This window comes from Crinia signifera, chromosome 1 (genome assembly GCF_055691185.1).
Source record: "Crinia signifera chromosome 1, ASM5569118v1, whole genome shotgun sequence".
NCBI lineage: Eukaryota > Metazoa > Chordata > Amphibia > Anura > Myobatrachidae > Crinia > Crinia signifera.
In genome coordinates this window covers 164660767-164732855 of record NC_139217.1, presented here as the reverse complement: position 1 = coordinate 164732855, position 72089 = coordinate 164660767, and the positions used below count along the sequence as shown (strand labels likewise).

General features: G+C 44.0%; 1 protein-coding gene across 4 annotated transcripts; it reads left to right on the top strand.

Annotated features, from left to right (window-relative positions):
• The first annotated feature begins 11892 nt into the window (after nucleotides 1-11892).
• Nucleotides 11893-71866, top strand: METTL18 (methyltransferase 18, RPL3 N3(tau)-histidine). 4 transcript variants are annotated; one of them, XR_014471632.1, is made up of 7 exons: nucleotides 69950-70074; nucleotides 70157-70295; nucleotides 70378-70516; nucleotides 70599-70737; nucleotides 70820-70995; nucleotides 71082-71204; nucleotides 71773-71860. XR_014471632.1 is itself a non-coding variant. In XM_083176213.1 (2 exons), the coding sequence occupies exon 2, from the start codon at nucleotides 13776-13778 to the stop codon at nucleotides 14886-14888; it is 1113 nt and encodes a 370-aa protein (XP_083032339.1). In that variant the 5' UTR covers nucleotides 11893-12115; nucleotides 13728-13775; the 3' UTR covers nucleotides 14889-15304. The 4 variants fall into 4 exon arrangements, 2 of the variants coding, with proteins under 2 accessions (XP_083032339.1, XP_083032331.1); XR_014471629.1 differs by lacking the exons at nucleotides 69950-70074; nucleotides 70157-70295; nucleotides 70378-70516; ... (1 more) ...; nucleotides 70820-70995; nucleotides 71082-71204 and adding exons at nucleotides 11893-12115; nucleotides 13723-15276 and having other exon boundaries at nucleotides 71773-71866; XM_083176213.1 differs by lacking the exons at nucleotides 69950-70074; nucleotides 70157-70295; nucleotides 70378-70516; ... (2 more) ...; nucleotides 71082-71204; nucleotides 71773-71860 and adding exons at nucleotides 11893-12115; nucleotides 13728-15304.
• The last annotated feature ends 223 nt before the right edge of the window (nucleotides 71867-72089 follow it).

Genomic DNA, 72089 nt, shown 5'->3' with positions numbered 1-72089 from the left:
AATTGCCAATGCTGTGGGGCCCTAGCGAATGGATTCAAATTAAATGGCATATGTTTTCATCAAAAGGAAATGAGAGCACACTTAGGGGGTATTCAATCTCCCTCGGCTATTCCTCAACAGCATTGAATAGGGATCTCGGCAGAACGTGCACAACTTCACAAGCAGTCGGGCAGAACATTCTGCCGAAAATGGCCAGGAATTGACAAGCTCCCAGCCACAGATCGACTATTTCAGGCCGCATCTCATGGCCACGCCCCCATTTTGGTGCTCGGCAAGGGAGACATTGAATCCCACCTTCTGATTCAGTGCCGAGCCGGCCGAAAACAGGACAGGGTCATGGCTGTCTGGCCAGCCAGATGTGATCCTGCATTGAATACCCCCAATAATATGATGTATTGAGGAGTAAAATATGTCCATGTTCCTTCATGTAAACTTGAAAAAAACTATAAAAAGGATGGAAATTTTTTGAAATTACAACAAATTTCGTCCACACGAAGACATGGTTGAGTGTGACGGATGTAAGATTTGGTATCATTTGACGTGTGTTGGGCTAAGAAACAGTAACAAATGTGTAAAAACAAACCAAAGTTTCTACTGCCCCAAATGTACAAGTGTAAAAAAATTAGGTGGATTGGCATTTTCATACTTAGCAACATGCAGTATGTTGCAACTCCAAGGTTAAATAAAAAACAGGCTTCATTGTTAAATGTGATGTTGTGATAACCGTTAAAGTGTTCCCTTTTTTAAGTATTATGAAAAAATTTGCAGTTACATTTAGAAAATGTTGCGGCCATGCTTTGGTAAAGTTCAACATCTGCTGGAGGGCTGCATGTTGAATGTCCCTGGACTTGGCCATACAAACAATTCTACTATTGCTTTGAAATGCTATCCTAAGAAATATTAGTTGGTGTATTTATATAGCTAATTATACATGCCAACTACTAGTCATATTTATATGTAAAGGCTGCTTTTATGTTTTTGATTAAGTCATATTGTCACCATACATATGGTAAACTACCTTGTCATTTTTCATAATTTCTATGTTCAACATTTTTCTTAATGTAAGTAACATTAATTAAAAATAAATACATTTTCTGTCACTTTTTGTCCTTATGGTTTAATTATAATTTTTGAAACAATAAATATTGAACTTCTGTGATATTTCTAAAAGACAAGATGAATATAGCCAATCTGTGGTATGGACGGGGGGTGTTACAGTGGTGATACGCCATTTGGTAACGCAAAGGAATTTTAGACTTTGTGCTAATTAAATAAGGGGTGTAGATATAATAAAGAGATTCACTACATATTGTATCAACAATTTCACCAGAAAGAAAAATTGCAAGACATGTCTAAGGGTAAGTAATTCTTTTTATTTTTGAACCTTTCACTAACTTATGTTCGCAAACTAGAATCCTTTTTTTTTTAATTGCCATCTTCCTTGAGTGATATGTATGGTTTTGCCCATGCATGGCTTATAAGATGCCTAAATGGCCATAGTGGTGTGAGCAAACTATATACATTTAGCGCACATTTAGATTTTTACTGAATTCTATTGTAAATATTATGAAAAAATACCCAATATTTTGAAGAATCGACCAGGTTATTTTGTAAGCCAGATGCTGAAAAGATTATCACACAACCTTGAAATCAATGTGACATGTCTAAATAAAGAGCAAGGAATTTTCAAGGTGGCTAGTGAGTAGGATACAGAAGTTTTACACTGTTAATCTGGGTGGGGAATATCCTGAATGTAATTGTTTGGATTGGACAAAATTACTCTTGCCATGTAAGCACGTGTTGCATTTTCAAATTTGTAAAGGGGTGGGGATGGGAAAAATTGAAAGCTTCTTATTCCCAAAATTATTTTTTAAGTTAGACACGGTTATTGGAATGAAGGTGAGAGAGATAGTGTTGAAGACCTCTCAGCAGGTTGCATTAATACATTGAAGCATACATTGAATGATTGTGAACATGACGATTTTCCACTATTAAGAACTTTAAAAGAAAAAGACTAAAAAAAAATTGTGTACAAACCTTCAAACGTGGGATAGATACAGTCTATCTTATAAGAGTAGAAAAATGTCTTACAGTTTTGGAAACTAAACTTAGTGAGTTGGTTGAAGAAATGCAGAAACATACACATAGAAAAAGGACTACCACTGATCGAAGAAAATAAAAAAAATAACTGCAAAAGCATAGAGGATCTTCCAAAAAGAAAATAAGGAAAACCCAAAAATGCAGATTCACAAAGGGTGGGTACAAACGCAGATATGGTGAGGGACGATGTCTGGCAATCTGTAGAAGAGGTACTTGTTGAAAATAATTTGCGTGATTATAACACTTGAACAGTTGGGGAGAAAAAGAAGACTCTTTTTGTGGGGCACTCTTTTGATATGATAGTTCTGTTTCAATAAAACTTAGCTTTTATTTATTATATTTAAAAAAAGGGGGGGCCTTGCTCTTGGACAAGGTGGCCGTAATTTTTTCCAAAATCTAACTCCAGTCTTGCAGTGAGCTTTTTGTAGTATATGCTGTGCACTGGGGATTTTGTCAAAAATTCAGATTGGTTCCGTGTTGAAACCGGTCTGAATTGTGATGTGTTCCTAGTGAGCCTTACGGCTATTTTTAACTAGGACTCGTTTGAGGCAAATTGTAGGATTTATAGGGGCTAATTCCCTGTGGTTGTGGGGACTGTGGGGATTATTTCCCTGTTGTTGTAAATACTTTTAACAGATGTAGTATAGTTGGTGGGTCAGTATGCGAAGGTACGCATGGTTTTGCTGATCCTTTCAACAATATCTACGTGTGTGGAGTATATCCCGTATTGGTTAAACTGTATCAATTATGCTGGGTGCACCAGTTATGGGTTTTTAACCGTGTGGTAACCCAGTTTGTGTAATTGCAGTTTGGAGAGAAAGCACTCTTCACTGCTCCTTATTACGCTTACACTGGCACCACTTAGGTCAGTGGTAGTATGTGGATATACATAACACTACTCCTAATTGAGCTTTATTATGCTTTACAATGGCGCAGCGCTAATTGGCACAAATTGAGCCTTATTATGCTTTACAATGGCACAGCGCTAATTAGCACAAATTTTTGGAGTTATTGCACAGTAAATACGCAGTAGTTAGTGGTAGTTTAATTCAACAGTACGTGGATATACATAACACTACTCCTAATTGAGCTTTATTATGCTTTACAATGGCACAGCGCTAATTAGCAGAAATTGAGCCTTATTATGCTTTACAATGGCACAGCGCTAATTAGCACAAATTTTTGGAGTTATTGCACAGTAAATACGCAGTAGTTAGTGGTAGTTCAATTCAACTCCATTCACTGCTCCCAATTGAGCTTCATATCTTCCAAAACTGATGTGAATACTAGTACAGTAATCAAGTGCTTATTATAACTAAACACACAACATACTGCTCCCAAATTGAGCTTCAGAGGGTCCCTGCTCCTTGATGAGCTTAATGAGGCCCAGCAGCAGTTCCTTGTAATTCAATTCAACTCCAAATGCTGCTAATTGGGTTTAACACCGTTCGAAACCAATAGACGTTGTGGCACACTGATACAGTACTAATTAACAATTATGAAGGTATTCACTTAAACCAATGTATTGCTCCTTGAGCTTGTATCATTCAGCAATAGTGGATATTGTTACATAATGATGATATACTTAGCAACATTTGAGTGAGTTTATACATGTTATTACACAGTGAAAAAGTGTTGATTACCAGTTTCAAGAGTTTTCTACTTCTATGATACAGACAACTGTTGCATGTGTCGACCTTAAGTGTCGATGAAGTTTTTTGGGGGCGCAACTGGTCTATATGATTTTACCAGTCTGTGTTGGACCCTCTCTCTACTGTTAAGTAAACCCTTTAGTTAGCAGTTTAGGATTTCTGCTTTCCTGGAGTCATGCAAACGTGCATTGGACTCCTGCATGAGAGAATCCAGATCTGCGCTGCGGGGTCAGGAAGCGATAGTAAAGAGAGACACTTCTGCTGTTGACAGTGGGGTTAGCAGTGTGACCCTGTTGCTTGCATTAGCATAGCAGGGTGTTTTCTTTGCCCCTGCTTTGTCACTGAGAGAGTGTCCCGATAATAGTAGAGGGTGATAGATAGGGAAGGGAATAGATTGCTTTTTTACACATCTGGGTTTCCTTCTGCTTTCTAGGGAGTCGTGCTCCTGCAGAAGACTCAATATATGAGAGAGGTATGTTAAGAGTGCTGTGAAGCATAGCATAGACATAGGTATAAAGCAATCGCTTCGGCTGTCAGCGTTAAGTGCCTGGTTGCCCTGTTGTGTACGAACAGAGCAGGGACACCCCAGGCAGGTCACTGATGAGGGGGCGAAGAGGTACCTTTCCGTGGTTATTTTCTCTATAGTTCCCCTCTGTCAGATATATCCTCTGTCTCGGGTAGTCCCCCGTCTGCTGGCTTGGCCCTTAGGTAGTCCCGGGAGAGACAACGTCTCTGGCGGCAGGCGGTCCCCTGTCTTGCAGCGTTGTGAGCTGTGCGGGTGTTGAATGGCTTGGTTGCCGGAGAAGAGAGGAGGGGAGAGCGGCGCGTGTCTCCGCCGGGTGTTCTCTCCCTCCCTGTGCGGCTTAGGCTGTATGCGGCTGTATTGCTGCGGGCTGCGTGCGGCTGTGCTCCTGGGTAGTCTCCCACTACTGAGCCACCGGCGCCGGTGGTCAGTAAAGCTTGATGACGCGCGTTTCGCCTCTGCGGCTTGTTCACACCAGGTGATTATAACACACCTTGAACCAATCAATAGAAAAAACTAACCAATGGTGATAGAGAAGATATAGATGACAAAAAAAAAAAAATCAACATTGTCAATTTCTAATTTTAAACAAATTCCCTTGTGGTGGTCTGTTGAATACAGTTTTGCTGGCCAATAACAGGGTTCCTAGGATAGCCTTAGCTACTAATAATATTCAGATTCATCATATCGGCAACCACTGGGTGGTTTCTCACTACTCAAATAAAGTTATCATTTATGATTCTTTAGAACCATCAATGATCGAAGAAACTCTAAAACAACGCATTTTAGTGTAGTTTGCTACTAAGTTTAGTGGAGAATATAGTGTGCTTCACATTCATTTGGTCTGTTGCCAGAAACAAACTGGTTTCAGCGATTGTGGTGCATTTGCAATTGCCAATGCTGTGGCCCTAGCGAATGGATTCAAATTAAATGGCATATGTTTTCATCAAAAGGAAATGAGAGCACACTTAGGGGGTATTCAATATCCCTCGGCTATTCCTCAACAGCATTGAATAGGGATCTCGGCAGAACGTGCACAACTTCACAAGCAGTCGGGCAGAACATTCTGCCGAAAATGGCCAGGAATTGACAAGCTCCCAGCCACAGCTCGACAATTTCAGGCCGCATCTCATGGCCACGCCCCCATTTCGGTGCTCGGCAAGGGAGACATTGAATCCCACCTTCTGATTCAGTGTCGAGCCGGCCGAAAACAGGACAGGGTCATGGCTGTCTGGCCAGCCAGATGTGATCCTGCATTGAATACCCCCAATAATATGATGTATTGAGGAGAAAAATATGTCCATGTTCCTTCATGTAAACTTGAAAAAAAATATAAAAAGGATGGAAATTTTTTGAAATTACAACAAATTTCGTCCACACGAAGACATGGTTGAGTGTGACGGATGTAAGATTTGGTATCATTTGACGTGTGTTGGGCTAAGAAACAGTAACAAATGTGTAAAAACAAAACAAAGTTTCTACTGCCCCAAATGTACAAGTGTAAAAAAATTAAGTGGATTGGCATTTTCATACTTAGCAACATGCAGTATGTTGCAACTCCAAGGTTAAATAAAAAACAGGCTTCATTGTTAAATGTGATGTTGTGATAACCGTTAAAGTGTTCCCTTTTTTAAGTACTATGAAAAAATTTGCAGTTACATTTAGAAAATGTTGCGGCCATGCTTTGGTAAAGTTCAACATCTAGCTGCATGTTGAATGTCCCTGGACTTGGCCATACAAACAATTCTACTATTGCTTTGAAATGCTATCCTAAGAAATATTAGTTGGTGTTTTTATATAGCAAATTATACATGCCAACTACTAGTCATATTTATATGTAAAGGCTGCTTTTATGTTTTTGATAAAGTCATATTGTCACCATACATATGGTAAACAACCTTGCCATTTTTCATAATTCATATGTTCAACATTTTTCTTAATGTAAGTAACATTGGGGCAGATGTATTAAGCCTGGAGAAGAGATAAACTGGAGATAAAGTGGAGATAACTTGGAAGAGTAAACGCACCAGCCAATCAGCTGTGTTTGAAATATGACAGTTGGGATCTGATTGGCTGGTGCGTTATCTCCTTCCAATTTATCTCCAGTTTATCTCTTCACCAGGCTTAATACATCTGCCCCAATATTAATTAAAAATAAATACATTTTCTGTCACTTATTGTCCTTATGGTTTAATTATAATTTTTGAAACAATAAATATTGAACTTCTGTGATATTTCTAAAAGACAAGATGAATATAGCCAATCTGTGGTATGGACGGGGGGTGTTACAGTGGTGATACGCCATTTGGTTAACGCAAAGGAATTTTAGACTTTGTGCTAATTAAATAAGGGGTGTAGATAAAATAAAGAGATTCACTACATATTGTATCAACAATTTCACCAGAAAGAAAAATTGCAAGACATGTCTAAGGGTAAGTAATTCTTTTTATTTTTGAACCTTTCACTAACTTATGTTCGCAAACTAGAATCCTTTTTTTTTTTAATCGCCATCTTCCTTGAGTGATATGTATGGTTTTGCCCATGCATGAGTTATAAGATGCCTAAATGGCCATAGTGGTGTGAGCAAACTATATACATTTAGCGCACATTTAGATTTTTACTGAATTCTATTATAAATATTACGAAAAAATACCCAATATTTTGAAGAATCGACCAGGTTATTTTGTAAGCCAGATGCTGAAAAGATTATCACGCAACCTTGAAATCAATGTGACATGTCTAAATAAAGAGCAAGGAATTTTCAAGGTGGCTAGTGAGTAGGATACATAAGTTTTACACTGTTAATCTGGGTGGGGAATATCCTGAATGTAATTGTTTGGATTGGACAAAATTACTCTTGCCATGTAAGCATGTGTTGCATTTTCAAATTTGTAAAGGGGTGGGGATGGGAAAAATTGAAAGCTTCTTATTCCCAAAATAATTTTTTATGTTAGACACGGTTATTGGAATGAAGGTGAGAGAGATAGTGTTGAAGACCTCTCAGCAGGTTGCATTAATACATTTAAGCATACATTGAATGATTGTGAACATGACGATTTTCCACTATTAAGAACTTTAAAAGAAAAAGACTAATTAAAAATTGTGTACAAACCTTCAAACGTGGGATAGATACAGTCTATTTTATAAGAGTAGAAAAATGTCTTAGTTTTGGAAACTAAACTTAGTGAGTTGGTTGAAGAAATGCAGAAACATACACATAGAAGGACTACCACTGATCGAAGAAAATAAAAAAAAATAACTGCAAAAGCATAGAGGATCTTCCAAAAAGAAAATAAGGAAAACCCAAAAATGCAGATTCACAAAGGGTGGGTACAAACGCAGATATGGTGAGGGACGATGTCTGGCAATCTGTAGAAGAAGTACTTGTTGAAAATAATTTGCATGATTATAACACACCTTGAACCATTATCAATGGAAAAAACTAACCAATGGTGATAGAGAAGATATAGCTGTAGAGCAGAGTGGATAGATGACAATACAGTTGAATACAGTTTTGCTGGCCAATAACAGGGTTCCTAGGATAGCCTTAGCTACTAATAATATTCAGATTCATCATATCGGCAACCACTGGGTGGTTTCTCACTACTCAAATAAAGTTATCATTTATGATTCTTTAGAACCATCAATGATCGAAGAAACTCTAAAACAACGCATTTTAGTGTAGTTTGCTACTAAGTTTAGTGGAGAATATAGTGTGCTTCACATTCATTTGGTCTGTTGCCAGAAACAAACTGGTTTCAGCGATTGTGGTGCATTTGCAATTGCCAATGCTGTGGCCCTAGCGAATGGATTCAAATTAAATGGCATATGTTTTCATCAAAAGGAAATGAGAGCACACTTAGGGGGTATTCAATCTCCCTCGGCTATTCCTCAACAGCATTGAATAGGGATCCCGGCAGAACGTGCACAACTTCACAAGCAGTCGGGCACATTCTGCCGAAAATGGCCAGGAATTGACAAGCTCCCAGCCACAGCTCGACAATTTCAGGCCGCATCTCATGGCCACGCCCCCATTTCGGTGCTCGGCAAGGGAGACATTAAATCCCACCTTCTGATTCAGTGCCGAGCCGGCCGAAAACAGATGTGATCCTGCATTGAATACCCCCAATAATATGATGTATTGAGGAGAAAAATATGTCCATGTTCCTTCATGTAAACTTGAAAAAAAATTATAAAAAGGATGGAATTTTTTTGAAATTGCAACAAATTTCGTCCACACGAAGACATGGTTGAGTGTGACGGATGTAAGATTTGGTATCGTTTGATGTGTGTTGGGCTAAGAAACAGTAACAAATGTGTAAAAACAAACCAAAGTTTCTACTGCCCCAAATGTACAAGTGTAAAAAAATTAGGTGGATTGGCATTTTCATACTTAGCAACATGCAGTATGTTGCAGCTCCAAGGTTAAATAAAAAACAGGCTTCATTGTTAAATGTGATGTTGTGATAACCGTTAAAGTGTTCCCTTTTTTAAGTACTATGAAAAAATTTGCAGTTACATTTAGAAAATGTTGCGGCCATGCTTTGGTAAAGTTCAAAATCTGCTGGAGGACTGCATGTTGAATGTCCCTGGACTTGGCCATACAAACAATTCGGTACTTATGTAGTATCTGGGCTGCCGATTTTGTGATTGTATGCCTTACCTTAAGGCATACAATCAGATGCGATGCGATTCGATGCGATTTTGCATAGGATTCAATGTTAAGAAGGTCCTGTTCATTTCCCCACTATCCAAGTGGGCATAGAGTTGATTTTATATAGCGTGGCGAGCGCAGCGAGCCACCGAGCCCGAAGCGTGGCGAGCGAAGCGAGCCCCGCGAGGGGCCGCATATTTCTTAAAAAGTATTCTGTGTCCGCTCGCCACGCTTCGGGCTCGGTGGCTCGCTACGCTCGCCACAGGTTTATATCCAACTCCATGCCCACTTGGATAGTGGGGAAAGGAAAAGGACCCCTTTTTCCCATTGAATTCTATGTTAAAATGGACTCAGACCATTTTAACATTGAATCCTATGTAAAAATCTTGACCATCGCATCGCATACGATTTGGTCGCATGCGATACGATCCGATGCGATGCGATCCGATCCGATTTCTAAATCGGCAGCCCAGATACTACATAAGTACCAACAATTCTACTATTGCTTTGAAATGCTATCCTAAGAAATATTAGTTGGTGTATTTATATAGCAAATTATACATGCCAACTACTAGTCATATTTATATGTAAAGGCTGCTTTTGTTTTTGATAAAGTCATATTGTCACCATACATATGGTAAACTACCTTGTCATTTTTCATAATTCATATGTTCAACATTTTTCTTAATGTAAGTCATTATTAATTAAAAATAAATAAATTTTCTGTCACTTATTGGCCTTATGGCAGTGGTTCCCAAACTGTGTGCCGTGGCTCCCTGGGGTGCCTCGGGACACATGCAGGGGTGCCCTGAGTTGGTGGTCCAGGACCAACTCAAATAATTAATGGTTAATTATTTATGAGCAAAACCAGTGCTAGTGGCTGCCAATCATAAAATGTGTACAAACAGAAGCAAATCCTGCCCTTTACCACATAACTGACCCTAGGAATCGTATATAAACCCAATCTAATTAATTTTGTTTTGGCATAGGGGTGCCATGAAAAAAAAATCTGATACTCTAGGGTGCCGTGATTCAAAAAAGATTGGGAACCCCTGCCTTATGGTTTAATTACACTTTGCATGGTATCTGTCTTTTGCAACGCAGGTACTATGGTTTCCGGCTTTTCTAATACACTTTGCATGGTATCTGTGTTTTGCAATGCATGTACTATGGTTTCCGGCTTTTCTAATACACTTTGCATGGTATCTGTCTTTTGCAATGCATGTACTATGGTTTCCGGCTTTTCTAATACACTTTGCATGGTATCTGTCTTTTGCAATGCATGTACTATGGTTTCTGGCTTTTCTAATACACTTTGCATGGTTTCTGTCTTTTTCATTGCATGTACCATGGTTTCTGGCTTTTCTAAAATACTGGGATACGGTTACTAGCTCTACAAGGATTATGTTGACACCGCTAGGTCGACATGCATTAAGGTCGACATGCAGTAAGGTCAACAGGTCATTAGGTAGACATGGGGAAGGTCGACAGTCAAAAGGTCGACATTGGGTTTTTACACTTTTTCTTTTGAGCAGGCATGTGCCGACAGGCGGTATTTCATGCCCTACCATTCACTAGGCGTGATGGTAGAATAAAATAGTGTGCTGAGCGCAGTGAGGCACCACACCCAAAGCATGGCGAGCGCAGCTAGCCCTACGAGGGGACGCGGTGCTAAGTTTCAGTGCCCATGTCGAAATTCGGGACCAAAAAAAAAGGTGAAAAACCCCATGTCGACCTCTTGACTGTCGAACCTTCCCCATATTGACCTAATGCTTGTATCGACCTAATGACATGTCGACCTGACCTACGTCGACCTTCAGTGGTGTCGACCTACTTGCTATCTATCCAATGACCCATACCCATAACAATTTACATGTTTTTTTTTTTTTGCATTTACTGTGCATTTTCTATGATTTCCACCTTTTCTAATATACGTTACATGTATTGACTATGATTTCCGGCTTTTAATAATACACTTTACATAGTTTCCGGCTTTTTCAATGCATTTGATATCATTTCCGGCTTTTCTAATATACTTTATATGTATTTACTATGATTTCCGGCTTTTCCTAATACACTTTACATAGTTTCCGGCTTTTTCAATGCATTTGATATGATTTCCGGCTTTTCTAATACACTTTACATGGTTTCCGGCTTTTTCAATGCATTTACTATGTTTCCGGCTTTTACCCTCTTCCATTTTATTGTAAATATGTTGTTTATTACGTCGCAGATATATACACACAATCTCCTCTTATAGTAAAAATTCTGTTTATTAACTAAAAAAACACTGCATGGCTAATTACGTTGCATATTCTGGAACCAGGAACATTGTCATACCGTTATAATAGTCACCCGTTTTGTATACAAGTTATTATCATGGGGGTTTTTCATCATATTTATGTGCATAAGTTGGATCCAATTGCTCAGCATTTATAAATCTATAAATTTGCTCACGCTGCTCCAGTGAACAAGCCAAACATGACACACATGGAGGCTCCCTGCATACCAGCATCACCCGCTGCACAGTGCTCATATGCAAGCAGTCTCACGCACATTATGGGGGATATTGCATGTATGACGCAGCTATCCCAGCTAGCGAGCAATCAGTTACTATGAGCTATAAGAACATTCTAGCGCACAGACTCACACGTAAACTTAATCACAACTCTCCCTTGAAAGACATAGTACTGTGCCCTACAGGGGAAGGCAGTGCACTATAGGAGCGAGCAACTTTATACAGCTAACAGCGCGCCGCCGCCGAGCAACAGCACAGTGAGCACACCACGCAACAATATAATATCCCGTTCCCCGCCTCTGTCCGGCGCCGCTGCACATAGGCTGTTCCACCCAATAACAGGACAGCCAATCGCACCTCTTGTTATTAAAACAGACGCGGGGTTTGCAGAAAAGGAAGCGCGATCTTATTGGCTGATTTTGAGCCATGTGATTGTTGTTGTGGTGTCATCGGAGGGGGTGGGACTATGAGCAGCAGGGAAAGGGAAGCAACACAACTGCTCTCGCGGAAGACAGTGCCACGTGCGTGCCTGGCTGCCTGCTACATATGGTCGCCTGGCGCTGTAAAGTAGTTGTGTGTGTGCTGTGTAGCAGGAGCAGTGTGGAGACTGTGTGAAGGCGCTGTATAGTGTGATATATATTGAGAGATAAATACAGATCCTCATACAGGTATATAATGCGCAGCTTTGCCTGATACACGTGCATGCCCTGAGGATGTTATTACATACATATACACACTGCCAAGTACAGGGAGGTCTATGAAATAAAGATTTGCCGTTTTCATTAGTATGTGTATTGTGTTGGATCAAGAAATTATGGGGTTGTTCAAAGTTTTAAAACGAATTGTCAGCAAGTGTATGTGTAGTGTATATAGCACGCATTTTGGCCTGCCTCTATAGTTTAACAACGTGCAGGCTATTAGTGTAGCTCTGCTCTGTTATAATATGATTTAGAGAAATGGCAGAACATACATACTGTGACGACTGGTATTAAAGTGGTATATAAAATAAAGTGTTGTGCAGTATAGCAAATGGTTACTCAGCATTCTGAGACTTTTAGTTCCCCAGAATATGTTTAAATGTAGTATATTGGGACATTGCATTCTAAAGTGTAAAGCTTCTCACCTGGAAATTTCCTCGGCATTGGTACACAGTAAATTTATATAAGTCATAAAAATGTTTAGTAATATTTGGAACTCCCTCTTTTACAACACGCCATTTCCATATTGTGTTCCATATGTTCTTCCTAGTGTGCTGTAAAGCCCCCATATATTTGGCAGTTCTATACAAATTTTGACTGCAAATATTGTTTGTGTAGTGATGCAAGGGTGGGAATTAAATTACCCTTGTGGTTTTTGTATTGGAGCAGTCAATAAGAGTTTTAGGGGTACTTGTGTAATATCTGGGCGCCCGATTTTTTTGATCGGGTCGGAAAAATCCCGTCGATCACATCGCATGCAACCGAATTCACCTATTGAGTATATGTATACATGTTATAAGTGATATAGATTGTAAGTTCCACTTGGGAAGGGACTGATATTCTATTTAAAACATTGTGGTGTACTTGTTTCCTAGCACAGCGCCCATCGCATACCATTACATAGGGTATGCGATGGGATAATCTGGTAAATGACCCGGAATGTACAATTAAATATCGCACAGCATCGCATGCCAGCAAATGGCATGCAATGCGATTTTTAATTGTACAACCCTGATGGATGCTTACAATGTAAAATGTACCCCCCACGATCAACGCCAACCCGAAGCGTGGTGAGTGGCAGCGGTACTCGTCCTCCGACCTTTTCATACCCCCACTATCCACGTTGGCGTAGAGTTGATTTTAGATAGTGTGGTGAGCGAGGGGACGCGGAATACATGTTAAGTCATCCGTGTCCACTCGCCACACTATCTAAAATCAACTCCACGCCGACGTGGATAGTTGGGTTATGAAAAGGTCGGAGGACGCCACGCTTCTGTTTGGCGTTGATAGTGGGGGTGGCATTAAAAATAGGGGTGCATTTAACATTGTAAGCACCCATCTGAGTGCTTGTACAGTTAAAAAAAAATCGCATCGCATGCCACTATATTGTATGCGATGAGATGTATAAGATGCAGTAAGATCAAAATCGGGGGCTCCGTGCTAGGAAACAAGTACCCATTGTGGAATAAGTGTGCTACATACAGTAGTGTATTTTTTATATTTAAGTATATTTGTGTATTTGGAAATGCTTGGTTTTGTTTATATTCAAAGACTTATTGATGCATTCTTTTTTTCAGGGCAGTTGCAGCTGGAAATTAGTCCTCTTTTATCTTACATTGGCTCATCAAAAATGTCATTTCAATTTAATTTTACTATAGAGGATACAGAAAGCAATTCTACTGAATGTGAATTAAATAGAGAACCACACGGTGTATCCTCAGACCTCATAAACACAGGGCAGTCCGATAAGACCAATTCTGTGCTATTAGAAGACCGAGAAGAACAGCAACAGGAGACAACTGCAGTTGAGGCTCTTGGACCACAGGCATCATTTGATAAGAGCACCATTCTACAAAGAGACAAAACAATTAATGATTGTCTAGCTGAACAGAACACTGTTTGCAGGAAGCCAGCTATTGAACACACAATTCCACAAGATGTCACTAAAGTGCTAGAAAATAAAATAATTGAGAGCAGTTCAGGGCTGCAATTTGTAAATGTTTCCGTTGTAGAAATGACATTATCCGACTCTGATTTCAATAGTGAGGACATAGTAAACAAAACAGTAACATCACACTCAGATTTAATTTCTGGTGTCTATGAAGGAGGCATGAAAATTTGGGAGTGCACTTTTGATCTTATCAAATATATTGAGGATGAGGATGTCATTTTTAAGGGGAAAACTGTTTTGGATCTTGGCTGTGGAGCGGGTTTGTTAGGAATCCTGGCTCTAAAGAGAAAAGCTAAAGAAGTACATTTTCAAGACTATAACAGCACTGTAATTGAAGAGATAACCATACCCAATGTATTGGTGAACTGTGACAGTGGTGATGTCAGTGAAAATATGGAAGAACAACCTTGTGGAAAAAGGTATAAGAAGTCAGGGATGAAGGCTGGAGTCTTACTCAGTTGTCGCTTCTTCTCCGGGGACTGGTCACACTTTAGATTCTTAATGCAAAATGAAATGCCTCCTATGAAATATGATATTATTCTAACATCAGAGACCATATATAATCCTTGTTATTACAGTGAACTGCATGATATATTTCAACACTTACTGGCTCATAATGGCATTGTGTATCTGGCTAGTAAGTCCCATTACTTTGGTGTAGGAGGAGGTGTCCATCTGTTTGAGAAATGTATTAAAGAATGCAAGTTGTTTCACATCAGCACACTTAACATCCATGAGGATGGGCTTCAAAGAATGCTGCTCAGTTTATCCTTTAACGACCACTTTCAATGAAAAAAAATATATATTTTCGTTTTTTTGTTGATCATTTGAATCATGTTGAAGTCTTGTGTATGGTACATACAGTAAATATGGAAGTTTCAAAAAAAGATTTACCAACTTAACTAATTATTCTTTATGAGATATTATTTAGTGTTATTGCTATAATTATTGATAGTTAAGGTTTGTCATTGATTTGTCAACATTGTTAATATGATTGCTTATTTCTATTTTTGTTTAACTAATCCTACTTGTCTGCTTCAGTACAAGGAAAAGCTTGAGTCTGTATTTAAGTTATCAATATTTGATGTCGCTTCATCTTCATGGATGATCTTCTACAGTGCAGATACACTGAAGACACAAACTTTGTGTGCGTGGTACATGTACTGGTTCACATTTACAGGTATTATTGAGATAAATGGTTTCATGTATGTTTTGAAGTTTCCAGTTCTATCAGCAAGTTAATTATCTCCTATATATTTGGCTACATCTGTCACTCAAAGTGGGTGTCTGTGTCTATAACGCTCTGTTCCTGGACTTTCCTCTTAATGTGTGATTGCCTTCATCTGTGCTGAACACCTTTCTGAGAAATTAACCTGTTTAAAACAGGTGATGGCATCATACATTAAGGGGAAGTCTAGAAACAGAGCATTGTGTCCCTCCTGGAGAGGGTCATGTTGGGAGGTATGTGACAGAGAACCAGCCCAGTGAGCCCACAGACAGTGCCAGACACCCACTGACTTCCCATGTTGCCCAGCACTGCTACTCCACAGCCACCAGGTGAGCGCCCCCCTCCCGCGATTTGCGGCAAAACCCCCCCCCCCGCGCCCCCCCCTCCCGCGATTCACGGCAAAAACACCCGCTCCCCCGCGACCCCCCCTACCGCGATTCGCTGCAAAAAGAACCCCCCCCACGACCCCTCCTGCAATTCGCGGCATAACCACCACCCCGCGACCCCCCCCTCCCGCGAATCGCGGCAAACCCTCCCCCGTGACACACACACACCCCCCCCCCCCCCCGATTCGCGGAAAAAACACCCCCCCCCCCCCGCAATTCGCAGCAGCCCCAGGATTAAATGGCACATGCAAAACACTGACATGGCTATGGTCGACAATGAAAAAGGTTGACATGAGTTTTTTAAGATTTATTTTTAATTTTTTCATATTCATTGTCATGTGTCGACATGGACACCAATGAAGTGGCACACTTATGTCAACATTTACATGTGTTGACCTTTCTGTGTTGATTTTTTCTTGTGGCGATTCGCGTCACACCCCGCCGCAACCCCCCCTCCCGCGATTCGCGGCACCCCCCGTGACCCCCCACCTCCCGCAATTCGCGGCAACCCCCCACCGGAACCCCTGTGAACCCCGCCCTCCCGCGATTCGCGGCACCCACCCCCGCGACCCCCCCTCCCGCAATTCGCGGCACCCCCCCGTGATTCGCGGCAGCTCCAGAATTAAATTGCACATGGAAAACACTGACATGGCTATGGTCGACAATGAAAAAGGTTGACATGAGTTTTTGAAGTTTTTTTTTCATTTTTTGAATATTTTCATATTCATTCTCATGTGTCGACATGGACACCAATGAAGTGCCACACTTATGTCAACATTTACATGTGTTGACCTTTCTGTGTTGATTTTTTTCTTGTGGCGATTCGCGTCACACCCCCCCTTGCACGATTGGCGGCACCCCCCCTGCGACCCCCCCCCCCCCCCCGCAATTCGCAGCAGCCCCAGGATTAAATGGCACATGCAAAACACTGGCACGGCTATGGTCGACAATGAAAAAGGTTGACATGAGTTTTTGAAGATTTATTTCATTTTTTGAATGTTTTCATATTCATTGTCATGTGTCAACATGGACACCGATGAAGTGGCACACTTATGTCAACATTTACATGTGTTGACATTTCTGTGTTGATTTTTTCTTGTGGCGATTCGCGTCACACCCCCCGCAACCCCCCCTCCCGCGATTCGCGGCACCCCCCGTGACCCCCCCACCTCCCGCAATTCGCGGCAACCCCCCACCGGAACCCCTGTGAACCCCGCCCTCCCGCGATTCGCGGCACCCAACCCCGCGACCCTCCCCTCCCGCAATTCGCGGCACCCCCCGTGATTCGCGGCAGCTCCAGAATTAAATTGCACATGGAAAACACTGACATGGCTATGGTCGACAATGAAAAAGGTTGACATGAGTTTTTGAAGTTTTTTTTTTTCATTTTTTGTATATTTTCATATTCATTCTCATGTGTCGACATGGACACCAATGAAGTGCCACACTTATGTCAACATTTACATGTGTTGACCTTTCTGTGTTGATTTTTTCTTGTGGCGATTTGCGTCACACCCCCCCCCCCCCCCCACAACCCCCACTCCCGCGATTCACGGCACACACACACACACCTCCCCCGCGATTCTCGGCACCCCACCCCGTGACCCCCCTCCCGTGATTCACGGCACACCCCCCGCGACCCCCCCTACCATGATTCGCCACAACCCCCGCCCCCGTAACCCCCCTCCCGCGATTTGCGGCAACCCACCCCGCGACCCCCTCCCGCTATTCTCTGCAATCCCTCCCCTCCCGCGATTCGCAGCATCCACCCCCCCACAACCCCCCCTCCTGCAATTCGCGGCACCCCCCGCGACCCCCCCTCCTGCAATTCGCGGCACCCTCCCGCGATTCACGGACACCTAAGTTGCAATACAGGGCATCTTTCATACAATTCTAACCATATTTCTCATATACAAACGTTCACAAATTAAGGGGGCGCAGACCCTTACGACGGTGTGAAGAGCGCCCATAGGGCGCGATGAATCACCTAGTTGCAGATTATATTTGTCAAAGAAGAAAAAACAGCATGTCTTGTAGGACTAATTCAGAGTTAGTCGCTAATCAGAGAATTGCAAATCAAGTGATTATCGAATAACTGTATGCTGTATGCTTCACACATGTCCGAGGTCGTTTAGCAAAAGAGAATGTATATGTATTGTAAACACACCAGTGGTTGACTGCCAACAAGCCAATGTTTGGGGGTGGAAACCAGATGTTATTTTGGAGTGTCCGAAAAACACAGGCATTAGAAGGAATGGTCTGTAATGTCAGCTCTGGCCTCATTCAGCCGGTCTCAGGTTGAAGGGTCAGAGCTACTCACTTTTGCACAGACTGCAAAAACCTTTTCGGCAGTGAGTATGGATTTGCGAGTTGATAGCGGTTAGCATTCAATTAATAATTCACTTGCAAATATACACAGGCCGGTTTTCTTTCTGTCTGGACAGTGACTACTCAGTCATTTTCAACTGTGCAGAATAACAAATAGGCCCTACAGTATGTAATATACCATTTTTGGCATTTAATGGGGGGAGGGGAGAGAATGTGACCCCCCCCCCCCCCCCCTTCAAAAAGTGTAACCTCACAAGTTCATTGTGTCCTTTAACAATTATAGCTTTGGATGCTTTTTTTTCTGTCTGAAAATCTAAAAAGCATCCTGCCCATTTTAAATTGTTTTAAAATATTTACCATCACCACATTGTGTAGTAATGAGTTTAACAGATTATCCGTTCCTTATAGTAAAGACACCATCCTTTAATGATTGAGAGTCGCAAGACGAGGGAGAAAAGGTTACTTGGTAAAATGCAGTCATGATAGATAGCTAGTAAAAGGCAGCTACAATTCAGAGTAGATAGATCAAAATGAAGCATGAGGGACGGGGCAATATACTGTTAATGGGAGACAAGTACGTTCCCAAGTGTGTGATTTATGGGTATATTTATAAGAAGGAAGAATTGATGGAAGACATGGATAAGATGACATACAATTGGAGTGGGGATCTTTTTGCTTCTTAGAGTTTACAATCTTAAAATGTTGGATGTAATAAACAAAGAAAGGATTAAGAGCGTTTAAGTTATGAACAGGATTGTTGTTGTTTTTTTAGGTGGGTTTGAAGCTTTGCAGACTGTGACAGTAAGAAGGGGTGCCGGACGGCTCCCCGACAGTCGAGATTCCGACAGTCATTCCTCTGACGTCGGAATCCCGACTGCTCCCTCGTGGGGGTCCACGACCCCCATAGAGGGGGAATAAAATAGATGGCCACCGTGCCCGCAGCGTGGCGAGCGCAGCAAGCCCGCAAGGGGCTTCATTGCGCACCCCCCCACTGTGCAGTCGGGATACAGACGTCTGAGTAATGACTGTCGGACTCCCGACTGCCGTAAGAAGACAAGTGAAAACATTCCATTTGGTTGGGATTGTGAAAAAAAAAATCAGGCAGGAGTGATTTTTAGTTACTGGACTGGAGAGTCAAGACGATTGAGTGAGAAACTAGATGTGTGGAGTGAAATAGAAAGGGCAGTATTCAATGAGCAAGTTCTCCGTGCATGGAGAGCGTTTTATTTCGCTCTCCATGCACTCTCCATGTTCCGGAGCCTCCTGCTCCCACTATTCAATGTATTTAAGACTCGCCGCCACTCGCGGCGAGTCTTAACCCCTGCCGCAGACGAGCGTCCGCGGCAGGGAGCTTTCAGGGAGCCGGGGGACGGAAGCAGCCAGAGAGATTATAGTCTCCCTGGCTGCTCCAGAGGAATGTGGAGGGGAGGGGGGCTCTCCGGGACCCAGGCTGCCCCCCATATAGCCAGCGGGGGACCCAGTATTCACTGCACCCGATCGTGCATATTAACGATCGGGTGCAGTGAATATATGAATATCTAATGAGCGGCTCGAGCGCTCCGGCCCCCTGCTGGCTGCACTGTGTAAAAAAATAAAAATTAAAAAAAATATATTTTTTTAAAATTAAATATATATTCATGTGCTATAAGCACATGAATAAAAATAACATGCCCCTTCACAGAAAAAAAAAAACCTGATTTTTTGACACCAAAATAAAAAAAAAAAAACCTTTTAGTTTAAAAGTTCACATTCCAGCTCCCCATCAAAAGATGGAGAATTGCTACACGGAGAGACACGGAGAAAATCACTTAGAAAGACGGAGAATATTTCACATTGAATAGGGTTGCTCGGTTTTGAAGAGCAAAATGCTCCGTCCGAGGCGAAAAAAGCAAAAATTCTCCATAAAACACGGAGAATTTTCTCATTGAATACTGCCCAAAGAAGAGCGAAGAATAACACCCAGGCAATGGATGAACTTGGGTGACAAAGGGGATTGTGAAAACAGTAATGGAGAGGTGCAGTAAAAGAACATATGTTCAGTTTTGAACATGTTGAATTTGGTACAACTTTGGGAATTCCAGGAGTTGATTTTAGAGAGATGCAGCTATTTTACTCAAGAGAAGTAAGGGTAGAAGTCACAAGAGGCATAGTATATTTGGTTGTTGTCAGTATAGAATCGATACTGGAAGTCTAAAGAACTGATCTGTTAGACAAAGGAGAGGAAATACAGGGAGAAAAGTAATTGTCTGAGAACCTGAGCCATAAGGTAAGCGATTGGGTTAGGGAGAGCCAGAGTGGTTGAAAAGTAGAAGGTGATACCAGAGGTGAGCTGTATTAAGCTTAAAGAGAAATAAAGTTTAGTAGTTGGCCAAAGTAGCTAATCACTTGTAGTTTAACAGTGCTAGTTAAATGACAGCAGCATTTTCACCTCCCCCAATCCTCTCAAGGCAACTGGAGCAAAATGTGTGTTAGTTAAGAGAATGTGGCCTATGGTGTCAAATGCCTTTGATGAAGACAGCCCTAATCATAAGCACAAGACAGTAACCTTTAGTCTTGGCAGAGAAAAGATAATTTACAACAGTAAAATTATGAATACCAGAGATGGGGAAGCATTCTAGCTTTACTAAACTCATTTCAAGCACTCGTGCATTGTTGCCTAGTTTTCAGTATGTTTGCCTTGTGTTCCAATGAATTCTACACATTTTATGTATCATTCAAAATAGTTAGAATTAATCTTTTGCAGTTTTGGAAACGTGGACTAATGGCAAAGCACAAATCACAAAGGCTTTCTTTGTGGTTCCTAAAAAAAATTGCATTTATTTAACTTTCTTGCAATTAAAAAAAAAACTGGAATAGTTTTTGCAAGATACTGATTTTTAGATTGGATCCAGCACTGAAATAGCTTCAGCAGCAAAGAAATGATTGGATTTTTCTCACTCAGCCGAGTTGCTGGAAGAATAAGAAAATTATTAGTGCTTATAGGGGTTTCTAAAACTGACCATTTCAGATTATTATTTTTTTTGTAGTTTACACACAATGTTTATTTCTGTTTATAAGCAATAATTGGTTCCTGTAAACCAAGTGGGGGTAAATGTACTGTATAAAGAGGTGATAAGAGTGGAGCAGACTGCCATATCAATCAATCATGAAGTAACATTTATGAATTGCTTTCAAAATTTCTCCGGTGTGTGACACCCTGCTATCATGGATAATGTGTGCCATGTTCACAGCATGCCGGGGCCACTGCTGGTCTCTGACTGTGTCTCCCTCCAGGTATGCTGCATTTCGGGTTCACTGTTGCGGCTCGCCACCCCCACCGTGCTGCTGCCTCAGTCAGTGTGCTACTTCTCCCCTCCATCTTGCAGAGGTCACTAGCTTCTGATCTCTCACATTGCTGCTCTGCCCCTGTACTCTTCCAGTGATCTCGGGCTGCAGAGGCAGCTTTCCTCTCTCTCCTCTGGCCTGTCAGACTTGGCATTGCTCACCGTGCTGTCCTGCTTCTCCCCAGACTCACACAACACTGCAATCTTTCACGATTAGCACAACAACGACTCCTCACCTTGGCTCCCACTGCCCGGCAATCTCAGCAGGATCCTGGCCTTCCAGATTTTCCAGTACTCTGTGCTGGGTCCTAAAGTCCGTAGTGTTTACACCCAATTATGGACTGGTTGGCTGGCAACCCAGCTCAGTGAGTTAAACCTTGCAGCACAGGGATAACAGTCTCCTAGGCAGCACTGACCACAATGCAACCCTCTGGCATAAAAAATGGTACCCCAAAAGCAGGGTATCACATCAGCATGCTGGCACATGTCGTTCCACAACAGCCGCTGGGACACAGCTAAAACACTCCTGCATTGAGAAGGTAGGAGGGGACAGTACAGTCCATGTGCAGAGTTGAACCACTTATCTGAACATTTGCAAAGCTGCTCCAAAGGTGTAAGTCCCAGCTTTGAAAGTCCTCTAACACCTGTGCTAAGGGGTCCAACAGCACATCACGGTTCAGAACAGGGACAAGGTAACAGGTCCAACCAGAAAAAAAAAGAGACCGAATACAGACAACAAGCCCAGCGGAACAGTGTTCCAAACTGAACTCTGTAGTAAAAAGAAAAATAAATTGTTTATTTTTTTATTTTTTTTTTACTCCTACGCTATTAACATGAATGACATTAATTTCCACTCATTTCAAGTCAATCCTGAATACCTAGCACCCCACAATGTTGTTCTTAGTCCAAAAAGGTTGCACCAAGGTAGCTGGATGACTATGCTAATTGACACAAAGTGGGTGGCACAAACACGTGGCCCATCTAGGAGTGGCCACTGCTGCAGCAGACAGGATGGCAATTTTTAAAATGTACAAAAATGCTCCAAAGAGCACATAATGCAAAGAAAATAGGTGCAAGATTGAATTGTTCTTGAGCCCTCCCACCCATAGGACATGCACACTTTAACAAACCAATCATTTCAGAAACAGGGTCTGCCACACCACTGTAGTTGAAATAATTGGTTTGTTTGGGCCCCCACAAAAATAAGACGCAAATCATCTCCCCCTGTACGAACTTGCTCTACAGAGGCAAGATATCGTCCTCATCCTCCAATTCCTCACCCCCTTCTGTACGTACAGATGTGTCCACATACATCTTGCCTTTTTTTCTCAATTTGTCACAACATGTAAAACACAGCTTAGCTGTTTTTCCAAATGTAGCAAGTAGATAGAGTCTAAAAAATTAGTAGAGCTTGTATAAAGCAATAGATTAGAGAAGCAATTTTTTAGAAAAATCACAAAACGTGACTTTTGCAGAGTCCAAGGTGTGACATATTGTGCCTTACATGGTGCAGTAAAACCAAGATGTACGTGGACACATCGTACATCCTCACACATCAATTTGTCTCTGCTGAAATCCACAATCACAGGTCCTTCTGTATTCTCTGGAGGCAATTGCTGGTAATCATTGAAGAATTGATAATTCATTTTGATGAACATCTCCACATTTTGCAGAGGCAATCTCCTACGCCGTTCGCTGACCTGGTTCCCGGCTGCACTAAAAACTATCGGAGTACACACTGGAGGGGGACAACTCAGGTAGAATAGAGCCCTCCAAACTTCCTTTTTTTCCTGCCAGTACGGACTGTCTGACATGTCTACTTGGATGCTGTCACCAAACTAATCCTCCACCATTTTTTCAGTGGGGACATCATTGTTTGCAGTGATAGTAGACATGTCAGCAATCATTGGCAGGTCCTTCAGTCCAGACCAGATGTCCAAACTTGCTCCTGCCTGCCTTGCATCACTGCCAGTGGGTCGGGTAGGAAATTTTAGCTGTTTCCTCGCAGCCACAGGTGTAGGAGATAATGAAGGAGATGTTGCCGTATTACGGTCCTCTTCATATGACAATCTCCTGACCAGCAGGTCTTTGCACCACTGTAGACTTGTGTCTGCTGAAAACAGAGACACAGCATTAAACCGAGGTTAAACTGGCCACTTTCGTATCCTGGCAAAGCATATGAAGGGCTTCTGCAACATCTTGATCAGGGAAATGATCTGACTCAAGCTTGCAGTGTCAGAACTGACTTCACGCAAGTTCAAATGGCTGGAGAATCTAGCACAACACTGTGTTTGAGTCAGGTGCATGCCCGCTCCTATGCCTATTTTGTAGGTGACTGTGTAGGCTTGAATTGCTTTTTGCTGCTCTTCCATCCTCTCCAGCATGTCAAAACCTCTTGTTTGAGGTGATGGCAAGGCAGGTTGAGGAGTTTTTTAATGTTGCTCCAGCCTATGGCAGCGAGTGGCAGAATAGCAAAAGTGTCACACAAATTTGCGGGCCACCGCAAAATTCTCCTGTCACTTTTCAGGAAATGCTGTAGTACCACATTTATTGTGTGGACAAAACATGGCACATGTTGGAAATTACCCATATGTATTGCCCGCACTATGTTACTGGTGTTGTCTAATACCACAATTCCCCAGGATAGTCTAAGTGGGGTAAGCCACTGCGAGATGATTTCCCTCAGTTTCTCTAAGAGGTTGTCGGCATTGTGCATCTTCCTGAAATCGGTGATACACAGCGTAGCCTGCCTTGGAAGGAGCTGGCATTTCCGAGATGCTGCTGCGGATGTCGATGCATCTACCCAGTGGGCTGTCAGTCATATAGTCCTTAGTTTGCCCTGAACCACTTGTCCACATGTCTGTGGTTATGTGGGTACAACCGCATTTTTCAGGCCCCTGAGGACACTTAATCAGACATTTCTACATCCTGGGTATTGCCTGCCTAGTGAAGTGGAATCTAGATTTTGTACCGGATACACACTACCTTCATCAATCTTCTAAATCCCACTCCCCTGATGGTGGACACCGGATGCACGTCTAACACAAACATAGCTTTCAAGGCTGTAGTTATCCGCTTTGCCATAGGATTACCACTGTCGTACTTTGTCAACATCACAAATGACTGTTGGACAGTGGCTTGACTTACCCTCTGGAATGATGAACAACTACCAGCAGCAACAGCCAGTAGGCGTAGCACTGCAGAGGAATTCCGCATAGAAGAAGAGTCATTCATGCCGGTGACATGGCCTGCAGGACTACCTCCCATCCGGATCGTGGAGTGACTTTGCTGGTGTCGTTTTCTGTCCCTAAAATACAACAGAATCAAGATATTTAGGTGTCGCTGAAGTGCTTACGGTCCTAGACATAGCTACAAGCTACATCAATATCCTTTTCCTGGTGTACACCATTGATACCTTCAAAATCAGGAACTGTACTGTGGGTGATCCTTCAAGCATACAATATGTAGAGGGCGTGCTGCAAATCGTCAAAGAAGCCACCTCTTCCCGTACAGTGATAGGAAGGTCAGGCATCGCAACCACTAACATCCTTGATACCATGTCTTTAGAAGGCACAGTTGTATGTGTTTCTGATGACCGCTTAACTCTCTAAAGATTTCTAGCGGGGAGGAGGAGGGCTTCGATTGTCATGTAAAGCTGAACCACTTGCCATGAACATAGATCAGGGCCTTAGCTGATCCTTGCCACTCCGTTTCGTAATTGGCATATTGGCAATCTTATGTTTCTCCTCCAACAATTTTTTTTTTGTACATTATTTGACATGTCCTCTACCATGACATTGGGCATCGGCCTTGGCAGATGATGTTGATGGCATTTCATGTTTTACTGTATGTCATGACTAGTGGCAGCAGCTTCAGCACATGGAGGAAGTTGTTCTTGTTTTTTCACTATTTTATACTCCAAATTTTTGTTCTCCATTATCTATAGTAATATGCGGCACAGGATAGTGTAACCCTAAACCACACACACGGCAATGCCTGACAATATTAGACAGATTAATAACCCTCTTCTTTAGCTGTTAATTATAATTTATTATGTGCGGGCAGGACAAGAGAGTGTACCCCTAAACCACACAAGCGGCAAAGACTGAAAAAATTATACAGATTAAAATAAATCTTTTCGTACAGTGTACTGTCACTAGACTTATTCAGCTGTCGGCTGTACCACTGGACTTCATTTTTAGTGCCAATGGACTTTAACTGCAGTATGGACTTTATGCAGCAGTACCACTCGACTTTTGCAGCAATATTACCGGACTTATGCAGCAATACCAATGGACTTTATTGTCAGTGCCACTGGACTTATCATGCCGTAAATCCACGGCATCCTCACTCACTGGCAAACGTGTTTTGACACAGATGTTGTGCAGAATACAACAAACGTTAACTGTGCCGCAAACCTTTGCCGGTGAGTATAAATGGGCTCCGCCATACTGTACTTGTCTAAACAACAAAACTGTCTTTTAAGTACACCGAAGGTTCATTCAATTACTGCCCTCAATGTTGTGTGAGCCCTTTTGTGTACTTTTTCACAGCCTCGCCTACAAGATTAGACGATGGGGTCAACAGCCAATCTTTGTTGGGGTAACCACCATCACCTAGGGCAGTGGTAGCCAACTCCAGTCCTCGAGAGCTACCAACAGTTCACGTTTTCTAGATCACTTATCTAGGGCACAGGGGAACTTATTACTGACTGACACATTATAAAATATCCTGGCTGAAAGTTGGCTGGAATGTGCAAGACGCAAAGAATGCAAAGCACCCAACAGGTTCTGGAAACTGGTGAGTGCATGATTTCTAGGACCCTGAGCAACCAGGTCTGGTTCCAACAGATCATACAGCATATGGATTGCCTGAAACAATAAGTGATAATTTGTTATCACCAGCGCCTCGGTTAGATCATCCAGTTTACGCCTGGTACGAGACTGGTGCGGACATGGGACCGACACCCATAGTGACTACCCTATTGGAGCTATCGCCTGAGCACTAATGCCATCTTCAAGATCCCTCTCATCCTCCACACTGGCATGGATCATGAACATAATAGTGTCAGTAAATGGCTCCATTATTGTAGGCAGTGTTCAAATCTTGCAAAAAAAATCCAAAAACATTCCAAATCATCAGACTGCTAATGATGTGCGTATCTCTTCAAAGGCCAAATGAAGGAGTGAGGAAGAGGTGAATCATGAGTAATAGGTGAATCATGGGTAGAATAAAACAATGAGAAAAAATGTATTATGGGGGAAAAAGTACCACTAAAAAAAATTAAATATATTAATGTGGCGTTTCTGAAGGGAAAAAAAATGACGTTCTTATTCTTTCACTATTTTATCCTCCAAATTTTTGTTTTTCATTATCTATATGGAGTTATAGTAATTTGTGGCACAGGAGAGTGTAACCCTAAACCACGCACACACACGGCAAAGCCTGAAAAAATTTGACAGATTAAAATAAAGCTTTATTTTTTTAAAGTGTACACTGTACTGTCACTAGACTTATACAGCTGTCGGCTGTACCACTGGACTTAACGTCAGTACCAAATGTAGCAATATCATTGGACTTTAACAGCAGTATGGACTTATGCAGAATTACCAATGGACTTTATAACGTCAGTGCCACTGGACTTATGCAGAAGTACCAATGGACTTTAACGTCAATGCCATTGGAATGTTTATGCTAGAAAAGAGACGTTTAAGGGAAGACATGCTAAACATGTACAGATATATCAGGGGTCAATATAAAGACCTGTAAGTCACCCTTTTCGCTTTAAGGAAGGACTCTAGACTAAAGGAAAGATGATTTTGTTCACTTAGATGGAAAACATTTTGGATGGTCAGGGTAGCCAAATTGTTGAATTTATACTAGAGAGGTGGTGTCGGCAGACACAATAAATACATTTAAAATAAGGTTGACAAACATTTTTGGAAAAAAAAAAACTGGTACAAACAATCATCATGATCTCTCTTTAAATATATCAGAATACACTCCCTATAATAAAGGATGTAGCAAATAGATCATACACACTAACCAAGGTTGAATTCAATGGATGCACTTCTTCATTTGGCCTTAACTACTATGTATCTTTTTTGCCCCGCTATTTGATTGCTAAATTCATTTTTTATGTATATCAAAGTACATCTCCTTTGTTCAATTTAGCTGCCTGCAGATCTTTTGTCATTTCCTTCCTTTGTAAAGAAACAGTTCCGGGTGCTGGATCCTGATTGTTCAAAAAGCCAACAGTCGGGATCCTGACTGACGGACAAGTCTCACTCATAGGGGTCCACGACCCTCATAGAGGGAGAATGGATCCTGTGGTGAGCCACTGAGCCTGCAAGGGTGTTTCTCAGCACTCACCCTCCTGTCCAGAATCCTGTCTGCCCATCATACCACACAAACCTGTTCCGCAGGCTCATAACCATGATTTTACAGCTCATGGAATATTATATGATTTGAGAACCACCGGTCCATGAAAACAACATACCCTATTCATCTAAATTCTGGGCACACCATAAGTTTATGTAAAGTACTCTGTCCACCCCGCCTTTCTTCACTTTGGCCAGTATAAATGAAAACAATACCAGGCATATCATGATTCTGATGAACATATAAAAAATATTTTTATTCCAAACCTGGCTCTCCTTAGCGTAATACAGAAATTTGTTGTTTCAGCAGATACTCTATATTTGTTTTAAAAAGAAATATGCAGCATTTCCAGCAGTGGCCTGATTGAATTTCTAAAGATAAACATGGTTGTCTGCGTCTCCTTCATTGACAGGTAGCAGTAAAAACTGAAATCTTTTCAGTGAAAAAGTTTCATGAAAAATAGGTGACACTGAAGTATATAGTCTCTGGTCCAATGCGGCTTAACTTCAGGCTTGCTAATTATACCCATTGCCAAAATCAAAGAAATAAAAAGTCAACTCATTTTCACACACGTCGTGCTACAGTCTACACCTACACCCGAGATTGAAGTATCCTTTAGACACATATTTGAATATCTTTTTGTGTCGACAACAATATGGCAGACATATTAATCGTAATAGTTCAAAGCATTGCAGAGTTGAATTACACAAGCACCATCAACACCAGAAAAAAAAGGTTTTCCATACATCTCATCTGCTTGTTCACTATACCATTTTGAGGAAATATTATGGAGCGAGAAGTCTGAACTCTCAGTCAGACAGTTCTTCAAGTTTCATCACTGCTGCTACTATTAAGCTGAAATTCATTTTCTGAAAAGATAATGGCTATTTATTTGAATTTTGCGCCGCTGACGTCAGGCGCGCGCGTCATCTGCCGCCCGACGCTCCGAGTCAGAAGGAGGCTTGGGACGCTGCCGAGCAACGTCCCCGGCCGCGTCACTGAGTGCAGCATCCGCCGTCCGTCCGGGTGCACTACAACCCGGGCGGCGGCGTGCAACAGTACACCCCCCCTTGAGGAAGGGTTAACAACCCTTTTCCACCGGGTTTATTGGGAAATTGCCGGATAAAAACCCTTTTCAGGTTGGGTGAATGCAAATCCCTATCGGAAACCCAAGACCTTTCCTCGGGACCGAACCCCCTCCAGTGTACGAGAAACTGCAGAGAACCTCTCATGAGTCTGGAATCGAGGATTTTCTCCACACATCACCGGGGCGGAGCCATTCCTCAATCTGCGAGGAAAATTTTGTGAAAAGACCACTGGCTTGCGAAGCGAAGCATGGAAGGTACTTGCAATTCTGAGGGACTTAGGTAGGGAAAGACGGAACGCTACCGGATTAACCCTCCTGACAATCCAAAAAGGACCAACAATGAACCAAGGCCCTAATCTTGCTGATGGTTGGTGAAGCTTTATATTTCGGGTGGATAGCCACACCCAGTCACCAACTTTAAAACGGCAAGGACGTCTGGATTTGTCAGAAAATACCTTCTCTCTGAAAGAGGCTTCCTTAAGAGCCAAATGGACCTTTTTCCATATGACTCTGAGTCGAGAGGCAGCTGATGAAGAAGAACCGGGGGTATCAGGTCCCAAAGAGTTGGCTCGTGGATGGAATCCATAGACCGTAAAGAAGGGTGAGGTTTTAGAGGCTGAATGATGTGCATTATTATACGCAAATTCAGCTAACGGCAAGAAACTGACCCAATCATTTTGCAGCTTGGAAACAAAGACCCTCAAGTTCTGTTTGAGAGACTGATTGAGACGTTCCGTTTGCCCATTGGCCTGTGGATGAAACGCGGAAGTGAGACTGGTCTTTACTTTTAAGGCTGCACAGAACAGTCTCCAGAACTGTGCCACAAACTGTGGACCACGGTCGGAAACTATATCACTGGGAAATCCATGCAACCGAAAAATGTGCTGGAGAAACAAAGTTGCCAATTCCCTAGCCGAAGGTAATTGTCTCAAGGCCACAAAGTGTGCCATCTTGTAAAATCTATTGATGACTACCCAGATGACCTGACACTGGGAAGAGATCGGAAGACCAACAATAAAATCCATGGCCAGATGAGACCAAGGCCTGCAGGGAACGGACAGAGGCAACAATTCTCCTAAGGGTCGAGAACGCGGAACCTTATGTCGGGCACAATCCGGACAAGATAGTACAAAATCCTTGCTGTCCCTGACCATCCCTGGCCACCAGACCACACGAGACAGAAGAACAAGTGTCTTATATACTCCTGGATGACCAGCAATCTTGGAGTCCTGACATTCTACCAAGACTCTGCGTCTAAGAGATGGAGGGGCGAACAACCGGTTCTCTGGTGTTTGGGCCTGTCCCTGAGCTTGACGGAGAAGACCCTCCAATGTTTGACTCACTCCAGCATGAATACAGGATGTGGGAATAATGGGCCCCAATTTAACTCTACTCTCCTGTTGAGGGAGGAAACATCTAGAAAGAGCGTCTGCCCTGATGTTTTTAGATCCAGGTCTATATGAGATAATGAAATTAAACCGCATAAAGAAGAGAGCCCACCGGGCTTGTCGAGAGTTCAGTCTCTTGGCTGACTCAATGTATTGCAGGTTTTTATGGTCAGTCAAGACAAGAATCTGATGGGCCGCTCCTTCCAGCCACTGTCGCCACTCGTCAAAGGCCCACTTAATGGCGAGTAATTCTCTGTTGCCTACGTCATAATTGGACTCTGCGGGACATATAGGCACAAGGGTGGAACTGTAGTGTTTCGGGATCTCTCTGAGAGAGAACGGCCCCGGCCCCTACTTCAGAGGCGTCAACCTCTACCACAAATGGTAGATCGGGATTGGGGTGCTTAAGAACTGGAGCTGAAATGAAGGCCTGCTTCAAAGTCTCAAAGGCCTGTTCTAGCTGAGGACTCCATACTGATGGATCCGCCCCTTTCTTGGTCAGAGCCACCAAGGGTGCCACAATGGACGAAAAGGCATGAATAAAACGCCTATAATAATTAGCGAACCCAAGGAACCGCTGGACCGCTTTTAAATTAGTGGGCCGAACCCAATCCACAATGGCTTGTAATTTCTTGGGGTCCATTTGGAACCCTCGGGAGGAAATTATATATCCTAGAAAAGAAACCTGGGTCACCTCAAATTCGCATTTTTCTAGCTTCGCGAATAACTGGTTTTCCCGCAATTTCTGCAAAACCTGGCGCACTTGTGCCCTATGCGAGTCCAAGTCTCAGGAAAAAATTAGGATATCGTCCAAATAGACAACTACAAATGTACCCAAGAATTCCCGAAGAACGTCATTGATAAAATCTTGAAAAATGGCTGGGGCATTGGAGAGGCCGAACGGCATTACCAGGTACTCGTAGTGCCCCGTCTAAGTACTGAATGCCGTTTTCCATTCGTCCCCTTCCTTGATTCTAATGAGGTTATAAGCCCCCCTAAGATCTATTTTGGAAAAAATGGTAGCGGATCGAAATTGGTCAAATAGAACTGTAATCAAAGGAAGGGGATAGGTGTTCTTCACCGTAATCTTGTTGAGGGCACGGAAATCTATGCAAGGCCTCAAAGAACCGTCTTTTTTTGCCACAAAAAAGAAACCGGCACTGAGAGGTGATTTAGAGGGTCGAATAAAAGACTCTCTTGGATGTACTCATCCATAGCCTTAGTCCTTGGGACATATAAGGCATAAAGCCTGCACTTGGGTAGTGGCGCGTTGGGAACCAACTGGATGGCACAGTCGTATGGCCGGTGAGGAGGCAAACTGTCGACCTTGCCCTTTGAGAAAACATCTAAAAAAATCTTGGTAGGGGACGGGGACCCCTGCTAAAGAGGTGGAAGTTACCGGGAGTGAGATCTGAAGGCACTGTTGCTGACAAGTGGGACTCCAATGGGCAATTTCTCCCAGGTGCCAATCAATGATGGGATTGTGTTTTTTCAACCATGGGAAACCCAACACGATGGGCACCGAAGGACAGGAGGTTATCAGGAAGGTAATCTCCTCCTGGTGAAAAAGACCAATGGTCTACTGCACGGGAGGAGTCTGAAATAAGATGGCCCCATTGGAGAGCACTCCACCATCTAAACCCCGTAGGGTGATAGGAACAGGAAGCCGGAGTTGGGGAATCCCCAAACTCTGGGCGATGGCAGAGTCTAGGAAGTTACCAGCCGCACCACTATCAATACAAACAGACCCTGAAAAATTGTATCCTTGAAAGGATACCTGACCCTGGTACTAATAACGAATCCTGACCCTGGTACTAATAACGAATCCAGAGAGGAAAACAGCTGAAGGCCGAAGTGAACCCTCTCTTCGTTCACTTGGCCCGGCCTTTTACTGGCCTATTGGGAAAATTTCTCAGAATGTGACCTTTGCATCCACAATATAGGCAAAGTCCTGAACTCAGGCGGCGAGCTCTTTCCTCCGGGGAGATGCGAGCTGCCCCAAGTTGCATTGGTTCCTCGCTTTCCTCAGGGGTCACCGGGACATAGGGAACCACCCGGGTGAGAAAGCCCCGTTCAGACCTCCGCTCACGGAGGCGACAGTCAATTTTAATGGCTAATTCCATTAATTTATCCAGAGTTTTAGGCGCTGGGTATTGAATGAGGCAATCCTTAATTTCGTCGGCCAGACCACAACGAAATTGGCTGCGTAACGCTGGATCGTTCCATCCGCAGTCATTTGCCCATCGGCGGAACTCTGTACAATAAGCCTCAGCTGGGTCTTTCTGTTGTTTAAGGGCCCTGAGATGAGTCTCTGCTGAGGCTTCACGATCGGGGTCATCATATAACAACCCAAGAGAACTAAAGAAACTGTCTAGCGAGATCAAAGCTGGGCTGTCAGAAGGCAGTCCAAAGGCCCAGGTCTGGGGGTCACCCTGCAGTAAAGATATTACTAGACCGATACGCTGGGCCTCGGACGTGGAAGAGCGCGGTTTGAGCTTAAAATACAGTTTGCAGCTCTCCCTGAAATTAAAGAAGGTTTTGCGATCCCCAGAGAACCGATCTGGTAGGTTCATTTTGGGGTCTGAACCTCCTGACTCTGGGGGCCGCATCCTTTGTTCTTGCGAAGCTACCTTTAAAGATAATTCCCGCACCATCTGAGTAAGCCCCTGGAGCTGATCAGAAAAAGTCTGGGGAGTGGTACTCATAATACAAGGTCACCCAACAAATAACAGAAAGAGATCTAAGACCAAATATAGCCTGTCTTTTTTCTGGCCGGTTATAATGTTACAGTGCCTACTGTGGCACAAGGAGCAACGGTTGGCGGATGTAGACAGGTGGTCAGGCGTGAGCACGTAGCCGGGACCACCGGTTAGGACGGCCACAGCGGATGCTACTCTAACTCTGTTGAGTCCCTGAGGCAGATGGTAAACCCCTGCAGAGCTAGGCTTCACCTGTGGCCACGGCGTCCGAAGAAGCGAGTTAGGCCCGCTCCGACCCCGATGCAGCCAGGTCTTATGAATTGACAAGGGGTAAACGATCGCCAAAGGGTACACAAGAGGACTGCTAACTACCGGGCCTAGCTGGGAGTAGACCCCTGACTGCCGGCACCAGGCCAAACCGGGATGCGACCAAGTCGCAGACACAAGTAAATGGGAAGAGGAGTCCCCAGCAGGCTACGCCCCAGGTACGGCGACTCCTCAAAACCAGGATAGAAATAGAGGACACTCCCTGCTAGAAAGATATTAGAGAAAGATAAATGAGAAAGAACCAGGGAACTAGAAGGATACAATAGAGGATGATAACAAGAATGTACCCAGTGAAGGGCACGACCACGGCGGGCCACTGGAGATGGATGGAAGAGAAAGAGAATGAACCCACGGAGGGGCACAGCCACGGTGGGCCACTGGAAATGGAGAGTAAGACCGAGGCTCCACTGGAGCACTTACGTGACCCACAAAAGATGGAGACAGTGGGCCAAACGCAGGCTCAGGCTGAAGCAGGTCTTCTGGCTGCAGACAGGATTCAGAACAGGACACTCCACGGAAGGCTGGGGAAGCAGACACTGGAAGAAAAGGGAGCTGGACGAGGACAGTGGGCTGGGAAGCCCAGGGGACCAGAGTGCAGAGTAATCTGCTAAACTGGGCAGAAAGCTAGTGGCTCACAAAGCTTACAGCTATAACCGGCGTCTGTGTCCAGCAGACGCCGGCTATTTATTTGAATTTCGCGCCGCCTGACTAACGTCAGGCGCGCGCGTCATCTGCCGCCGGGCGGAAGCTCGAGGACGTTGCCTAGTAACGTCCAGACGCTCCGAGTCAGAAGGAGGCTTGGGACGCTGCCGGGCAACATCCCCGGCTGTGTCACTGAGTGCAGCATCCGCCGTCCGTCCGGGTGCACTACAACCCGGGCGGCGGCGTGCAACATGTGAAGCGATTTCACTCAGGCAAAATTTTTGGTTATTCTGACTTAAGTGAAATTTGGGTCCCCCGCGAAATTTGGCCAATGATGTGAAAAGAGGGAGTTGCTTTTTCCGCCTTCCCGCCCTACGCAGTCTATATAAGTTTGCGCTCCTCGTGATGAGACGCCATTTGCTGAAGAGGAAGGAGTACATCGCACTGGGCTGAAAACCTCTCGTAAGATGGAATATCAGCATGTGGTCCTGATCCTGCGTGGGAGTGGTAAAATCACGTATATATTTATGTCTTTTCTATGTTTGTTTTGTCGACAGTTTTTATTTTTTTGGATGATTGTTGATTCTTATTCACCCATGTAAGTAATGTAGTCTGCATAATCACATGACATGATGATATATCGGTGTGCATCATTGGTTTTTCTGTACTGTTTCAAAAGTGCATGGTGCATGCTTAAGGTTAGTGTGTGGCGCTTGGTTTTCTTGTGTAATGATTATATACTCCTGATGTATTGACCTTTTTTTTTTTTGAGTCTGGAAATTGACTAAACTGGGTCGTCAATTTGCGGGAAGCCATTATGACCTGAGTGATACAGCATGACATTGTTGGCTGTGAAAATCCGTGTGTCTGAGACAGTGTAGGCTGGAATGTACCTGACGCAAAAAAAATTAACGCAGCCCGCAGTTTCTGAAAACCTGGTTGAGAAAGCCGCCCTGTGTGCAGCGAAACGCGTTCCATAAGGACCCATAAGGACATTGGAGAAAAAGACACCCCTGCTGCCGGCATACCCGCACCACCCAGAGCCGACCCCATCAGATCCATCAGCTGCAGACCCAAAGCTCAGTCACGGACGCAGTGGCAGAGCGCCGTGTGAGTTCCACCATCTGAGAGTCTGCAGCAAAGGAGGCGGCCACAATGGGGACAATTCCAAACGGCTGAGTTCCTGCACAGATCCGGGACAGCCGAGCGGCGTACAGGGGTGAGCAAGCGCTGTGGCGCAATCCTGTCAATCATTGACCATACAAACTGTACCCATTGCCGTGCAGCCAGCAAATTGTGGAGGCAGGACGGACACCGTCACTTCATCAATTAGACGGAAGTCCTTGCCCCCCAACTGCACGGGCACCCACACAACCAAAAAAGTTTGTTTCTGCCCAAAAATTGAATGCACACAACAGCCCTTATTTGAGAGCACTATCTATCAGTTTGGACATTTATAGTCCCCATCAGTAACTTTATTGGGACCCAATTGGTAGACACATCCTATATGAGAAAGGTTCCCAGAATTATGATCATGTTCACATCCCAGTGACAGCTAATATGGTGCACCATTTAATGTGTTTTTATTAATTGTAATATATGTGATTTATTGTGTGTTTTAATAAATTGTATTTTTCTTGTTCACCTTTGAGCGCCCCACATTCTTTCTGTGTAGTTTCTGAAAACCACTGACTGCATGTTTAGCACGAATCTGAGGCTCAAGGTCTGGCTCTATCAGCTCATACAGTGAATGTATTTCCCGAGATAAGCAAAACAAATAAATCACTTCCGTCTCGGAGACTCCAGTGCACGCCTAATACGGTATTGATGTACATTTGTAAACGAAGAACTGACTCACCAAATCAATCCCTGACCACGACCCTGATGTCTTTGACGACGACGACACCACCTTAAGAAAGTTGTCAATATCAATAACATCAAAATCGAGGTAGAGAATGGCTCCATATCTGTAGTCAGTGAAAACGGGAATAACCGAGGAAATCCCTAAAAAAAATTATTCCAAACACAAGCAGACTGCAAGATGCTGTGAACTCCCTGAAGTCTCAAACTAGGAGTGTATAAACTAGGGAAGAACTTCATTCTGGGTGAAAATATGGATCACATGACAGAACAGTGCATCATGGGACAAATATAATAATACTTTAAAATCATAAATAAATTCAAGAACATAATTTAAAGTAAAGAAACAAAAATGAAAGGAATGCATTTAAAGGAACAAAATAATATAACAAATAAGGAAAAATAACAAGCTGTTTTAAACAATGTGGCATTGTATCGTGGCAGAAAAAAAGTGCAATCAAAATCGCGAACAGTATAAATTGTTGAAGCCTGTGAAGTAGACATGTCAGGGCACATGTCACTGGATGATGTTCTTGGCTGGGGTTAGGAAGTGGACTGAGTGGGTCCCGGTGAAAACAATTGGGAGACCTAGCAGATAAGTATAGGGTTGGTGATGTGGGTAGTTTTGGGGAGAGACATTTTATAGATGCGGGATTGTTGTTGATGTAAGCACCCTTGCCAGTCATAGCAAACCTAACAGGCAATGGCAGGCTGCATCATTATCAATCCTCCTGAAGTGTATCTTTTGATCAGGCATAATGTTATTCATGTCTGCTGCTACATAATTTCCATATTTTTGCTCAAAATCCGGAGGCCTACTGAGTACCTCCTCTGCATGTTTAAAAAAATTGTTCTGAGCTAGAAGGCTAAGAACTGCTATGCTTGCTTACCTGGCGTCTTTTCAAAGGACTTGGCTGTGACTGGCCTTTCTTTTCACAATTTCTACCAGTTTTGGATCCCAAGTTGCTGAAGGAACCACTTCCAGATTTGGAGTAATTTCCTGTAATTTAAAAAAAAAATATTAACTACGTTTGCAACAGTTGAGCAACAATATAAAACAAAAGTTTATTAAAAAGCAAAAAAACTAATGCTGTTTTGCCCTACTATTCACAATTAAAACGTTAGAACAAACTCATAAAGCATCCCACACCAGTGACACACTATTAGAACTTCAAAAGCACGTATGTCACTCAATAATTTGCTAGATGACAGTACCCGTAGAGCCTTCAGGTGGTACCGACATAAATACCACAGATGGGGAAATAAGACAGGGAAATTGCTAGCTCGGGCACTTGTAGCACAAAGGTCACTTACATTTATAACTAAACTGAAAGACTCTAATGGCAACCTACATGCCAAAATCAAAGACATAGCTGAAATCTTTTACAAATACTATACAGACCTGTATAATCTGACTATGTATCGCTCGTCGGATGCTCTGGTTGCCCATAAATTAGAGTTGGAACAGTACTTGCAGAACACTTCTTTCCCCAGTCTCGGACAAAAGTCCCTTCACTACCCAATCTCTATGAGCACACATAACGGTGCTACCAAAAGAGGGCAAAGATCCCTCACTCCCGTCTGGTTACAGACCTATCTCCCTACTAAATGTAGGCCTCAAGCTTTATGCTAAACTCCTGGCCAACCGTCAGGGTCCGCTTTTGCTGGGGATGGTTCATCCGGTTTATGCCAAGCAGAGAGGCAAGAGACAACACCATTAGCGTATTTGACCTAATCGCACATGCTCAGTCAAAGAGCTCACCCATGATGCTTCTCTCCACTGATGCGGAGAAGGCCTTTGACCATGTGGACTGGGCCTTCATGGAGGTGATATTGCAGAGGTTGGGACTGGGTGAATCGTTTCTTCAAAAAAATCTAGCTCTCTATAGAGCCCCGACAGCACAGGTTAGGGTGAACGGGATCCTGACTGAGCCGATTAATATTTCCAACGGAACTCGACAGGGATGTCCACTTTCGCCTCTTTGTTTTGGGCATGGAGGCCTTGGCACGATCATTCAGGCAGAATCCCAACATCACAGGCTTACAGGTGGGAGATATGAACCATCAAATGGCCCTATTTGCTGACGATCTACTCGCGATCTTGACCAACCCAATATCTTCACTTCCGAACCTTATGAAAGAATTTGAACACTTTGGTAGATAATCCAATTTCAAAATTAATTTCACTAAGTCCACTGCCCTAAATATATCCCTATTTGCAGCAATAACCACAACTCTGAAATATACCTTCTCATTCAACTGGCACCCATCACATGTTAAATATCTAGGCGTTATAATCCCCTCCTCCCTTCAAAGAACTACCTCCATCAACCATGACCCCTTGTTGCAAAAGCTGAAACGAGAAATAGCGCAATGGCTCACGCAGAGATTTTCAAGGCTGGGACGAATGAACATAATTAAAAGGAATGTACTGCCCAGACTACTGTATATTTTCCAGACGATACCCCTTAGACTTCCCCATAGTTTCTTGATAGATACTCATAAAGCAATCAGCCACTTTGTCTGGGGCGGGAGGAGACTCAGGTTCAAGCATCGCCACCTATCTAGACATAAATCGCAAGGGGGTCAACAGTTACCCTTGATATCGGCCTACTACCAATCATCAATCCTTTATAGAATAATGGACTAAACACGTCTAGACTCTAGCAGAAAACAGTGGGTGACGCCTGAATCCTACTCCACACAATTAAACCTCAGTCAGGTCCCATGGCTCCCCAAAATCGGGAAAATCTCACATGCCACAGTGGGCCCCACTCTAGATGTATGGAAATCGATTAGGTTTAAACATATCTCATCCGTTAACTCCCCGCTCCTGCCTGTTATAGGCAAACCTTGCTTTTCCCCAGGGCTATCTGTAGGAATCGCTGCCAGATCTGAAATAAAGGGATTCGATAGATTACTCCGGTTATATACTCGAAGTACACTTAGATCCTTCTCCGAAATATGCGAAACAGAAGACATACCCCCCAGGGACTTTTGGTTCTACTTACAACTCCGCTATTTTATCCAATCACAAGACGCTAAATCTCAAAGACGCTAAATCTCAATAGGGAGCTCACTCCCTTTGAGAAACTATGTACACAGAACCCAGCCCCTGCACACTTCTTATCTAGGGCATATAAAATCATCTTAGATGGTACATTTCCCAATAATCCCGCTTTCTGTAAACCATGGGATAAAGACCTTATTCATCGGTGGATACAAATTGACTGGATGAGGCATTGTGGTATGATATCGCAGTGTTCTACCAGTTTAGATGTTAGCGAAACCCAGTATAAATTGTTCACCAGGTGGTACAGATGCCCCACCTTGCTCCATAAGTGCTACCCAATGGTGTCACTCCTAGGAAAAAGACACTGCTCCAATGCATGTGCAGAAGGGGTTCAAAAGCACAACGATTCAAAACAGATACATAGGAAGTAATAAGGAAAAGGCCGAACAGAAACACCAATGGCAACAGGCCAAAATAAGAAATTCCTGGCCCAACGGAACTCTGAAAAACATAAATAAAGAGAAAAGAGCTTGTAGTTCAAAAGTAATTTAACATCCAGGAACAAACATGAAAGTTTGAAAAATAATACTCACAGCGAGAGAAAAACATCCTGATCAGACGTGCTCTCGCATCTGCTCGTTCGTTCATACCGGTATGCAATTCTGTGGAAAGGTCCCCATGCCGGAAAACTGCGACATCCAAAGTCACCGGTAAACGGTTTGCGACACAAATGTTTTGCAGAACACAACACGTGTTCACAATGCCCCAAACCTTCACCGGCGAGTATAATAGGGTTCCGCCGGGGAGTATAAAAGGGTTCCGCCGGTCTTCTCTAAACACCGGAACTGGCTTTTAAGGACACCGATGTTTTTTTCAATTACTGCCCTCGATGTCGTGTGAGCCCTATGGTATCTTTCCGCAGCCTCGTCTACAGAATCAGATAATGGGGTCAACATCCAACCTTTGTTGGGGCAACCACCATCACCTAAGGAAACACTAAAATAAAATACATTTTGAGACATCTGGCAATAAAAAAAAACTACTTTCCTAACATCTAGCCATCCGGCATTCGACCTTACTTGAAATCAGCATACAGGGCAGACTGTCTTAATATGAACGAGTCATGGGCCGACCCAGTTAAACCCACAAGGAGGCTAGTGATCTTCTTTTGGTGGTCGCAGACCACCTGCACGTTCATCAAGTGAAAGTGTCTTTGATTACGAAAACATTCCTCAGAATTCTGTGGTGGTCTGAACACCACATGTGTGCAGTCGATCGCGCCCAGAACATTGGGAGATTTCCATTTTGAAAAGAAGCCAAATTTGATCTCATTCCTTTCACTGTCTTGATCTGGGAATTATTGAACTGGGTCATTCATTTGGGGAATGCCTTAATGACCTGGCCTATACATACAGCGTTAGAGCATAGGCTGTGAAAAACCGCGTGTTTGGCTCAAAGTTGGCTGGAATGTGCCAGATGCAAAAAAAATGCAACACACCCAACAGTTTCTGGAAACCGGTGAGTGCGTGATTGCCCCATCCCCGAGTGACCAGGTCTGGCTCCAAAAGAACATACAGCATATGGATTGCCTGAGACGAAAGGCGATAATTTGATATCACCTCCGCCTCAGTGAGATCACTCAGTTCACACCTAGTACGAAACCGTTGTCGATGTGGGACTGAGACCCGCACTGACTCACCTAATGGAGCCATCGCCTGAGCACTAGTGCCATCATCCAAATCCTCCTCCTCCACGCTGGCATTGATCATGAACATGACAATCGTGTCCCTAAATAGCTCCATTACTGTAGGCAGTGTTAAAAAAAAAAATTCCAATCAGCAGATTGCAAAAGCTGTGTGTTATCTCCTCAAAGGCCAAACAAAGTAGTGAGGAAGGAGAGGTGACTCATGGCAGAATAATGCATTCTGGGAGAAAAAAAAATAATAGCTTTAAAAATATATATTATTATGGCACTTGTACAGGCATGAAATTATCATGGGCCATCCAAAAAAAAACTACTTACCTAACAGCTAGCCGTCCGGCATTCGACCTTACGCGAAATCAGCATACAGGGCAGACTGGCTTAATATGAACGAGTCATGGGCCGACCCAGGAAAACCCACAAGGAGGCTAGTGATCTTCTTTTGGTGGTCACAGACCACCTGCACGTTCATCAAGTGAAAGTGTCTTTGATTACGAAAACATTCCTCAGAATTTTGTGGTGGTCTAAACACCACATGTGTGCAGTCGATCGCGCCCAGAACATTGGGAGATTTCCATTTTGAAAAGAAGCCAAATTTGATCTCATTCCTTTCACTGTCTTGATCTGGGAATTATTGAACTGGGTCATTAATTTGGGGAATGCCTTAATGACCTGGCCTATACAGCGTGAGAGCATAGGCTGTGAAAAACCGCGTGTTTGGCTCAAAGTTGGCTGGAATGTGCCAGATGCAAAAAAAATGCAACACACCCAACAGTTTCTGGAAACCGGTGAGTGCATGATTGCCCCATCCCCGAGTGACCAGGTCTGGCTCCAAAAGAACATACAGCATATGGATTGCCAGAGACGAAAGGCGATAATTTGATATCACCTCCGCCTCAGTGAGATCACTCAGTTCACACCTAGTACGAAACCGTTGTCGACGTGGGACTGAGACCCACACTGACTCACCTAATGGAGTCATCGCCTGAGCACTAGTGCCATCATCCAAATCCTCCTCCTCCTCCATGCTGGCATTGATCATGAACATGACAATCGTGTCCCTAAATAGCTCCATTACTGTAGGCAGTGTTAAAAAAAAATTCCAATCAGCAGATTGCAAAAGCTGTGTGTTATCTCCTCAAAGGCCAAACGAAGTAGTGAGGAAGGAGAGGCGACTCATGGCAGAATAATGCATTCTGGGAGAAAAAAATAATAGCTTTAAAATTATATATTATTATGGCACTTGTACAGGCATGAAATAATCATGGGCCATCCAAAAATAAAAGAATAAAGTTGGAAGATAGCAAAAAAATTCTTAAAAGCATTTATTAAAGAAGTACAGTAAGTAGTTCAGTTCACCATAAAAATATGCCAAATATAAAACGGTGAATCATGGAGAAAGCATGGGCCATCCAAAAATAAAAGAATAAAGTTGGAAGATAGCAAAAACATTCTTAAAAGCATTTATTAAATAAGTACAGTAAGTAGTTCAGTTCACCATAAAAGATGCCAAATATAAAACGGTGAATCATGGAGAAAGCTGTTCTCCATTTGAGCATTGAATACACTCTCGGCGAATTGGAGTATAAACCCTATTGAAATCCACCAGCAAATTGCAGCGACTCTAAAACGGCAAATTGGCAGACATTCCTTGTTCGCTTACAGCGAACAGTCACCGTTGAATACAGCGAATCGCAATTTCAGTGAAAAGATTCGCCGTTCCGCCGGCGAATAGCAGATTCGCTGAAAACTGCGGCGAATCTGAGGCAATGAATACTGGCCTTTGAATCGTCTGTTTAGGTATACTGCTATTTCTGGATTCTATGCTTTAAACTTTGAAACTTTATTCTAGGAGTACATTATCAGGAAACTACAGTATATAATCCATTTTTTTCATAAAACCTTGAAATGTGTTTAAACTTGAACTGTTTCCATATTGAGCTCTGTGGAACTCAATAAAATGTTGATAATTGTATAACGAAATATAGAAAACAATCATTTCATTTTCGTTTTCATTGAATAACTACTTAATTTTTTTTAACCTCAAATGCTCTATAAACTATTTTGTCTAAAACTGACTGTCATATACATTGTAGGTATATTTGCTGTTAGCTGACCGCAGCATACCGCATTGTTAGTACTTAAGTAGCCAGTCTGTTTTGCTATCTACAGCACACTACTGTTCTGTATGATATTCTTTTTCCTATCAGTATATTTTTACCCTACATTAAACATATTTTATTATGGTGATTTCTATACAAACCTAGTGGAAGAAACATATTTGGTATAGCACGGCGCCCACTACGCTATTAGGGAAATCACATCGTGTACCATTTATAGTGCTATGCGATGAAATATCGCATAGTATTGCACAGCATTATACACGGCACGCGATGCATTGAAATATCACATAGTATCGCACGCATTGTGTACTGTCTATAGTACTGTACGATGAGATGCGATGTCCATGTTAACTGTAGAGGAGTGCATATACAATGAAATATCGCATTGGATCGCATGGCACCAAATGTGATGCAATATTTCATTGTACAAGCACCCATGACATGTGCTGGGTGCTTCCAATGATACCCCACTATCCACGCCACCCCGAAGCGTGGCGAGCGCAGGCGGAACGCGTCCTATGACCTTTTCCTACCCCCACTATCCAGTTCGGGCGTGCAGTTGATTCTATAAAGTGTGGCGAGCCACCGAGCCCGAAGCATGGCGAACGCACGCGGATTACTTTACATGTGTTCCACGTCCCCTCGCGGGCCACGCTGTACTCGCCACGATTCGGGCTTGCTGCGCTCGCCACTATATAAAATCAACTCCATGCCGACGTGGATAGTTGGGGGTATGAAAAGCTCAGAGGATGCGTTCTTTAAACTCAAGATACATTATCTTCCATTTCCAACAGTATCCATCAATGCAAAAATATAAATATCTAAAAAGCAAATAAAAACTAAAGTGTAATTCACAACTATAATTACCTGATGGTTAGCATCTGAGTTCATAAATGAAATAAAACATTAAAATATATATAAATTGTTATGATATTATAACTTTAATTGGCAAACATGAACACATATCAAGAGATTATTTTTGGGTGGGTAATGCATTACACATTAACCTTTAATATTGTTTAGGAGCTAATTTAATTATATAACTTAATTATATCAGAAAAATATTCATGTCAGTTTATTGTAAATATGTAAAAAATTGCTTTATCAAAAAATTCAAAGAGGCTGCCTTTTGTATTTTCACGGAGGCAGCCTAAGAAACGTTATCAGCGTAGCCCAACGGCAGCCTTACTTCTGCAGTTTCACGGGGCAGCCTAAGCTACGTTAGCTGCCGCCGTGAAACTACACACGTGTTGCTAGGAACTGCATCACTGTCCCCAGCGTCCCTGGCAAGCCTAGTCAGCCCCTCTCTCACACCGCTGGCGCCAGCATGATCCCCTCTCTTTGGCGGCAAGGTGCTCCATCTGTTTCCAGCAATGAGATGCTCCTGCGTCTGAGATGCTCCTGCGTCTGAGAAGCTATTGCGGCAGGCTACAGCAACCCTGCCGACAAGGTCAGGGGTTCTGTAGCGCGTGCGTCTCCTGTCCAAAGAGGGTTCGGACGCAAGTGCATCTCATTAACAATTAACGAGGCAATTGCCAGTGTTCCATATGACATACTGGCAAATGGCTCCTTTTCAAAACCACACTATCCACGGCAGCCCGCACCGTGGCGAGGGCACACGTTACGCATCCTCCCGACCTACGCATCCTCCCGACCTTTTCATACCCCAACTATCCACGTCGGCGTGGAGTTGATTTTATATAGTGTGGCAAGCAGACGCGGATTACTTGTAAGGTAATCTGCGTGCGCTCGCCATGCTTCTGGCTAGTTGCGCTCGCCACACTATATAAAAGTCCCACTAAAATCGACTAAAATCGACTCCATGCCGGCGACTCCATGCAAGAAGTAGTCAAGATGTAGTTGTACCGGTGGTTCACACGAGCATTGTGGTACCCTGCCAGCTCCAGCTACTCAGTGTTGTAGACACGCCAGCAATCAGAGTAGATGGTCATCCCCGGCTTCTCAATGGCAGCCATCAGGGTGCTGGCGTCACGTCTTAACTGCTGAGACAAAGCACTCACCGGTCTCCATAGAAATGCCTCTGAACAGCCACTGCTGGGGCAGCATACATCCAACATGGCTTTTCCTTTGAACGAAGAGGCTCTCGTCCAGCCTTCCCGCATCAAATTGTTGTTTATTGGGAGATGGACAGATGCCGCTCACAAAAGGTGATGCTTGTGAGTTCCTCTGCCCAACAAAAGACAAATCGAATCAGCATCAGAAAGGTGAGGTGGCACCCACGGAACCACTGTGCGGCCCTGTTGCTGACCTTTTTGCGCAGCTTCTGATGTGGCAGCGCCACATTTGCTCCCTCAGATTTAGTCACATAGGTTGGTCATTGGGACAGGTCCTGGTCTAAACTTGGGCCTGTAAAAAAGCCACAGACTCCTCCGTCTGCGGCAGGTAAAAAATAGTAAGCTTTTCAGCAGCCATAACTGACCTCAATATAACTCTGAGACAATGTACCCGCTGGCTGACTGACTACGCTAACTGCGTACCGCTGACTTACTGCGCTAACTGCGTACCACTGACTTACTATGCTAACTGCGTACCGCTGACTTACTATGCTAACTGCGTACTGCTGACTTACTATGCTAACTGCGTACCGCTGACTGACTATGCTGACTGCGTACCGCTGACTGACTATGCTGACTTCGTACCGCTGACTGACTACGCTGTCCTCAGGATTGGCTGCGCTAACTGCGTCCCGCAGGAACGGCTGCGCTAACTGCGTCCCGCAGGAACGGCTACGCTAACTGCGTAACTGTTAATTTCTCCTTTTTCTCCAGTTCTTGCAGATTATGTTTATGTGGAACAAAGACAATAATTAGAGGTGTAGGATTATCACTTTAAAAAGGAGATGCAGTAAAACTTGAATAAAAAGTTCCACACTCACAACAAATGTGTTAAAACTCATAAATGTATCTTTATGGTGGTGTGAATAGCCTTCACCAGAGTACACCATGTGTTCGGAGAGTTAATAGACGTACGTTTTCACTCACTGGAAAAATTAAAGATGCACACATATAATGGTTTCTTTTCAGTAAGCGTCCCGCTGACTACGCTGGATCAGACAGGGACGCTGGCTACACCGCGTGAACAATACGCTACTTCTGATAGGGACTCTTGTGGGAAAACTACTTCTGACTGACTACGCTGCTTCTGACTGACTACGCTGCCCGCGGGTCCACTACGTCGATTCTGATAGGACGCTACACTAATTATGCAAGCTGCCGCCGTGAAACTACACAAGTACCATAACTTGAAATCTTACCGATTAGAATGCCTTCATATTTCTTCTTGCAAATATGGCTTTGCTTGCGAAGAAATAAGGAAGATAAACTAATGGGAAGACAGTGACTGCAAAACACAATACAATTTCTCCCCCCCCCCCCCTCTCCTTTGCTTGGATAACTACTTCACATGGAATGGTCTTGATATACTCATCAGATACTAGTGCCCTATGTATGGGTCTTCCAATACAACCTTTATACGGTTAAGAAAAACTATACACATCATTCCATGTACACCCAAAGATATGGCTTACATTTAGTTGTCCACGATCACCATTTTTCATACATAAAAGTTTGCCATGTCAGTTGCAATCATTCTCCATAAAATACAAATAGTTTATGGAGTTCCAGGTGCATGTGAAAAGTTTTGGAAATCCCTATTTTACTGTAAAAATATCAAAACTTGCTCCAGAAGCATTGGCACACCCTCCCTAATAATTAATTTGGCATTTAGATTTTTTAAATGATCTTCATTTGGATAGTAATGACATCATTCTTGGGATTAAATTAGGCAAAATGCAGAATAATGGGTTTCTAGATATAATACGAGGGTATGGCTGTGCTGTTTGTGGGCCAGGCATTTTTTTTTTAATGATTACAAAATTGTATTCAAATTAACATAGAACAAGTGTAATCAGGCAAGGTGTTTGTGGTCTTTGATGGTGATATTATTAGATTTTGGGGCCTTGTGCAGTCATGCTGTTGATTATTATTATTAAACACAGAGGAGATTGTAGTTGTTTCGAGCTGGACAATTTGTGGTAGTTCTGGAGGAATGATCCGCCCTGGTTGATAGTCTTAATGTGTTTCCATTAAAAGGAGAATCCTGGGATTGGACAGCTTCCACTGCTGTGCTCCTGCTGACCAGGAAGCAGCTGCGGATTTTGCATAATCGGCTGGAGGGTGTCACTTTCCTCTAATTCGCTCCAGTTGATGGAACTCAGGAAGCGGTGCCTGCGGATGACCTGTACCGCCCTGAGGCACTGCTCTGGGTTCTTTATCAACGGCTTGTTCAACAAGCTTGTTCAGAAAGTCAGTTGCCTCTGGATTCAGCTGTGGCTTGAATATTGGCTCATTATGCAGCATAGATGTTAAACACTCCTGACGATCTGTGCCATTATAGAATGGATGTTTTCCTGTGGCCATCCTGGCATTGGTTATACCTAGGGACCACCAATCTACTGCACAGTCATATGGCTGATCCTGCAGAACCTCTGGGACCATGTATCAAAATGAGCTAACACCCCCGCAGATGGTTTTGCTTCCATTCATGCAATCCTGGGCAAGGTCAAAATCTATAATTTTTATGTGGCCTTCCTCATCGAGCATTGTATTCTCTGGCTTTATGTCCCAATGTATGATCCCTTTGCTGTGCAGATATTGTAGGCCAAAAATCAGTTCTGCTGTGTAGAACTGCACTTGGTCATTCTCTATGGCCACCTCCAATGTTCTCAATTATGAAGTATGTGTGTGCCTTGGACTGAAGGACAGAATAGGCCTTGCTTAAAAATGGGCATCCCTGTGCCTCCTTGAGGATTCTGCTTTCCATTAGTAGTGTGCTGGTGCTATGCACAGCCATCCTCTGTAGTTGGACATCATATATTTATTTTCTTAAGTGAGTTGCATGGACGACTGCCAAAACTTCCTTTCCCAAGGGTTTCATGCACTTCTCTATCCTTTATATGAAAGGCATTCATGTCCGCTGTCTTATTGCCCTCTGGGCTAATATCTCTGACCTTCTCTTGTCCTCTTTCTATTGCACACTTTTTCTGCTGTTTGCCAATATTACATTGAGCATCCATGATTGGCTTTCTGTGGATGTCTTCCATTTTTCCAGTGCACCCGGTTGCATTTGGGTCATACAATTTAAGTTTTTCCATGTCTGATGTTATAGATCTATCCGTTATATGAAAGGTCTTTCTGTTAGCTCTCTTATTGCCCTCTGTCTGACTTTCTTTGCTCCTCTATTTCACACTCTCTTCCTTTTGGCAGTATTAATTTGAGCATCCATTATTGGGTTTCTGTGGATGTCTTTAATTAGTCTGGTGCACCCGGTTGGATTTGGGTCACACAATTTATCTTATTGAAATCTGGACCTTTGTAATTAAAATTGCCTTTTACACATTTCTATTCAGTTTTCAAACAGGTGAAATTAGTGCGTGATAGTTCCATTAATATTCAAAAACATAATTATCATCATTAATTGCATTCTTCTTGTAGCCATCTTCCCATTGGAAATCTTTAGAAAAAAGTCCTACGTACAGTATACATGTCAATGCATACTTATAAAAGCAAAATCAAATTGAAATCAAATCACAATCTAATGGTTTTTTCAATCCCGATGCATGCTCCATGTAGTGTAATAGGGCCTACACACATACCGATTTTGGCCAGTGATATAGCATGCCAGATTTAGCATAGCAGATTTCCTTTGAGCACAAAATCATTTATATTGCTTAGAACGTGCAAAATGTGTCAGCGATATGCCTCAGCGATTCTGCTAAGTGATTAAGCATGCCAGATTCTTCTCAAGCATGGGGAAAATAAAAACTAATTTAAATAAAAATGGGCAGTTCAAAGGGCTGGGGGAGTTCTTGGGGAGTTTTAAGGTGAGAGAAGTCAGGAGAAGTGTTGCAAAGAGTACCTGTACATAATAGCACCTTACCAGAGTGTTTGCAGTACTTTCTCTTCACTCCTCACCCCTTGAAAAAGATTATTTTTCAAGGGGAGAGAAGTCAGGAGAAGTGTTGCAAAGAGGAACCATACCTGTACATAATTGAACTTAAAATTAACAATAAATTACATTTTGAAATGAAATGACACCATACCGTGTTTTTTATAATTTATTGAAAATACAATAAAAGTATAAAAGTGAACACCACTGGTTTCATCAACAATATCAGGCCGAGAAATGCCTCTGGCCCAAAGACTTTTCAAACAAAAAAAGGGATCAGGCCAACAAACTCACTACAGTATACTAGAGCCAACAGAAGTGATGACTCACAAATTGTGCAAAGAAGAGATAGCAAAGGTAAGGACAGTCTTCAGTGAAGGACACACACAAGAGTGACTGATATCGCATCATTCTGGAGTCAGGGCCAAATGACGTACAGTATACAAGCAGACATTATAGTCTACAAGGATTCGAAAACGCATGGAAGAAAGAGCAATTTTTTCAACTTAAATAATTTAGAATTTTTTTTTTTTTTTTATTTATAACGGATAATAAACAGCATCGTCCTGTGCTTGTGTACTCGAGAACGCTGAGTACATTCCAGTGGACAGAGTGCTGGTGGTGACTGATGTGGCCGGGTTGGGTGAAGGGGCTCCCGTCGTGTTAGGAGGGGCAAGCTGCGGAGGAATTGCCGGCGGATTACTATAGGGTTGGTGGTAGGGATACTGTGGCGAGGGTCCGCAAGATGCGTAATGCATCGGGTCGCGCATTAATTTCAGGTCATCAGGAATGTTTTTATCCTGGGCCCGAATTATTGCGTCGTACACGATGCATTTGAATTTCCGACGGGTGTCGTCATCCATTGAACGCATCTCCGAGTCTACCGTATTAGAAAACTGCCGAATTGAATCAATAGGCTTATTAAGCCTTGCCTCCGCAAATTGAAAAAATTGCTCAGAGCTGCCGGCTACAGATCTTTTGGCTGTCTTCTTCCTCTGCCTGGGTGGTGGCGTTGGCAGGGGGGTAGAGGTTGAGGTTTCGACTTCCTCACACTCTTGATCTGCAGCCTCTGTAGTCTCGGATGTCTCCACAAACAGCTCTGGAGTAGCATCCTATAAAATACGTTAGGACCATGAATAACGATGACATGTCGCATATCTGTATGTGTTCAAACTTACCAGATCCTGGCTCTCCTCCTCTTGCCTAATTGGAGGCACAGGATCCATGCTATTCTGTCCATGTGTTTTCGAATCTTTCTCCAGCAGGAAGTGCATCTGGTCGTAGTACCATAACGTCGGCTTGTATATGTCATTGGCACCGGCTCCAGAACTCTGCGATTCAGTCACTTTTGCGTGCTCCTTCACAAAGACGGTCCTCAAATTCGCTATCTTCTTCTTCACACATTCCATGGTGGCATCACTTCTGTTGGCTTTAGCATAGGCCAGCAAAGCATTGTAGGCCTGATCCCTTTTCTGCTTGTTTGAAAAGTCTTTGCTGGTAATTTGCCACAGGCATTCATGGGCCCGATAGATGTCAATGAACCCAGTGGGGAATTTTTTGGATGAATTCTGCTTTGCCATTTCTGTGTGAATAATATGGTATAAAATGTAAATACATAATTAACATATATGCATCCACCATTATGTACATAAACAGTCCAAACTAGGTCAGCTTACAATCCATTGTCCCTACCACATGTACATGCACACACATTCACTGTTGTTTTTTTTTAGGGGGTTTGGAAAGACAATTTACCCCATCATAGACATGCATACATGACTAGCTTTTGCAATGTGCCATCACCCCAGAACATGCAAGTAAAAAACACATGACTAGCTTTTGCAATGTGCCATCACCCCAGAGCATGCAAGTAAACAACACATGACTAGCTTTTGCAATGTGCCATCACCCCAGAGCATGCAAGTAAACAACACATGACTAGCTTTTGCAATGTGCCATCACCCCAGAGCATGCAAGTTAACAACACATGACTGGCTTTTGCAATGTGCCATCACCCCTCCCCAAACTTGCGCTGGGTGCAGCGGGCATCACATGACACCCTCACCCAAAAGCATGCTTTATTTTATAACATTGGTGGCACAGTGGTCGCCTCACATCCCCCCAAAGATCCTTGTGCCCATATTCTTGCGCTGGGGGTGCAGCGCGCATCACATGACACCCTCACCCAGAAGCATGCTTTATTTTATAACATTGGTGGCACAGTGGTCGCCTCACATCCCCCCAAAGATCCTTGTGCCCATATTCTTGCGCTGGGGGTGCAGCGTGCATCACATGACACCCTCACCCAGAAGCATGCTTTATTTTTTAACATTGGTGGCACAGTGGTCGCCTCACATCCCCCCAAAGATCCTTGTGCCCATATTCTTGCGCTGGGGGTGCAGCGCGCATCACATGACACCCTCACCCATAAAGTTTACATTGGTGGCACAGTGGACCCCTCTCATTACCACCCCACCCCACCTGTGATCAGTGCGTTGGTGGTGCATAGTGGATAGCATAGTACTTACCAGCTCCGGAGGGTTCACAGCGCGTGGTGTCTGACAGCATCAGCATGTGCAGAATGGAGAGGAGGGCTCAGGGAGTGTCCAGATGAGGAAAATCGCTGGTCACTTGAGCACAAAAAAAAGACACCACACAAAAGGCGCCCGATATGCAGGGTCTTGCTAAGCGATTTTACTAGATTGATGGGACATGCTCATTCTGCTTCTTATTGCGATTTAGACGCGCGGGGCCGCGCATCTATATCACTTTAGCCTCCACACACACAACGATGTATGCTTAGTTTCTAAGCGACCTAGCTAAATCGCTTAGAAAATGGCTCAAAATCGGCATGTGTGTAGGCCCCAAAAATCAAATAGAAAATAGACTTATAGTGTAAATTGAAAAGTAGATAGTACAGATTAAATGTTCATTAATGCATTAGATTTAACCTTTATTCTATTCCAATCTCTGATGGAGTCCACACCCAGGACCTCTATGTTTTAATTCACTGAACTGGATGGAGCAAAAGTTGGGAGGCAAGCAGTGAAGAGCAAAAAAAATCATCATCATTTTTGGTAGTTAACTCCAACTACCACACCTCCAAATTCAAGGGGGCACATTGCAGTGCATGGCGGCACCTGTACACATGGGGTGCATTTTTTTCTTTAAAATGATAAACCACCAATGTACTTTATACAGGTGGGACAAATGCACGCAGCAGATAATGCTGGTGTGTGCAATTATTTGTTTAATATAATGTGTACATGTGTTTTCAGGATTCATTCTAGTTTGTGAAAGCTATTGGTGGTAAACATACAGCCATTGATTAAAGGCTCTAAGCATCATAGGAGATAAAACATCACTAAACCCTTTGGTACTTGTTTCCTAGCACAGCGCCCCACTACTCTATTAGCATAGAGGGCTATTCTGCATAGGGTAATCACATCACATGTCGTGTACAATGCTGTACGATGTATACGATGCAATGAAATATCGTATCACATCGTACGCTCGTACAGTATTGTACACAGCAACTCCACTCTGATGTGTATAGTGGAGGTATGAAAAGGTCGGAGGACCTGTTCTGCCGCCCCTCTGTTGGCCACAGTACCTGAGGGAAGAATTGTTACATTTATATACAGATGGAGCGGGCTCGCTGCGCTCGCCACGTTTCGGGTTGGCGTTCATCGTGCGGTTGCGTTAACTATGGGGGTACATTTGACCCATCAGGGTGGGTATACAATGAAAATTGGGGTCTGGGGGGCATTTAACATTGGGCCCAATGTAAAATCGGGTCTCGGACCATTTTACATTGGTTACGATGTAAAAATCTCGTCGCATGCGATTTCGTTGCGTGCAATGCGATCAACGCAATTTTTTTGGACCCGATGGATACAATCACAGGCGCCGTGCTAGGAAACAAGTACCGATATTTATGACCAGATGTGACAGTAGGGTTGGGTTGCCAGTGAGAAAATGTAAATATTGACACAGATAAGGTGATGTGATGTGTTACTCTGCAGAAATGACAGGGGGCAGGATTAGCATGTACATATTAGCACTGTGTTACTGTGCAGATGTGAGAGGGGGTTGGGTTATGAGGGTAAATATACACCCTAGTGTTACAGATGGGCCAGCCTGCGGGAAACAGAGCGGGAACGGCAGAGAGTGAAATCGCATACGATGCGATTTAACTACGTTTGCATATGTAGAAAATCTGGGCGCCGTTCTAGCAAACAAGTACCAAACCTTTTATAGTAGGCTATAGAAAAGCCGTCAGGGATAGGACTTACCATTGGTTGTGGATTTTATTGCCTCTTTAAAAGGGGCATCAAGATATTTTGCTCCATCTTTCATAAGAGAAGGAAAATGGACTTCTCTGAGGTATTCAGCAATGGAGTCCCTCTGCATCTCAGTAACACCCCCCACGCCATTGCGTAAATTATATAGCTGAGTAAAAGAGGTGGAAGGCTGAAGCTATCTCTGCTGTGGTGCTAACTATATTTAAACCAACAAGGTAAAAAAGGCTTCGTTCTACACACACACACAGTATTTGCTAAAGCAAACTGAACTATGCTACTTCTCATAGAACAGTCAAAAAATAAATCACTCAACATACAATGCTGCACCAGTGATATGTCATTGATGTGTGCTTTCAAGGCAAGTGTTCAAAGGTGAAAAATCTTGATATCTGACTATTTTCACTGTATGTAGTATCTACATTGCAAGGCAAGATAGAATCATACAGTAAACAAGGAAAACTAGATTAATACCCTAATCATTTTTCTCAAATTAATCAGATTGTTTTGTAAATTGTCAAGAAATGTAAGTTAATCAAATCATAGTTTTCACACTAAGGGGCCCATTTATTAAAACTCTCAAATAAATTGTGAACAGAAGGTGATAATAACGATTAAATTTGCATTGCGATTTTCCTAAAAATCGCATGAATTTATCATTATTCACCTAGCAGGACAGGGCTTGCGAAAAAGCCCTGTCCCTGCAAATCCTGCTCCCTGCTCTCCCCCGTAATTATCGCAATGTAATTCCCTGGGATCCTACTGCTCATGCGCAGCTGATAGAAAGTTATCCAGCTGGCTTACTTTCACTTTCCCCGTACTGTTGTATGTCCCCGTGCGGTTGCTCTCCTTGCTTATAAAGCGTGAGCTGGGCAGCTGATCGGAGAGGGGTCAGGTGCTTCCCTATAGATTTTATATAAAACAGTATAAAAAAAACATACATGTGTCACTCCCACGTCCGCCCTCCTCCCCAGCGCTGCTGCCGTAGAAGATAGTGTACAGCAGCCGGAAGCTCAGGCAGGCAGAGTCCCTGATTACTAAAGTATCACAGTGAGCGAGTGGGCTCTTCTGCCTGTGCTTGAAGTGCTAATCTTACATTCCTGTCCCCGGCAGCATCACTGGCTGGGGAGGAGGGCAGACATAGGAGAGACGGAGATCACCTGCTGATTGTATGTTTCTGTATACTGTTTTATTAGTCTGGTCCCTCTCCTCCGATCACTTCCTCCTGCTCTTATTAGTTTAGACAATCTGTCTCCAAATCATGTTACATGCATCTAAAAAACATCCAAAATACGACCGTATCTCACACAATATGCTATAAATAGGTTTATGAGGAGACATTTGCGAAAACCTATACAATTCATGGTTAGTACATTTAATATCAGGAGACATTTGCGAAAACCTATACAATTCATGGTTAGTACATTTAAGTCAGGGGTGTCCAAACTTTCTGTACAGTGGGCCGATTTGGTGAGGTGAAAATGTGTGGGGGCCGACCATTCTGCCTGAACCATGAATCACATCAGAAGACTAAAATAACTTGTCTTACCTGCTCTAATATGAAGGGTGATACTGAGATCTTGACTGCAGTAAATAGGACAGGTCTGGCTCAAAGACCGTGGTTTTGATGCGCAAGATGTCACGCAGGTGAGAGTCACTTAGTCTTGACCTCACACGGCTTTTGTTGTGGTTCATAACCGAGAATGTCTTCTCACACAAGTACTGTATGTCAAGCCAAACAAGCTCAGCATTTTCTTGGCAAATATTTGAGTCTCTTGGAACCTGCCTTTATCCAGCTGGCGGTAAAAGCTGACCAGAGGGAGCTGTTGGTACCAACTGCGACCCTCGGCATCACACTGCAACTCAATGAGCTGCAGGTGGTCTGGGGCATCATCAAGAACTACAGAGAAATGAGAGGAAAATAGTGTGATCTCCTCTTCAATAGCTGCAAAATCCTGAATGCGTTGTTTAAATTCCTCAGCAGAACAAACAGAAACAAATAAATCTGTTACTCTTTTTTGGTCCTTAAGGTTTTGCAGGTCAAGTAGCTCTTCACTCACATTCATTTCACTGTCCACTCCTCTCAAAAAAATCAGTAACTGAGCTGTGTCAGATGCATCTGTGCTAATGAAAAAAACGCAAACTCCACTCCTTTTGACTCTGTCTCTTAATATCAGATGAAACATCTTCAATTCTCCGTACTACAGTGTTACGAGCCAGGTAAACTCTTCTTCTCAGGACAAATGTTCTCCACTATTTTCATCATGCAGTCTTTGATAAATTCACCCTCAGTAAAAGGTTTGCACTGCTTGGCAATCAGCGTTGCCTCCCCGTAGCTCACCTTTGTGGCATTTTCATTTGACTCACAGCTCTTGTGAAAAAGCACTGCTGTGTCCTTAAATCAGCTTCCAGTTGCTTCAATTTTTCACTGCGTTTGTTCCCAGTTAGCTGGTCATAGTTAGCATGTTTCGTCTGGTAGTGCCTCTTCATATTGAACTCCTTGAAAACAGCCACACTCTCTTGGCAAATTAGGGAGACTCAGTTATTTAGTATTTCAGTGAAAAAATACTGCAATTTCCACTTGTCCTGGAAGCGTCACCCCTCTCTGTCAACTTTTCTTTTTTTCATTAGCGTCGCCATTTTAGAAATGTGCAGACAAGAGTCACGCAGCGAGAGTGCGGTCACAGGTCTGCTGAAATAATATTTTTTTTTATTATATCACAGTAGGAAAGTAGCGCTGTAAAGCTTCACTGTATGTCCCCCAGCCTACCCCCCATTCACCATACAGTATGTCCCCCACTGCCCTCATTTAATGTTTTTCCCCCAGCCTGCTCCCCTCCTTCTTTGTATGTCCCACACTCTGCCCCCATTCAGTGTATTTCCCCCAGCCTGCTCCCAGGCAAAGAAGTGCAGTGGGGCCCCTACTTTACAAAAATTTTAATTATCAAAACAAGTAAGCTTATATTATTTACAGTATATATAACACATACTAACACACATACATATGTAATATATATATATATATATAAACCCAAAAACACATTGAAGTGTGTGTGTGTGTGTGTATATATATATATATATATATATATATATATATATATATATAGACACACATATATGTGGTAAACAGGAGTGAACGGCAAGTAACCCTTTATGTTGTGGCTGGAGTCTTGTCACCGTCGGTCCTTCTTCTTTACATCTAACACAAGAACAAGGCGGGATATGCAGTTTAAGGGTATTTATTTATGCAAACCAATATGGAAGTGAGGTAGCCAGCCAGCCTTCCCACAAGAAGGATCACTTTTAATGCTCAGTAACAATGCAATACAAATAAAATACAAATACCAGTGTCAATAAAGGCACATTGGGTGCTTCGTTGTTACAAAGAAAACAGATACCTTTGACGGTTGTGCACCACAGCAGAAATTTATATCCGAGTTGTGTAATCACCCGCTAGGGCGCAGTTGACCACACCAGTGCGATAGATAGATAAAGGCCTGGAACAGGTGCCGGGTTCGTTACACTAGCAAGAAGGGCGCATCCCCAAAGTGGTACACCACAAGTCGGTTCTAGACCCGGCAATTCACGTCAATAAACACAGTAGCAATAATTCAATCTAAGGCAAAGTAACAGGACAGTAATGTAAACCTTCAATAACTTCAAATAGCCACACTATGAATAACGACAATAGAATAGAAAATAGTCTAGGACTGATGATAGCAGTGTTCCTATCATGGGTACCCAGACTTCTATTCTAAACGCTGCCGCTGTGGCAGACCCATGCACAGGATTTAGGGTCTGTTGGAGGCCTCAATCTAACACTGCGCAGTGAATTTCTAACCAGAACGGACAGTCCTCCTTCAAGTACGGGAGTTAAACTTTGTTGGGTAAATGTCCCAAGCGAGGAAAGGGGACTTTAGGATTTCCTTTGGAAAACTGATGGTGAATTCTTCCTTTTGGCCACAAGATGGCGGTGTTGGATCTTTTTTGGGGGAAATGGCTGCGCTCTACCTTGTACAGGCTTCTATTCTGTAGCGCAGGGGCCAGGTCCTTGTAAAGTGTGAGCACGGAATTCTAAGTGACTGGGAGTGTCTGCGGCAGTTCATCAACATCTACCCTTCCCAATACAGGCCACTATATGATGTACAGGTGTTTCTAAGGCCCAGAGAAAAAAAAGTAAGTCCCAGGACAGAGAGTCAATGAGTGGCTGTAGTAAGAGTCTCTCCCTGTGTTGTAGGTCCTTAGGCCAAGGGGAAGCTATCCCCTACTTACTGGGCTGTGTCTCTGGCATTATAACGGATCCCAGGGGTGGCTGCTGGAAGCTCCCTGTCTAGCTCGAGGCCGGGTCTGCCAGAGGGTCCGGGGTTAGAGGCTGCTGTGCAGCACTTACTGTTTGTTGCGGCGCCTGCGGCTGCTGGGCTCTTGGAGAGGCTGGAGGCAAGGTGTCCCCTCCGTGTTCTGGCGCCGGTCTCCGGGGATGACTGGTGGTTGCTGGGCTCTCCGTCTTAGTCTCTAGGGCTGCTGCAGGCTCCCTCCGGTCCCTGATGATGTCACCTGGCCGCCGGCGCTTCTCACCTTTGGCTGTCAAACACCGATGTGATGCTGTCGGGCCCGGGCGCTTCTGTCCCCCGCTGTGGTCACGGTTTTCGGTGGCTGCTTCTCTCCACACACAGCCGCGTACGAGCCGCTCGCCGGGTCAGGCTGTCAATCACCGCCTGTCTTTCAGCGCGTCCTGTTCACGCCGGGTCTCTGGCGTGCTTCCCGTCTTCAGCTGGCGCCACACGCTGCCGGAGGCACTTCAATTCGACCCACTGGCTCCAGCCCGCTCTTCTCCTCCCAGGTCAGTCCCCGCCTTCCTTCCTTTCGCGCTCTGCTCCCTCTTCCAATCCCAAGGGGGTTTTTACGGGAAGGGTGTCGCTGCAGGTCACGCAGCGGGCGCCACCAATCACAGGCCCTCTCTTTCTCCTGCACCTCGGGAGGTTCAGTAGGTCGGTTGCTTGGCAACCTTTCTGTTCTGGGGCAATGGGGTACATAGGGACTGCTCAAAGGAATACCCCCAAACTGGGATGAGGGACACTTCACAGTTCTGGGGTGTCACATATACAGCCACACATATATAAATACGAAGACTCCCACCAGTAGTACAAACAATAATGAGATAAACAGGTGGTACTCGTCGGACTTGTATTAGAAATTCAAATGTATTTTAGTGCATGATGTTAATCAATAGACATAACACTCGTAGTGGCTGACACTACGGGGGAAATTTACTAATGGAAATTTGTAAAAAAAAATAGGTGTATTTGTATTCAGAAATACACTTATTTTTGACATTTACTATCCCGAAAATATGGCAATTTGTATTCGTATTGATAGCACATCAATACGACTACGAATTGCTGTATTTTCGGGATAGTAAATGTCAAAAAATAAGTGTATTTCTGGATACAAATACACCTATTATTTTTACAAATTTCCTTTAGTAAATTTCCCCCTACGAGTGTTATGTCTATTGTTTAACATCATGCACTAAAATACATTTGAAGGTACTTGTGTACTAGCACGGCGCCCATCGCATCGCAGACCATAAGGCATGTGATGCGACGCGATTGGCACCCGATGGTATACAATTTAAAATTATATACCATTGTATATGGCATACAATGCGATGCAATTTTAAATTGTATAAGCACCCTAATGGGAGCTTACTATGTTAAATGCACCCCCACGCCACCCCCACTATTAACGTGAACCCGAAGCGTGGCTAGCGCGGGCGGTGGTACGCGTCCTACGACCTTTTCATACCCCCTCTATCCACCTCGGCGTGGAGTTGTTTTTATATAGTGTGGCGAGCCCCGTGGAATACATGTAAAGTAATACGCTGCCCCTGGCGGGGCTCGCTGCGCTCACCACACTATATAAAATCAACTCCACGCTGATGTGGATAGTGGGGTTATGAAAAGGTCGTAGGACGCGTACCGCCACTCCTCGCGGGCTCGCCACGCTTCAAGTTCATAGCGGGGATGCATTTAACAATATAAGCCCCCATTAGGGTGCTTATACAATTAAACATTATATAGGGGGCTTATACAATTTTAAAACGCATCACTGTACATCGGGTGTATGGCATGTGATGCGATTATATGTCGTGCGACCAAATATCGTGGGCGCCGTGCTAGTACACAAGTACCGCCAAATGTTATAGGGAGATACAGGCCCCGGTAATTGTACATTTCCAATCTCCTGCTGCCCCGGCTGGAGTGGGGGACCCTTTGCTGTCTGTCCTGGCGGATTTGGCAGCGGATCTGGCGGCGTCTCGCAGGGACAGGGAAGCACTTCAGGTGCAAGTCTCTAATTTAGCAACTGAGCCGGCATTAGCTCACTCATACAGTCTGTGAATGATCTAGCTCAGTCTGTTTCAGGGCCTTCTACATCTTCACAGATACCTGCTGTGAAAAGGCCCATTTCCTCTGTGCTACTCACAGACCCTGACATAGATGATCCAGATCTAGAAGAGGGAGAATTTGTGACTCCCTTGCAACAGGCTATGCAAGAGGATGATTCTGCTGAGGAATTTTCTCAGGGGGTGGATGGCTTGATAAGAACGGTCAAATCCACCTTGAATATAGCAGAGGATATTGTCCCGGAGCGGGTCTCCATTTTTGGAAGAGTAGTCCGACAACCTTTGGTGTTTCCTGACTTCGAAGAGTTGGATAGTCCGTTATTGGCTGCTTGGAAATCTCCAGATAGGAAGTTTCAGCTGTCTAATAGGTTGAAGGCTCTTTATGCTTTTGCTCCCGAGTCAAGGATTAAATGGGAAAACACACCTCCCCCATATGTTTCAGTGTCACGCCTACCAAAGCGTACCACCCTCCTTGTACCGGGGAAGCTGCAGACAGGAGATTGGAGTCTACCCTTAAGTGTATTTATAGCACAGCAGGGGTCCTTTTTACGACCGGCCTTAGCCTCTTCATGGGTGGCTAATGCAATGGAAAAATGGGCAGAAGAATTGTCCGTAGGTCTTCTACAGAACACTCCTAGAGAAGAGTTGGTGCCCTTACCGGAATGCCTTAAGGAGGCAGCATCCTATATGGGTGAGGCAGCTGCTGACATCTCTGAACTGGGGGCGAGGGCCTCCGCTTACGCTGTCTTGGCTAGACGCACGGTATAGTTGCGTTCCTGGCAAGCGGAAGCTGAGATCAAGAAGGCAGTGGAAGGCCTTCCCTATACTGGGGACTTGTTGTTTGGCACAGAATTGGATAAACTTATCTCCCAGGCCACGGGGGGTAAGTCCACCTTCTTACCATCTTCTGCTCCAGTCCCAAAGAGACAGTTTCAGGGTCCCTCCTTTCGTTCCTTTTGAGGGTCCTTTTCCTATAGGGGCAGCTCCAGAGGAGCATTCTCCTCCTTCCATGGTCGTAGAGGCAGAGGTGGTAGAGGGGCCGCATCACTTGGGGGATCCCCAAGTGATGTGCGTGGCCATTCAAAAACTCTTGGAGGCGGGGTAATTTTACCAGTTCCGTTGGGACAGAGAGGCCAGGGGTATTACTCCAGCCTTTTTGTTGTACCGAAGCCAGATGGAACAGTCAGGCCCATTTTGAATTTGAAGTATTTAAACGAGTACGTGGTTTACAACAAATTCAAAATGGAGTCCATTCGGACAGTGATTGCAGGCTTGGAAACAAACGAGTTTCTCCTGTCTTTGGACATAAAAGACGCCTGCCTGCATTTTCCTATTTGGGAGTCCCACCAGAGGTTCCTCTGGTTTGCGTTAAGACACCAACACTTCAACAATCAATTATTCACCAAATCATGGCCTGCATGGTGTCTGCTCTGTGCATCCATGGGGTCATCATAGTACCTTACTTGGAGGACTTGCTCCTAAAAGCTCCATCCAGAGAAAAGTTGCAGCAGGATGCTATCCTGACTTGCCAGTTCCTTGTAAAGATTGGGTGGATTATCAACTTCCCGAAATCTCAGCTTCTCCCATCTCAGAGACTGGTCTTCCTCTGGCTGGTCTTCGACACAAGAATGGAAAGGATTTTCTTGCCTCTGGACAAAGTGGTGACCTTGCAGGGGGTTGTGAGATAGGTTCTGCAGCCTCCAAGGTACTCCACCCACCTGGGCACTCGTCTTCTAGGCCTCATGGTTGCTGCTTTCAAGGCGATTAGTTTTGGGAGTTTCCTTACAAGATCTTTTCATTGGTGTCTCCTCCGACAGTGGTCGGGGTCACACCACACCATACACAGGAAGATTGTCCTATCCAGAGGGGCTCGCCAGTCCCTTCAGTGGTGGCTGTGCACTCAAAACCTCCTTCAGGGGAGGAGCTTCAGAGTGTGTTCATGGCCGATTTTGACGACAGACGCCAGCCTTCAGGGCTGGGGAGCAGTGACTTAAGGTCAGATATTTCAAGGATTGTGGTCTCCTCAGGAAACTCATCTCCCAATCAATATACTGGAGATGAGGGTGGTTCGGCTTGCTCTACTGCAAGCACACAACCTTTTAGTAGGAAAGGTTGTGTGTGTCCAATTGGACAATGCCACTGACATTTCCTACATCAATCGCCAAGGGGGCACCAGAAGCCGATCAGCAATGAGGGAAGTCCGGCCTATTCTGGAATGGGCGGAGGCTCATTCGGAAGATTTTTCTGCCATCTTTATTCCAGGGGTGGACAATTGGGAGGCTGACTTTCTAAGTCGACAGGACTTCCACCCCGGGGAATGGGCTCTCCATCCGGAGGTCTTCCAATTGCTCGTCCGCAGATGGGGAAAACCTCAAATAGACTTGATGGCGTCCAGGCTGAACAACCAGGTTCCCCTTTATTGCTCCAGGTCCAGGGATCCAGCAGCAGTGGATGCCCTATCGATCCGGTGGGACTTTTCATTGGCCTATCTGTTCCCACCATTCCTTCTCATTCAGAAGGTTCTCAAACAGGTGAAAAGAGGGTCCGGTTCTGGTATCCTTATCGCTCCGGATAGGCCAAGGAGAGCCTGGTTTTCGGATCTTCGCATTCTCCTAGCTGCTCCTCCCTTCTGACTTCCACTCCGTCCAGATCTACTCCTACAAGGTCCGTTCGCCTACCCCAACTTGCCTCAGCTGCGTTTGACGGCCTGGCTATTGAAGCCGACCTCCTCAAGCACAGGGGGATCCCACCTGCAGTGATCCCCACAATGATGAGTGCTCAAAAGATTGTCACATCAAAACATTATCACCGCATCTGGAGGGCCTATGTCAAGTGGTGTGAATCAAGGAAATGTCCAAAGGCGGTTTTCAGTCTTCCCGGTTTGCTGGAGTTTCTGCAGGTAGGCCTTGCAGCTGGTCTCCGATTGGGATCCCTTAAAGTGCAAGTTTCTGCACTTTCTTCCATAGAAGGCTTGCTTTGATCCCAGAGGTTCAGACGATCCTGAAGGGAGTTTTGCGCCTTCAGCCTCCCTTTGTTCCTCCGGCGGATCCTTTGGACCTGTTATTGGTGCTCCATTTTCTTCAGTCGGATGTGTTTGAACGTCTGCAGTCAGTGGACCTGAAGTTCCTAACCTGGAAGACTTCCATGCTTTTGTCCCTGGCCTCTGCACGCAGGGTCTCAGAACTGGGAGCTCTGTCCTGTCGGGCCCCTTTTCTGGTATTTCATGCGGATAGTGCGGAGCTAAGGACAAATAAAGTATTTCTTCCTAAAGTGGTTACCAAAACTAATGTCAACCAACCGATTGTGGTACCGGCTTTCACAGATGGATCCAGTTCTTTAGATGTGGTTTGAGCCTTACGGATCTATGTTTCCAGGACTGAGTATATTCCTAAATCAGACTGTCTGTTTGTGCTGTACGGAGCTGAGAAGAGAGGTTGGCCAATGGAGCTGAGAAGAGGAGTTGGCCAGCGTCAAAACAGTCGTTGGCGCATTGGCTCTGTTTCACTATTCGTGAGGCATATTTTCATGCTCAGAAGCGTTCCCCCTTCAGGGATTTGGGCTCATTCCACTAGATCAGTTAGTACTTCTTGGGCAATTTCTAGAGGTATTTCTATGTCTCAAGTTTGTAGAGCGGCCACTTGGTCTGGCTCCAATACTTTTATGCGGTTTTATAAATTTGACACGTTTGCCAGTTCTGCAGGAGTCCCTCCGCTCTCCCCCCCGGGAGTAAATGTGTTGGTATGGTCCCCAATAGTCTACCAGACTGCAGTGTCCCCTGCTGGACGAAGGTGAAAAGTGGAATTTGGTACTTAACGATAATTCTCTTTCTCCGAGTCAGCAGGGGACACTGCACGCCCGCCCAGCGTCTGGTCTCCTGCCATGTTGTTCATAAAAGTTATGCGTGATGTTTTATGTTGTGGTTATGCTTGTGTCTAACCTGTTGTTATCCTTCTCCCTCTTCTAATGCCTGTCTCTCTCCTCTCGGACACAGTTTTTCTAATGCCCCCCATACACGGTCCGTTTTTTTCAGTCCGTTCTGTACTTTAAAAGTACGGATCGGATCGAATCCCTAGTGCATGCAGTGTGCATGCACTGTGATCCGTTCCGATGTGTACCTAGTACAAAAAGTATGTGCCGTACATACTTTTTGTACCGTACTATGTGATGCGCGGGAGCGCGCATCGCATAGTACAGAACGGAGCCATACACAACGGACCGTGTATGGGCTCCTTAAGACTGGGGTCTGGGTGAGGATAGAGGGGGGAGGAGCCAGCCACTGTAAAACTTTAGAAGTGCCGACTCCTCAGTACACCAGCTCTATCCCCAATAGTCTACCAGATTGCAGTGTCCCCTGCAGACTCGGAGAAAGAGAAATATCGGTAAGTACCAAATTCCTCTTTTTACCCTCTGCTGTGATGTACCGAAAGACTCACGTGTGCCTGCAACGTATTTGAATTGGAGCACTTCACCAGTGACTATGGTTCCATTTGTGGAATCTTTGAGAAAGATGGAACAGGAGCGGAGAAGGAGGGCCCAAGAGATGAGTAGGCCGCAAGAGCAAGGGGGCCCCTCACAAACAGGCCCTGTTCCAACTCCACCAGCTCAACAAGGGCCCAGCAACCAGCCAGAACAAGAGGTTGCATCTCTGCAAACATGTGTGACCCAGCAGCTGCATGTTGAGGTGACTGGGGCCACCAGAAAACGACCTGCACCATCTAGGCAGAGTACTGAGCAGGATACCACCAGCAAAAAGAGAAACCCTGCATTTCTAGAGGAATAATTGAAAGTTTTAGTACCCCTAGCACGAGAGTGGATAGAATTAGTGCCCAGGAAGCTGTTTTCCAGTACAAATATGACCATTTGGGCGAAGATCACAGAGGAAGTGAACAAGGTGTCAAGAGTGACAAGGGATTTGGTGGCAGTGAAGAAAAGGCAAGTGTGTTTCCCCCTGATAATGAAATATGTGTGTACATATGTTAAATGTATGTTTTGAGGATAATAGAAAGGTGTATTTGTAGATAGTGTTACACTTCAATGACACATGTGAACACAACCATGTCTAATAACCCACATTTATATATGAAACATGCAAAATTGGTGTGATGTGAGGTTATGGCCACAGTTCTGCTCATGTGAAGTATGTGATGGGACAACAACAAGTGTGTTTTTGTAAAAGAGTTCTAGAAACATGTTCCATATGATGCAAATGAAACAAGGATGTCCAAACTGTGCACATGTAGCTGTTGAGAAACTACACATCACAGCATACCTTCCCATAGTTAAATTACTCCCTAATAGCAACACTGGCAAGCTAAGCTAGTTTCACAACAGCTGGAGGAGCATACTTTGGCCATGGCTGCTCTCATTTCAGCATAGTGAGATATGTATGTGCATTTAGTGGCCTAATGAGTGATATGAGACACTGTAATGCCTCATAATGGTGACATAAATGTGTGTGTGGTAAACGTATGCAGAAAAGAAAACATATCACCCACACTAGGAAATTTAACGTAGTATTGATGTTCTGTAGCACAGTGGTGCACATATCTCCTGATTTTATTTTTAAATTTGTAGGTGTACAGACTTCAAAAGTGGGCTGAAGAAGATAGATGACTGACCGGTGCAATCACAGCATGTCCACCGGGAGGGGGCCTATGCCATCCAATTTGGAATATACCCCCCTGGAGCTGGAGGCATTGGATGTGGCAGAGGTCAGGGGGATCTCCAATAGGGATAGTGAGCTCCCGGTGGAGGTCTTTGCTGCTGAGCTTCCAGGTAATTTACAGTAATGCATTGATTGTGGTAAGAGATATTGTTTGTGTATGTGATGGTGACATTGTTTTTAATTTTTTTCCTAGAAGATCCAGATACTCCTGAGGTACTGGCAGCATCTTCCCCTTTAGACCCACAAGTGGACCAGCCTCCGCCAACACGACACCCCCAGCCACAGGCAACATGGGATGCCAGGTGGATAGAGCTGCTGGATAGGATCGAGCAGCAAGGGGTGGAGGCTGCAGCCCGTCAGCAGCAGTTTGGGGAGTTTCTGGCGGATTGGAAGGATACAAACAGGCAACAGTTTGAGGCCTTCAACCGCCAAAATGACATTCTGGCGGCTGGCATGCAAAGCATTGCCCAACAACTCAGCCACCACAATGACATTCTGGCGGAGCTGGTCACCACCGCCAGGTCCCAAAGGGACGACACCCCATCTGCTGCCCCACACCAAGCTGCTCCACAACCTTCCACCTCTGCCGACCCTCCTGTGTCCACTGGCCGAAGAGGCCGCAAGGCTTCTGTCCCCAAGGCCCCATCCAAAAAGGGCCACAATAATGTCACCTGATTCACTTCCTCTGTGTTTGGACCCCAAATGTTTGCATTTGCACTGGGGTTCCACTTCCTGAGTGCTAGATCTATCCATTCTCGTGCCAAGGGTAGTAATCTGTTTAATTTGACGTCTTGAAATGCAGGGTTTATTTTTGCTGGTGTGTATCCTGCTTAGTATTGTCCCTGGGTGTTGCAGGTCGTATGCTGGTGTCCCCATTTATTTCACCATTGCAGTTGCTGGGTAACACATGTTTGTAGATATATAACTTCTTGTTCTGGCAGATTGTTATTTTTGTTATTATATTATTTATGTTATTATTTATGCCATTAAATAAAAAAAAACTGATGCTTAACAGCAAATAAAATTATTTTCCCAATTATAAAACACGTGTTGTATGTGTCATTTATTGTGTAAACCAAATAATACATTTATGTGTACTTACTGAACTTGGTGTTTTGGGGAATGTAGTGAAGTGTTGTTCAAGTTTGAGATGTATAACCCTCTCCATGGCCATGCACATGTTCATATCCACCATTTACCTGCTAATTTGTTTGTGGCAGCACATGTGCAGAGCAACTTAATAGGTGAGAAAGCAGTTTCTGTGCAGGCGAGGTAACTCCTACATTAGTAGTTAAAAGCAGGGCCAGAACAATGATTTCCTCATGGAGTGGGTGAGGTAGGCAAACAAGGGGCCAAAGTGACATTTGTGTAGGAATGCATGTGTCCTCCAAAAAATACCAGTCAGGACTCCCCATAGGTGTTGGTACAGGTATGTTAAAGATGTGTGAGTCGACCAAGCATTATAAAATTGTTGGTGTGCAAACATGTTAAAATATTGTTTGAAATATGAGTTTACAGTTTCATAAGCAGATGTTGGTATCCTTTGTTAGAGAGATGTGATTGCAATAATGTGATTTGTGGCATCTTACATCCAGAGTGTGCTACATTCAATTCATACTGTAGCAGATATGAAAGTGCTTAAGGTATGTCTTTTGGCTACAATACAAAGATTGTGTGCAAAATAGTGGCCATGGCCTTAGGACATTGGTGAAGCATCCTTGTAGCTCTTAGATGTTGTTTATGTATTTTTTTCATAAACAAAAAAAAATGTTTGTGTTAGAGTGAAAAAGTTGACACATGTCGACTTCTGTAGATTGAGTGTCCTGCTGTTTAAAGTATATAAAAACACTGAATGTGTGTAGATGGTTATAAACTAACTACCTTGGCATATATAAGCAGGTCTTAAAATAAATCTTACCTAAAACTAATCCAACCTTTACATGTAGAGAAGTGTAGAAAGATAAGCTTCCAATGTGTTTGTGGGCTGTGTGGCTTGCAGGTAGTGAAATAATGGTTGTGACTTAATAGGCTGCAACATTGCTTATTACATTCAGGTGTATGTGTTTGAGTAGTAATCAGCGTCAATTAGCAGACACAGGCGTCCGCTCTCATACGGTATCTCTAGGGGTGGTCTGGAGGTATCGTTGGCGTCCGCCTGTTTTCTGTCCAAAATGCACGGTGCTTTCGCCGATCTAGCGGATGTAGCACCATACATTTTTGGTGCACACCCCCTTGTACGCCCATGTTTACTCCCGGTTTTCCTCATTATTTCGGCCGCTCCCCTCAACACGCCCCTATGCCGCCCACAATGACCGTACTCTTGCGGACAGGTTTTTTCGCACGGAAAGACCCGTCCGTGAGCGTTGTGATGTCGCCGCGCCTGCGTATTGCAAAAGGTACACATGCGCAGAACAAAAAAACCCCGATCCAACAGCGTACGATCCCAACGTACCAAGCAGAATAAGGCCCTCAGTCCTTATCAATCTCTAAAGAGTGCTGTATTGTGTCTGAAGCTGGACACACTGCTAGAACATTCTACATACATCTTCACATGTAACATGATGAGGTTGAAAAAATATATTTCATCAAGTTCAGCCTATGCTTATAAATGACCCAGATGAAGTTACCACCAAGCGCTTTTATTCCTGAAACTCTGATAATCAAAAATGGCTGTCTGATCTCTCTCTTGATTCACTATTATACATTATACTTAATGGTTATAACCCTGGATGTTTTTTCCTGCTAAATATTTGTCTAACCCACACTTGTACTGTATGTAGAAATTGAGTCTGCCAGCACAACCTCTTCTGTCAGAGGGCGGTATTCAATGAGGCAGATTCGCAAAGTTTTATGGCGAATCTGTGTTGTTTTCGTGCGTGCTGGCGATTTTTGGAGCTGAAAAAGCGAATCACCCTATTCAACGACCTCTATTCGCCGATGACGACCGGCGAATGAAGCACCAATCGCCAAATGTTATTCGCTACAAATCGCCGGTTTTTGTCTATAGGAATTTTCATGGGGATTCGCCGGTAGTCGACGGGATTCGCCATGAATCGCCAAAAGTGTATTCAATGAGAAGTTGGCGATTCTTATTTCTTGTTTCATATCGCCGTTCCTCACCGAGTGTCCCTCGTCATCTTTTTATGGTGAACTTTGATAGGAACCTGTGAAATAATTGGTTTTAAGTGTTCAATTTCACTCTGCAAGTGTAATCTAATATTATTTGCTGCCCTTGTGTGATTTGATGGTTGTAGAAGTGCTATACAAATATATATTTAATTTTTTCTGGTATTTTTTTTTTCTCCCACAATGCACTGTTCTTACCCATGGTTCACCTCAATTACCCATGATTCTCCTCCCCACCTCACTCCTTCGTTTGGCCTTTGAGGAGATTACACAGCTTTTGCAGTCTGCTGTATTGGAAACGTTTTTGTAGGGTAATTTGCGTTTTTTTGCATTTCACTGCAATTTCTTTAACACTGACTACAGTAATGGAGCTGTTCAGGGATACTATTGTTGTTTTCATGCTGAATGCCAGTGTGGAGGAGGAGGCAGATATGATGGAACTTGACACTAGTATTCCGGCGATAGCTCCATTAGGTGAGTCGGTGCGGGTTTCAGTCCCACGTCCACGCCACTTTCGTACTAGGCGTGAACTGGGTGATCTCACCGAGGCGGAGGTGATTTCTAATTATCGCCTTTCGTCTGCGGCAATCCATATGCTGTACGATCTCATGGAGCCAGACCTGGTAGCACGGAAACGGGGCAATCACGCACTCACCGGTTTCCAGAAACTGTTGGGTGCGTTGCATTTTTTTGCGTCGGGCACATTCCAGCCCACTTTAAGCCAAACATGCGGTTATTCACAGCCAACCCTCTCCCGCTGTATAGCACAGGTCATAAAGGCATTCCGCAAATTAACGACCCAGTATATTAAATTTCCTGATCAAGACAGCGAATGGAATGAGATCAAATTTGTTTTTTTCTCAAAATGGAAGTTTCCCAGTGTCTTGGGCGCGATTGACTGCACCCATGTGGCGTTCAAACCACCGCGTGCATCAGAGGAATGTTTTCGGAACCGAAAACACTTCCACTCGATGAACGTTCAGGTGGTTTGCGACCACCAAATGAAGATTACCAACCTCCTTGTGGGTTTTCCTGGGTCGGCCCACGACTCGTTCATTTTAAGCCAGTCCGCCCTGTATGCCGATTTCGAGCATGGCCGAATGCCGGACAGCTGGCTGTTAGGTAAGTAGTTTTTTTTTGCGGGGGGGGGGGGGGTTGATTTGTCTTCAAATCCAAACATTGTTTATAATGTAATATTTTTTTGGGGGGTTTCCATAGGTGATGCGGGTTACCCCAATAAGGACTGGCTCCTGACCCCATTATCTGATCCTGTGGGCGAAGCTGCTGAAAGGTACCAAAGGGCTCACACGACAGCGAGGGCTGTAATTGAGCGAACCTTCGGTGTCCTTAAAAGCCGGTTCAGATGTTTAGACATGACCGGCGGAGCCCTTTTATACTCACCGGCAAAGGTTTGCGGCATAATTAATGCATGTTGTATTTTACACAACATTTGCATTGCAAACCGTTTGCCGGTGACCGTGGATGCTGCGGTTTTCCGGCATGGGGACCTTTCAACAGCTTTGCTCGCCGGTATGAATGAACGAGTGGATGCGAGAGCTCGACTCATCCGGTCGTATTGTGCCCAATGTGAGTATTTGTAGTCCAAAGTGTGTTGCTTGTTTGATTAGTTGTATGATATTTAACACTTTTCATTAATTTATGTTTTCCAGAGTTCCGTTTGGGCGTGTTAGTTTTTTGGCCTGTTGCCGTTGTTCCTTCGGTTTTCTACGGTTCTTTTCCAGTGTTGTGGATGTTTGCCGGTGTTGATGCGTGGCTGCTATCCCAAGGCTACGGTTCAGTTATCCCGTGAGTATCGCTCCACCTGGCTAAAGGTGGGGGGAGGGTTTGGGCCCTGTGAGGTGTCACTAACCCCTTCTTTCTTCTCCTCAGCCTATTCCTGCTTAATACTTTCAGCAGGTCCCTAAAAGCAGCTGGATCCTGTGTGCAGCGGATGAACCCCTGATGTGTGACGGCTGCAGGCAGGTGTGGGTGCGTGATGCCTTTCCCAGGGCTACTGTGCAGTTACCCGGTAAATATCGCTCCACCTGGGGGAAGGTGGGGAGGGTTTGGGCCCTGTGAGGTGTCACTAACCCCTTCTTTCTTCTCCGCAGCCTATTCCTGCTTAATACTTTCAGCAGGTCCCTAAAAGCAGCTGGATCCTGTGTGCAGCGGATGAACCCCTGATGTGTGACGGCTGCAGGCAGGTGTGGGTGCGTGATGCCTTTCCCAGGGCTACTGTGCAGTTACCCGGTGAGTATCGCTCCACCTGGGGGAAGGTGGGGATGGTTTGGGCCCTGTGAGGTGTCACTAACCCCTTCTTTCTTCTCCGCAGCCTATTCCTGCTTAATACTTTCAGCAGGTCCCTAAAAGCAGCTGGATCCTGTGTGCAGCGGATGAACCCCTGATGTGTGACGGCTGCAGGCAGGTGTGGGTGCGTGATGCCTTTCCCAGGGCTACTGTGCAGTTACCCGGTGAGTATCGCTCCACCTGGGGGAAGGTGGGGAGGGTTTGGGCCCTGTGAGGGGTCACTAACCCCTTCTTTCTTCTCCGCAGCCTATTCCTGCTTAATACTTTCAGCAGGTCCCTAAAAGCAGCTGGATCCTGTGTGCAGCGGATGAACCCCTGATGTGTGACGGCTGCAGGCAGGTGTGGGTGCGTGATGCCTTTCCCAGGGCTACTGTGCAGTTACCCGGTGAGTATCGCTCCACCTGGGGGAAGGTGGGGAGGGTTTGGGCCCTGTGAGGTGTCACTAACCCCTTCTTTCTTCTCCGCAGCCTATTCCTGCTTAATACTTTCTGCAGGACCCTAAAATCTGCTGGATTTGCAGTTTCTTTTGCTGGTCTCTGGCCGGGGAAGTCTGCTGCGGGTGAACCCCTAAAGTGTACAAGACCTGCTGGACCAAAGGGTGTACCTGTCATGAGCGAGCACATTCATTAAAACCAAATCTGGGGTGAGTATGGCTCTACGTGGGGGATTGGTGGTGGGAGGCTATAGGATACAGTCACCAATCATTAACCCCTTCTTTCTTCTTTGCAGTTTCTTTTGCTGGTCTCTGGCCGCGAAAGTCTGCTGCGGGTGAACCCCTAAAATGTACAAGACCTGCTGGACCAAAGGGTGTACCTGTCATGAGCGAGCACATTCATTAAAACCAAATCTGGGGTGAGTATGGCTCCACTTGGCTATCCTGTATAAGTATGATGACTAGTGTTGGTGTTAAGGAATGGTGTTTGTCATCAATAAATTATCCATGTTCATTTACCTCTCGTCCATGAAACCAGTTCATGTCAAATGTAATATGGCTAGCTTGAGTATTTGTCGAATTTTGGTAGAGTTTTCACATTTGAAAATAGCGATCACTTTGATTTGACCATATAATTGATTGATTATTCTTAGCTATGGGAACACTCTCCCAAAATCATTCGCTTTCTGAAACTATCACCCTATAATTGGCCCAGCAATTCGCTTTTTTGCTCAATCGCCACTGTCATGGGACGGCGGTGATTACTCCAAATATTTCACTGACACACTGTAAAAAATCTATTTTGGTGTATTTTGCAACAAAGACAAATTTTTGTAAAAGCTTAGAAGCATGAGTGTCAGTGAAATATAAACCAAAAAAGCTGTGACTGTAAACCAGCACCAATCTGAATAACTCCTAGCTTGACTGCATTTAAAAAAAAAAATCCTTATTATTAATCTAACACTGACCCTTTATCATTTTTTTCAGGCGTTTCAAAAGAAAAGGTTCACAACTGAAAAATGGAATAACACTCAGCTGAAACCTTTTTAATAACATTCATAAGCAATAAACCAGTCCATTTATTTTAAAAACTTTATTTAACTTTATTGCACATGTTAAATTCCAAAATAAATTAATACCATTGTAAAGATTATCCCGGTGTCAATTATTCATCTTTACTGTCGGTATGACCTGCAAAAAAGGAGAGCAAAAATTTATTATTGATTTAAAAAACCTGCTTGGGACAAGATGTCACTTGCAAGTTGTGGGCACCGGTGCAGAGTAAGCGTTGTGGTAACGCACAA

What these genes read in the sequence shown, in the direction of transcription:
- METTL18 (XM_083176213.1), top strand. Translation starts at nt 13,776, where the DNA reads ATGTCATTTCAATTTAATTTTACTATAGAGGATACAGAAAGCAATTCT.